Source organism: Nicotiana tabacum, chromosome 7, assembly GCF_000715075.1.
Source record: "Nicotiana tabacum cultivar K326 chromosome 7, ASM71507v2, whole genome shotgun sequence".
Taxonomy (NCBI): Eukaryota; Viridiplantae; Streptophyta; class Magnoliopsida; order Solanales; family Solanaceae; genus Nicotiana; species Nicotiana tabacum.
This window is the reverse complement of record NC_134086.1, coordinates 135,858,506-135,909,945: the sequence shown is the minus strand read 5'-3', so window position 1 is coordinate 135,909,945 and position 51,440 is coordinate 135,858,506. Positions and strand designations below refer to the sequence as shown.

The 51,440-nt window shown below is 37.7% G+C and overlaps 3 protein-coding genes across 4 annotated transcripts; 1 reads left to right on the top strand and 2 right to left on the bottom strand.

The window, feature by feature from the left end:
* Nucleotides 1-23,216: 23,216 nt before the first annotated feature.
* On the bottom strand, nucleotides 23,217-24,366 carry LOC142162313 (serine/threonine-protein phosphatase 7 long form homolog). Its single transcript, XM_075218653.1, has 3 exons — nucleotides 23,938-24,366; nucleotides 23,621-23,770; nucleotides 23,217-23,507 (listed from the first exon to the last, which is right to left on the bottom strand). Exons 1-3 carry the CDS (start codon nucleotides 24,364-24,366, stop codon nucleotides 23,217-23,219), a joined length of 870 nt encoding a protein of 289 aa, XP_075074754.1.
* A 2,624-nt stretch (nucleotides 24,367-26,990) lies between these two features.
* LOC107804254 (sugar transporter ERD6-like 5) lies at nucleotides 26,991-33,967 on the top strand. 2 transcript variants are annotated; one of them, XM_016628114.2, is made up of 19 exons: nucleotides 26,991-27,225; nucleotides 28,809-28,956; nucleotides 29,386-29,448; nucleotides 30,403-30,492; nucleotides 30,597-30,656; nucleotides 31,299-31,364; nucleotides 31,457-31,522; nucleotides 31,600-31,675; nucleotides 31,786-31,850; nucleotides 32,147-32,239; nucleotides 32,361-32,441; nucleotides 32,528-32,612; nucleotides 32,710-32,753; nucleotides 32,830-32,892; nucleotides 32,971-33,030; nucleotides 33,143-33,196; nucleotides 33,367-33,426; nucleotides 33,519-33,633; nucleotides 33,739-33,967. In XM_016628114.2, the coding sequence occupies exons 2-19, from the start codon at nucleotides 28,822-28,824 to the stop codon at nucleotides 33,858-33,860; spliced, it is 1,398 nt and encodes a 465-aa protein (XP_016483600.1). In that variant the 5' UTR covers nucleotides 26,991-27,225; nucleotides 28,809-28,821; the 3' UTR covers nucleotides 33,861-33,967. The 2 variants fall into 2 exon arrangements, with proteins under 2 accessions (XP_016483600.1, XP_016483595.1); XM_016628109.2 differs by lacking the exon at nucleotides 26,991-27,225 and adding an exon at nucleotides 28,490-28,595.
* Nucleotides 33,968-38,336: 4,369 nt separating this feature from the next.
* On the bottom strand, nucleotides 38,337-39,446 carry LOC142162312 (uncharacterized). The gene has a single exon (XM_075218651.1). The coding sequence runs from the start codon at nucleotides 39,444-39,446 to the stop codon at nucleotides 38,337-38,339; it is 1,110 nt and encodes a 369-aa protein (XP_075074752.1).
* Nucleotides 39,447-51,440: the final 11,994 nt, after the last annotated feature.

Sequence of the window (51,440 nt, the reverse complement as noted above, 5' to 3'; positions counted from 1 at the left end):
ATATCAATGATTCTTATTTGTCGATTATTAATTAATCAATTAGCTGTTCTTTCTCTAATTTTGTCCAATTACATCGATTTATATTAGCGTAAGGGCCTAATTAACAAGAATGATTCTCATATATTTCTCTTTCAATCAACATCCATTATCTTTCTTTAAAAAAATCAACATCCATTCTCCAATGTTCTACTTTAAATTTAACAAATAGAATCTTGAACAGTTGAGCAAGATCTTAAGAAAGTTACCGTATTATAATTCTACGAGGAAATTTAGTATAGTCAAGGAAGATCTAACAGAAAGCTACATATATCATAAACTTATAAGGAAAACACCTCTTCAATATTCTAATTTTTAGTGATGTATGCATTTGATGGGCATTGCTTCTTGTGATATTCAATTACTCCTACAACTGAAGAAGATTAATAATCGTACATGCACAAATAAATTTATCTTTGCAGACATCAATATTATGATAAAGAATGTGGCATGTTAACTTTTTTTTATAAAAGTGCTCATTTCCTCCTTATTTTAAATGGTTTTGATTTTAATACTGTAGAAGCTTACTAATCCTAAACTAACATTAATTGGTGGTTTTTTATTCGGTTATGGTAAAAGTATGCTAAACCTAAAGTAACATTAATTCTAGAAAACTAAAGATGAGACTTGTATCCTACGGTAATTATGACAGAAATAAAAGAATACTAAACCTAATAATATTAATTGCTTTTTTTATTTGCTTTTGGTTTTAAAATTTTAGAAAACCAAAAAGATCTCCTAAACCTAACAGGAGAAATTTAATACGCCTAAATGTAAATGGAGTTGACAGTGAACAAATTGTCCGTGTGAATTGAAATTGAAAAATAAAAGCTTTATATAGTAGGAAAATTATTAAATTACTATTCCTAAATAGTAGGAAATTAATTAAATGACTATTCCTAAATAGTAAAAATAATAATCAAATGACTGTTTTATCCAGTGTGACTTATATTTTAAAAGGGTAAAAAAGACGGTAAGGATATTCGTGCTTTTAACATAGTATAGATATAGATATAGATAGATAGATATTAGCTATTCGATAAAATGTATAAGATATACTCCTAATTAATATGGAATAATTCCTTTTCAGGAATCCGGTGAAGTCTCTTTCAGTGAAGGACTCCTGTTACCTACTTAAGTAGTACTATAAATTCACCAACAAACGTAAGATACCAAACTATGTTACGTCTAAGGTAGAGTCCGAAACTGAAATAATGGGTTTTTGGACATAAAATACGTTTATACAGTTAAAAAAAAGATATGTTTTTAACTAAAACGTATTATAATACTGTGTTTTACTTCAATTTGGGCCCACCAAATAAGTGTTCTGCAGGACTGACATAAATAATTTGTTTTTAGTGTAAAACGTATTATAATACTACGTTTTACTGAAACGTAGTATTATACTGCATTTTACACTAATTTTTGGGCCTATCAATAAATGTTCTGCGGATAACTGACATAACAATAATTCAAATACATAAAACGTGGTACTATACTGCATTCTACATAAAAATATTCTGCACCCCAAACTAGGACTTGCCTTATTTAAAGACATTAGAATTTTATGAAAATCCATTCAAAACTTTCCTTCAAACTTCCGTTCATACTTCTCTTCTTCTTATCAAGAATTTTTTTATAATGTCTGAAGAGCTAAAAATAAGGGTTATTATATTGGGGGTGAGGCTGTAAAGGAGAATAACTTTGTGAGGTATAGTTCACCTTCACAGTGTCATGTTAAATTGCCGCTTACAATGGAGTACGATAAATTGGTATCGTTGTTACATAAAAAAATGAGTGTGAAGAAACATTCGGTGAACCTTAAAGTAACCGGTAGATTTCCGTATTCTGTGACTCCGCAAGAGTTTGCTTATTATTCTGAGTTTAACATCGAAGATGATGAAACTCTTAGAGATTTTTTGCGGATTCTAGATGAATACAGGGAATTTATTGTAATAAAATTGTTGGAAATGTACGTCAAGGTTGAAGACTTTCCCAATAATGAGGGTGTGCATAGTAGGGATAACCCCCAGTCATCGGGTGGTTATTCTGGAGCAGTTTTTACCGGATAGATTTCTGATGAAAGAGCTTGCCTTGATTTAAACTTGTCACCACCGGCGAATGAACAACCACAAAATAATTCGACTTTATATAATCCACAAGACGACTGGTAAACTTTAATTTTTCTACCCTTTAGCGATGTTTATTTTATATTTGAATTGGATTTGTATTAACACTCATATTTTTCATAGAGGGTACCGTCCGGATATGAATTTTACAAGTTATGACCCCGCTCCTAGTTGGAATATGCGTAGTTCTGGCGTGTTGGACCACGGTGGTCCATTCGGGAGTCATCACCAACAAGAAAATGTCCATCATGGAACGTCAACACAGTACGACTTGTAAGTAAAGTGATATAGCTATATGTAAATTATTTATCTAATTGAGTAGCTTATCATTTTATTCTTTTTGTGCAGTGAAAACGAGCAACTTGATATTTTTGATGTCACGCAGTTGCCCATAGACGCCGTATTGACTCGTGATTTGGCAGATGCGCAGAGTTAGGAAGATGATAGTGATTATGACAACAATGTCGATGAGTCTAGAGATGACACACCCTTCCCTGATGAGGGTGATGACGAGGAGGAAGTGGATGCCGAACCTGAGCTGATGAGGGAGCATGCTCCTCCACCTCTCGTTAGACCAAGAGTGTACGAGTCCCACGTGCCGTTTCATGAGCGGAATATTCCATACCTTGATAATTTGCCAAGTATGCCGGACGTGGATGCCCTCACAAGGGATGATGTTGAATTTCAGTCAGCAATGTGGGATGAGTCTAGACCAGCAGAGTTGGCAAAAGGGCATGTATTTCCCCGATAAAGCTCACCTAATTAGGGCTGTAAAAATCTACAGCGTAAGAGAGTGTCATGAGATAACGGTAATGTAGTCAACTACGGAGGTATACAAGGTTGTATGCCGTAGAGACTTTATGGGTTGTCACTGGATGTTGCGTGTCAGCAAGAAGAAATCAGAGTTGTGGAAAGTGAGTAAATTTATTAGCACCCACAAATGTGAAATGGACACATTCAATGAGAATCACTTCAACGTGGATGTAGACTTGATTTCTCTTGTCTTGATTCCATATTTGGAAGTGTCCATTAGGTTCAAAAGAAAGTGTCCACCAGGAGTATGGTTGAACTATAACCAAAAGAAAGGCATATCTCGATCGCAAACGTGCCTTTGAACTTATTTATGGTGACTGGGATAAGTCTTTTTCATCTCTGCCCAGGTATATGGACGCACTGCAACATTTTAACCCCGGGACTATTGTTGAATGGAGGCGTGAGCGGAATCCGGAGAGACCCGAATATATTTTCAACTATATGTTCTGGTTATTTAAACCAGCAATTGATGGTTTTATGCATTGTTGTCCTGTAATTTCCATAGACGGTACTCATGTCTATGGAAAGTATGATATTAAGCTTTTGATTGCAATTGCAGTAGATACCAACGGACAAATATTTCCACTAGCTTTTGCCATTTGTGCCAACGAAATTGAAGAGACGTGGAAAGTTTTTTTGAACCACTTGAAGTAGCACGTTGTCAAACATCATTCAGGTATTTGTCTAATATCTGATCGACATGGTGGTATTTTAAGTTCTATACGACATTTGCCTGAATGGCAGGAACCCTATGCATACCACCGTTAATGTGTGAGGCACCTGAAGGCCAATTTTCAGAAGAAATATCACGACAAGGCCTTGTATGATTTAATGTGGATGGTTGAAACTGAACACCAGCACTGCAAATTCATGAGGCACATGGAAGCAATTCGGCAGTTAGATCCACGAGCTTATACTTGGCTGATGGGACATGAGCTTCACACGCTACTACAAAATTGTGATGACCCGACCCATGGTCTCATGAGTTACCGCCCCGTTTTCTCCATTTCCTATTTCTTTATGCTTTATTATCAGTGTTGGGTGTGAACGAGTTGATTTGGATTGGTTTTAGTAGGAAATGAAACACTTAGTTTCTTTAAGGAAGGTTTGTTTTGGAAAAGTCAATCGGGCATTGACTTATGTGTTAGAGTGCTCGGATTTGAATCCCGATGATTCGGTTAGCTTTGGGGGATGATTTGTGACTTAGGAGTGTGATCGGAAGTAATTTTGGAGGTCCGGTGTAGAATTAGGCTTGAATTGGCGAAGTTAGTATTTTGGTGAATTCCTGTTGATAGGTGAGATTTTGATCCGAGAGTCAGAATGGAATTCCGAGAGTTGCTGTAGCTTCTCTAGGTGATTTGGGATATGTGTGCAAAATTTCAGGTCATTCGGACGTGGTTTGGTCGGGTTTTTGATCGAAAGTGTATTTCGGAAGTTTTTAGAAAATTAGGCTTGAATTCGATGAGTTTTGGGTAATTTGATGTTGTTTCAGGTGTTTTGATGATTGGAAAAGGTTTGAATAATGTTATGAATTATATTGGCATGTTTGGTCGGGGTCCCATGAGGCTCGGATAAGTTTTGGAAGAGTTTTTGGAAGATTTTTGTGGTTTGAGCATAAGCATGTAATGATCCAAAAGTCCATTTTTAGTTCTAGAGATCGAAATTTTATTTCGAGATTTCCAGAATTTAAATAATGAATTATAGGAGTGATCTGGAAAGTTTGGTTTAATTTCATCAAGTCGCGATTGGGTTTTTGACACGAAACATGAGTTAATTGTTTAACGAGAAAAATGGGTATTGCACTGAGCAAATGAGATCCAAATTGTGTTTCGATTGAAGGAATAGATTCGTATAATTATTTTTGACTCATAGGAACAAGAATCGTCGAATTCCGAGTTCGTATGATAGATTTAGAGTATTTTTACTGAAATAAAAAAGCTGCTGCAATTGCCTTGGACAACTGTTGGATTTTTTTAGCAGCTTGAACAGTGACGCGTGAACAGTACCCGCTCGCGTGAACAGTACCCCAAAAATTTCTGGGCAGTTAAAGGGGCAATCCATTTTTTTTCATTTTTTTTCTTAGTTCCAAGCTCGGATTTTGGGCAATTTTGAGCGAAAAATCACAGGAAATCTTGAGGTAAGTCCCTTATGATCATTGTTAGTCAATATTATTGAATTATCATTGAATATTCCAGCTAGATTGCGTGTTTTTGAGGTGTAAATCGGGAATTTGGGCCTAGAGATTTGAAAGTAAGATTTGATGGTTTGAAGGCCGAATTGTTGTCGGGTTTTGGAAAAATTTGTATGGTTGGACTCGTGGTTGGGTGAGGTTTCATATTTCGTAATTTTTGTCGGGTTCCGAGATGTGGGCCCCACGGGCGAATTTTGAGTACAATTTCGGATTTTTAATGAAAAATGTAGAATTTCATATGGAATTAATTCCTATAATTTTTATTAACCGAATCGAATTATTGTGACTAGATTTGAGACATTTGGAGGTCGATTTGAGAGACAAAGGCATTATGGAGTAGTATTTTGCTCGGATTGAGGTGGGTAATTGATGTAAATGATGTCCTGAGGGTTTGAAACCCCGGAATTTCTCATCGTAATGATATATTGAGGTGACTTGCACGCCGGATAACGGGCGTGGGGTAGAGCACCATTGGGGATTGTGACTTGGTCCGGATAACGGCCCAACGGGCTAACTTGGGCCGGACTTATAAGCCTCAATTTTAAATTGGTTAAAAAAATTCCAAAGCCTTACCCAAATAGCGGGCTGAGTTGGGCTGGCCTCATGGGCCAAACCCATTTTAACGGCTCTATATATCGATGATTCTTATTTGTCGATTATTAATTAATCAATTAGCTGTTCTTTCTCTAATTTTGTCCAATTACATCGATTTATATTAGCGTAAGGGCCTAATTAACAAGAATGATTCTCATATATTTCTCTTTCAATCAACATCCATTATCTTTCTTTAAAAAAATCAACATCCATTCTCCAATGTTCTACTTTAAATTTAACAAATAGAATCTTGAACAGTTGAGCAAGATCTTAAGAAAGTTACCGTATTATAATTCTACGAGGAAATTTAGTATAGTCAAGGAAGATCTAACAGAAAGCTACATATATCATAAACTTATAAGGAAAACACCTCTTCAATATTCTAATTTTTAGTGATGTATGCATTTGATGGGCATTGCTTCTTGTGATATTCAATTACTCCTACAACTGAAGAAGATTAATAATCGTACATGCACAAATAAATTTATCTTTGCAGACATCAATATTATGATAAAGAATGTGGCATGTTAACTTTTTTTTATAAAAGTGCTCATTTCCTCCTTATTTTAAATGGTTTTGATTTTAATACTGTAGAAGCTTACTAATCCTAAACTAACATTAATTGGTGGTTTTTTATTCGGTTATGGTAAAAGTATGCTAAACCTAAAGTAACATTAATTCTAGAAAACTAAAGATGAGACTTGTATCCTACGGTAATTATGACAGAAATAAAAGAATACTAAACCTAATAATATTAATTGCTTTTTTTATTTGCTTTTGGTTTTAAAATTTTAGAAAACCAAAAAGATCTCCTAAACCTAACAGGAGAAATTTAATACGCCTAAATGTAAATGGAGTTGACAGTGAACAAATTGTCCGTGTGAATTGAAATTGAAAAATAAAAGCTTTATATAGTAGGAAAATTATTAAATTACTATTCCTAAATAGTAGGAAATTAATTAAATGACTATTCCTAAATAGTAAAAATAATAATCAAATGACTGTTTTATCCAGTGTGACTTATATTTTAAAAGGGTAAAAAAGACGGTAAGGATATTCGTGCTTTTAACATAGTATAGATATAGATATAGATAGATAGATATTAGCTATTCGATAAAATGTATAAGATATACTCCTAATTAATATGGAATAATTCCTTTTCAGGAATCCGGTGAAGTCTCTTTCAGTGAAGGACTCCTGTTACCTACTTAAGTAGTACTATAAATTCACCAACAAACGTAAGATACCAAACTATGTTACGTCTAAGGTAGAGTCCGAAACTGAAATAATGGGTTTTTGGACATAAAATACGTTTATACAGTTAAAAAAAAGATATGTTTTTAACTAAAACGTATTATAATACTGTGTTTTACTTCAATTTGGGCCCACCAAATAAGTGTTCTGCAGGACTGACATAAATAATTTGTTTTTAGTGTAAAACGTATTATAATACTACGTTTTACTGAAACGTAGTATTATACTGCATTTTACACTAATTTTTGGGCCTATCAATAAATGTTCTGCGGATAACTGACATAACAATAATTCAAATACATAAAACGTGGTACTATACTGCATTCTACATAAAAATATTCTGCACCCCAAACTAGGACTTGCCTTATTTAAAGACATTAGAATTTTATGAAAATCCATTCAAAACTTTCCTTCAAACTTCCGTTCATACTTCTCTTCTTCTTATCAAGAATTTTTTTATAATGTCTGAAGAGCTAAAAATAAGGGTTATTATATTGGGGGTGAGGCTGTAAAGGAGAATAACTTTGTGAGGTATAGTTCACCTTCACAGTGTCATGTTAAATTGCCGCTTACAATGGAGTACGATAAATTGGTATCGTTGTTACATAAAAAAATGAGTGTGAAGAAACATTCGGTGAACCTTAAAGTAACCGGTAGATTTCCGTATTCTGTGACTCCGCAAGAGTTTGCTTATTATTCTGAGTTTAACATCGAAGATGATGAAACTCTTAGAGATTTTTTGCGGATTCTAGATGAATACAGGGAATTTATTGTAATAAAATTGTTGGAAATGTACGTCAAGGTTGAAGACTTTCCCAATAATGAGGGTGTGCATAGTAGGGATAACCCCCAGTCATCGGGTGGTTATTCTGGAGCAGTTTTTACCGGATAGATTTCTGATGAAAGAGCTTGCCTTGATTTAAACTTGTCACCACCGGCGAATGAACAACCACAAAATAATTCGACTTTATATAATCCACAAGACGACTGGTAAACTTTAATTTTTCTACCCTTTAGCGATGTTTATTTTATATTTGAATTGGATTTGTATTAACACTCATATTTTTCATAGAGGGTACCGTCCGGATATGAATTTTACAAGTTATGACCCCGCTCCTAGTTGGAATATGCGTAGTTCTGGCGTGTTGGACCACGGTGGTCCATTCGGGAGTCATCACCAACAAGAAAATGTCCATCATGGAACGTCAACACAGTACGACTTGTAAGTAAAGTGATATAGCTATATGTAAATTATTTATCTAATTGAGTAGCTTATCATTTTATTCTTTTTGTGCAGTGAAAACGAGCAACTTGATATTTTTGATGTCACGCAGTTGCCCATAGACGCCGTATTGACTCGTGATTTGGCAGATGCGCAGAGTTAGGAAGATGATAGTGATTATGACAACAATGTCGATGAGTCTAGAGATGACACACCCTTCCCTGATGAGGGTGATGACGAGGAGGAAGTGGATGCCGAACCTGAGCTGATGAGGGAGCATGCTCCTCCACCTCTCGTTAGACCAAGAGTGTACGAGTCCCACGTGCCGTTTCATGAGCGGAATATTCCATACCTTGATAATTTGCCAAGTATGCCGGACGTGGATGCCCTCACAAGGGATGATGTTGAATTTCAGTCAGCAATGTGGGATGAGTCTAGACCAGCAGAGTTGGCAAAAGGGCATGTATTTCCCCGATAAAGCTCACCTAATTAGGGCTGTAAAAATCTACAGCGTAAGAGAGTGTCATGAGATAACGGTAATGTAGTCAACTACGGAGGTATACAAGGTTGTATGCCGTAGAGACTTTATGGGTTGTCACTGGATGTTGCGTGTCAGCAAGAAGAAATCAGAGTTGTGGAAAGTGAGTAAATTTATTAGCACCCACAAATGTGAAATGGACACATTCAATGAGAATCACTTCAACGTGGATGTAGACTTGATTTCTCTTGTCTTGATTCCATATTTGGAAGTGTCCATTAGGTTCAAAAGAAAGTGTCCACCAGGAGTATGGTTGAACTATAACCAAAAGAAAGGCATATCTCGATCGCAAACGTGCCTTTGAACTTATTTATGGTGACTGGGATAAGTCTTTTTCATCTCTGCCCAGGTATATGGACGCACTGCAACATTTTAACCCCGGGACTATTGTTGAATGGAGGCGTGAGCGGAATCCGGAGAGACCCGAATATATTTTCAACTATATGTTCTGGTTATTTAAACCAGCAATTGATGGTTTTATGCATTGTTGTCCTGTAATTTCCATAGACGGTACTCATGTCTATGGAAAGTATGATATTAAGCTTTTGATTGCAATTGCAGTAGATACCAACGGACAAATATTTCCACTAGCTTTTGCCATTTGTGCCAACGAAATTGAAGAGACGTGGAAAGTTTTTTTGAACCACTTGAAGTAGCACGTTGTCAAACATCATTCAGGTATTTGTCTAATATCTGATCGACATGGTGGTATTTTAAGTTCTATACGACATTTGCCTGAATGGCAGGAACCCTATGCATACCACCGTTAATGTGTGAGGCACCTGAAGGCCAATTTTCAGAAGAAATATCACGACAAGGCCTTGTATGATTTAATGTGGATGGTTGAAACTGAACACCAGCACTGCAAATTCATGAGGCACATGGAAGCAATTCGGCAGTTAGATCCACGAGCTTATACTTGGCTGATGGGACATGAGCTTCACACGCTACTACAAAATTGTGATGACCCGACCCATGGTCTCATGAGTTACCGCCCCGTTTTCTCCATTTCCTATTTCTTTATGCTTTATTATCAGTGTTGGGTGTGAACGAGTTGATTTGGATTGGTTTTAGTAGGAAATGAAACACTTAGTTTCTTTAAGGAAGGTTTGTTTTGGAAAAGTCAATCGGGCATTGACTTATGTGTTAGAGTGCTCGGATTTGAATCCCGATGATTCGGTTAGCTTTGGGGGATGATTTGTGACTTAGGAGTGTGATCGGAAGTAATTTTGGAGGTCCGGTGTAGAATTAGGCTTGAATTGGCGAAGTTAGTATTTTGGTGAATTCCTGTTGATAGGTGAGATTTTGATCCGAGAGTCAGAATGGAATTCCGAGAGTTGCTGTAGCTTCTCTAGGTGATTTGGGATATGTGTGCAAAATTTCAGGTCATTCGGACGTGGTTTGGTCGGGTTTTTGATCGAAAGTGTATTTCGGAAGTTTTTAGAAAATTAGGCTTGAATTCGATGAGTTTTGGGTAATTTGATGTTGTTTCAGGTGTTTTGATGATTGGAAAAGGTTTGAATAATGTTATGAATTATATTGGCATGTTTGGTCGGGGTCCCATGAGGCTCGGATAAGTTTTGGAAGAGTTTTTGGAAGATTTTTGTGGTTTGAGCATAAGCATGTAATGATCCAAAAGTCCATTTTTAGTTCTAGAGATCGAAATTTTATTTCGAGATTTCCAGAATTTAAATAATGAATTATAGGAGTGATCTGGAAAGTTTGGTTTAATTTCATCAAGTCGCGATTGGGTTTTTGACACGAAACATGAGTTAATTGTTTAACGAGAAAAATGGGTATTGCACTGAGCAAATGAGATCCAAATTGTGTTTCGATTGAAGGAATAGATTCGTATAATTATTTTTGACTCATAGGAACAAGAATCGTCGAATTCCGAGTTCGTATGATAGATTTAGAGTATTTTTACTGAAATAAAAAAGCTGCTGCAATTGCCTTGGACAACTGTTGGATTTTTTTAGCAGCTTGAACAGTGACGCGTGAACAGTACCCGCTCGCGTGAACAGTACCCCAAAAATTTCTGGGCAGTTAAAGGGGCAATCCATTTTTTTTCATTTTTTTTCTTAGTTCCAAGCTCGGATTTTGGGCAATTTTGAGCGAAAAATCACAGGAAATCTTGAGGTAAGTCCCTTATGATCATTGTTAGTCAATATTATTGAATTATCATTGAATATTCCAGCTAGATTGCGTGTTTTTGAGGTGTAAATCGGGAATTTGGGCCTAGAGATTTGAAAGTAAGATTTGATGGTTTGAAGGCCGAATTGTTGTCGGGTTTTGGAAAAATTTGTATGGTTGGACTCGTGGTTGGGTGAGGTTTCATATTTCGTAATTTTTGTCGGGTTCCGAGATGTGGGCCCCACGGGCGAATTTTGAGTACAATTTCGGATTTTTAATGAAAAATGTAGAATTTCATATGGAATTAATTCCTATAATTTTTATTAACCGAATCGAATTATTGTGACTAGATTTGAGACATTTGGAGGTCGATTTGAGAGACAAAGGCATTATGGAGTAGTATTTTGCTCGGATTGAGGTGGGTAATTGATGTAAATGATGTCCTGAGGGTTTGAAACCCCGGAATTTCTCATCGTAATGATATATTGAGGTGACTTGCACGCCGGATAACGGGCGTGGGGTAGAGCACCATTGGGGATTGTGACTTGGTCCGGATAACGGCCCAACGGGCTAACTTGGGCCGGACTTATAAGCCTCAATTTTAAATTGGTTAAAAAAATTCCAAAGCCTTACCCAAATAGCGGGCTGAGTTGGGCTGGCCTCATGGGCCAAACCCATTTTAACGGCTCTATATATCGATGATTCTTATTTGTCGATTATTAATTAATCAATTAGCTGTTCTTTCTCTAATTTTGTCCAATTACATCGATTTATATTAGCGTAAGGGCCTAATTAACAAGAATGATTCTCATATATTTCTCTTTCAATCAACATCCATTATCTTTCTTTAAAAAAATCAACATCCATTCTCCAATGTTCTACTTTAAATTTAACAAATAGAATCTTGAACAGTTGAGCAAGATCTTAAGAAAGTTACCGTATTATAATTCTACGAGGAAATTTAGTATAGTCAAGGAAGATCTAACAGAAAGCTACATATATCATAAACTTATAAGGAAAACACCTCTTCAATATTCTAATTTTTAGTGATGTATGCATTTGATGGGCATTGCTTCTTGTGATATTCAATTACTCCTACAACTGAAGAAGATTAATAATCGTACATGCACAAATAAATTTATCTTTGCAGACATCAATATTATGATAAAGAATGTGGCATGTTAACTTTTTTTTATAAAAGTGCTCATTTCCTCCTTATTTTAAATGGTTTTGATTTTAATACTGTAGAAGCTTACTAATCCTAAACTAACATTAATTGGTGGTTTTTTATTCGGTTATGGTAAAAGTATGCTAAACCTAAAGTAACATTAATTCTAGAAAACTAAAGATGAGACTTGTATCCTACGGTAATTATGACAGAAATAAAAGAATACTAAACCTAATAATATTAATTGCTTTTTTTATTTGCTTTTGGTTTTAAAATTTTAGAAAACCAAAAAGATCTCCTAAACCTAACAGGAGAAATTTAATACGCCTAAATGTAAATGGAGTTGACAGTGAACAAATTGTCCGTGTGAATTGAAATTGAAAAATAAAAGCTTTATATAGTAGGAAAATTATTAAATTACTATTCCTAAATAGTAGGAAATTAATTAAATGACTATTCCTAAATAGTAAAAATAATAATCAAATGACTGTTTTATCCAGTGTGACTTATATTTTAAAAGGGTAAAAAAGACGGTAAGGATCTTCGTGCTTTTAACATAGTATAGATATAGATATAGATAGATAGATATTAGCTATTCGATAAAATGTATAAGATATACTCCTAATTAATATGGAATAATTCCTTTTCAGGAATCCGGTGGTCTCTTTCAGTGAAGGACTCCTGTTACCTACTTAAGTAGTACTATAAATTCACCAACAAACGTAAGATACCAAACTATGTTACGTCTAAGGTAGAGTCTGAAACTGAAATAATGGGTTTTTGGACATAAAATATACGTTTATACAATTTAAAAAAAAGATATGTTTCTAACTAAAACGCATTATAATACTGCGTTTTACTTCAATTTGGGCCCATCAAATAAGTGTTCTGCATGACTGACATAAATAATTTGTTTTTAGTGTAAAAAGTATTATAATACTACGTTTTACTGAAACGTAGTATTATACTGCGTTTTACACTAATTTTTGGGCCTACCAATAAGTGTTATGCGGATAACTGACATAACAATAATTCAAATACATAAAACGTGGTAATATACTGCGTTTTACATAAAAAAATTCTGCACCCAAGCGAGGACTTGCCTTATTTAAAGGCATTAGAATTTTATGAAAATCCATTCAAAACTTTCCTTCAAACTTCCGTTCATACTTCTCTTCTTCTTATCAAGAATTTTTTTATAATGTCTGAAGAGCCAAAAATAAGGGTTTCATTATATTGGGGGTGAGGTTGTAATGGAGAATAACTCTGTGAGGTATAGTTCACCTCCACAGTATCATGTTAAATTGCCGCTTACAATGGAGTACAATAAATTGGTATCGTTGTTACGTAAAAGTGAAGAAACGTTCGGTGAACCTTAAAGTAACCAGTAGATTTCCGTATTTTATGACTCTGCAAGGGTTTGCTTATTATTCTGAGTTTAACATCGAAGATGATGAAACTCTTAGAGATTTTTTGCGGATTCTAGATGAATACAGAGAATTTATTGTAATAAAATTATTGGAAATGTACGTCAAGGTTGAAGACGTTCACAATAATGAGGGTGTGCATAGTAGGGATAACCCCCAGTCATCGGGTGGTTATTCTGGAACAGTTTTTGCCGGACAGATTTCTGATGAAAGAGCTTGCCTCGATTTAAACTTGTCACCACCGGTGAACGAGCAGCCACAAAATAATTTTTCGACTTTATATATTCCACAAGACGACTGGTAAACTTCAATTTTTCTACCTTTTAGCGATGTTTATTTTATATTTGAATTGGATTTGTATTAACACTCATATTTTTCATAGGTGGTACCGTCCGGATATGAATTTTACAAGTTATGACCCCGCTCCTAGTTGGAATATGCGTAGTTCTGGCGTGTTGGACCACGGTACTCCATTCGGGAGTCATCACCAACAAGAAAATGTCCATCATGGAACGTCAACACAGTACGACTTGTAAGTAAAGTGATATAGCTATATGTAAATTATTTATCTAGTTGAGTAGCTTATCATTTTGTTCTTTTTGTGCAGTGAAAACAAGCAACTAGATATTTTTGACCTCACGTAGTTGCCTATAGACGACGTACTGACTCGTGATTTGGCAGATGCGCAGAGTTAGGAAGATGATAGTGATTATGACAACAATGCCGATGAGTTTGGAGATGACACACCCTTCCCTGATGAGGGTGATGCGAGGAGGAAGTGGATGCCGAACCTGAGCTGATGAGGGAGCATGCTCCTCCACCTCCCGTTAGACCAAGAGTGTACGAGTCCCACGTGTCGTTTCATGAGCGGAATATTCCCTACCTTGATAATTTGCCAAGTATGCTAGACGTGGATGCCCTCACAAGGGATGATGTTGAATTTCAGTCAGCAATGTGGGATGAGCCTAGACCAGCGGTGCTGGCAAAGGGCATGGATTTCCCCGATAAAGCTCACCTAATCAAGGCTGTAAAAATCTACAGCATAAGAGAGTGCCGTGAGATGACGGTAAATGAGTCAACTACAGAGGTATACAAGGTTGTATGCCGTATAGACTTTATGGGTTGTCACTGGATGTTGCGTGTCAGTAAGAAGAAATCAGGGTTGTAGAAAGCGGGTAAATATATTAGCACCCACAGATGTGAAATGGACACATTCAATGAGAATCACTTCAACTTGGATGTAGACTTGATTTCTCTTGTCTTGATTCCATACTTGGAAGTGTCCATTAGGTTCAAGATCAAAGAATGTATTACAACTGTCTACCAGGAGTATGGTTGTACTATAATCAAAAGAAAGGCATATCTCGGTCGCAAACGTGCCTTTGAACTTATTTATGACGACTGGGATAAGTCTTTTTCATCTCTGCCCAGGTACATGGCCGCATTGCAACACCTTAACCCCGGGACTATTGTTGAATGGATGCGTGAGCGGAGTCCGGACAGACCCGAATATATTTTCAACTATGTGTTCTGGTCATTTAAACCAGCAATTGATGGTTTTGTGCATTATCGTCCTGCAATTTTCATAGACGGTACTCATGTCTAGGGAAAATATGATATTAAGCTTTTGATTGCAGTTGCAGTAAATGCCAACGGACAAATATTTCCACTAGCTTTTGCCATTTGTGCCAATGAAAGCGAAGAGATGTGGATGCTTTTTTTGAACCACTTGAAGCAGCACGTTGTCAAACAGCGTTCAGGTATTTGTCTAATATCTGATCGACATGGTGGTATATTAAGTTCTGTACGGCATTTGCCTGAATTGCAGGAACCTTATGCATACCACCGTTACTGTGTGAGGCACCTGAAGTCCAATTTTCAGAAGAAATATCACGACAAGGCCTTGTATGATTTAATGTGGATGGCTGCAACTGAACACCAGCAATGTAATTCATGAGGCACATGGAAGCAATCCGGCAGTTAGATCCACGAGCCTATACTTGGCTGATGGGACATGAGCTTCACACACTACTACAAAATAGACTTTTAGTGGCAGTTAATTAGCGGCAATAGAATAATGTCCACTAAATAAATTTATAAACGAAAACATTAGTGGCAAATAAGAATTAGCCGATATTATGTACCTTTTTTAGTGGCAATAAAATGGAATAGCCACAATAAAAAGCACTCCAGTATTATTTTTATCCTTCCCTCCAAATTTTTAGACTAAAATAACATATTCCCTCCCGTTCCTTCCGCCTAAGCTGGGGAAATTTAGGAAAATATTTCAGAAATATACAAAACTCTCATCCCCTGTAATTCTCATTGTTGCTACCCTACCGCCGAACTTCTGTCTCATGGCAGCGCCACCATCCCCAGGTACTATATTTCATAAAATACCTTTTTATTACTTCTCCATCTCTTCTCTGTCTCTTCTTTGCTCACAAATATCTTTGTAGAGTTTGGATGGGAGATAGGTATAAAATTATTTTACTTTGGTTGTGGTGAGAACGTGTAGTGGTTCTGGATGTTTTTACACCATTTGGCAAAACTTAAATTGAAATCAAAATTATACAATCTAAGGATAAACATCAGTTTGAGAATTTGGCAAAATTTATCCTTTCTCTGCCCCATTTTCTGCTATGGTACCGGAAGTGATTAGGAACAGACTTTTGTTCCTTCTATTTTTGCAAATAATTTATTGTCAAAGATGTTAATCATATTGCTTACCGGGATTAGTAGTTTGTGCTTTCATTAAGTCTTCATCCCTGTAGGTTTTGATTGGAGTTTACACAATAATGAAAAGGGTATCTTTTACGATTCAGAACATTGAATAAAATATGTTTTTGGCTTTCGATTTGGCCACATTCTATAAAATCTGCGTATCAGCCACCTTGCTTATCCATATTTATATTGGTAGATTATCTAATATTTTAGTGAATTCTCTATGCTTTCTTTTACTTCTATTTTGTTTATGTAGCCATTAGATTGTGAAATGCTAAGGTGTTCTTATAATTAAATATTTAAATTTTGTTGTTGGGTGCGACAATATCTACTATGTTTTGTTGATGTGTCTTTCTTTGTGTAAGTAATATGACTTTCATATGTTATTGCGGCTAAATAAGTATTTCATTTTGGAGAAGAAACAATGCGAACCAGAGGCGGCAAGTGAGTGGTTATTGAAGAATAATGTGATGATGAAGGTATGCTACCTTATATTGAACAATTGATGGATGGTCAAAACTACTCTCAAGTCCAAACACATGATGGCCAGTCTAATGATTTTAATAATTCGACTGACACCGAGATTCAACAGAATGATGATTCATGTAACACTCTTTTTATTCCTGTTAGTTTTAAATGTACCTAAAGATGCTAGGCTCGATATCACTAATTTGTTTGTTCCTTCATAATATTTTACTAAACGGTATTTGGAAGATGCCTCTAGGGAAGACAATTGATGTGCAAATCAATAGTCATAACTAATTCATTGGGAAAGAGGGTCGAAAGCTAGCTAGCTTTTTAGGGATTGTCGCTAGAACTCCATAACTAACTCCATTACATGTAGATGATTGGAGAAATTTTGTCAAAGATGAAAAAGAACAAATTGGTGGAATTTGTGAGTATATGGAGCTATTATTCTTATTCTTCTGATGTGAATCTAATAATATGTGATTTCTTTTATACATGATATCTTTGTGTAAACGTTTGCTTATATTTTTGTAGAAGTTGTCTATCCCAATGCGCGGAGAAAAGCATAACACGAAGTCACTAGGAAAAAAATGGAAAGATTACAAGTGCGATTTAAAAGTGAGTATATGTCTAAGTATAAGACGAAAGGTGCTCTACTGAAAAATAGACCAAGTCGTATACCTGGGGATCAGTGGACCGGTATCGTCTCATATTGGCTCTCTGATAAAGCTAAGGTATCCGCTTTATAAGTCCGAAAAACACACTTAGTTGCTTTTGATTTTTTCTTGGTTAGTTTTTATGTATAAATTATAAGATATTAATTTATGTTGCAATGATAGAGGCGAACACAAGCAAATAGAAATAATAGGGCCAAGAAAAATAAGCCTCACACTGAAGGATCCAAAAGTATTGTCACCTTGATGGCTGAGAAGGTATCCATGTGAAAAATAAAATATAATATTTTAAAAACTTTTTGTCATGAATGTGTGACATTGATTTTGTCATGTTAGACTAAAAACAGGATAGAGCCTACACGGGCATAAATTTTCATTTTAACTCCTAAACAATGTAAGAATGGTCAACCACTTGATGAGGAGTTTGCAAAGACAATTGTAAGATTTCTTTCCCATCTCTTATTTTTGAATTTCATCTATTTTAATTAAATCTAGGTTCAACAACATTATTTGCATCTTCAGTTCCTCAAAAATACCTCTTCCAAATCAAGAAGTATTTTCTTTTAGCAATTTTATATTATTTCTAAATTGATTTTACTTTCTTTGACAACTCTCTCTAATCATGACATGATAAACGATAGATTGAGAAATAATAGTGAGAGACTAAATGACCATCCTCCTCAGAGTGTTGCTTTGGAAGGAGATGTATATTCTCAAGTCTTGAAAAATGAAAAAAATGGATATGTTCGAGGTTTGGGACTTGGTCCAACTCCTTCTATACTATAGGGTAGTAAATCTTCATAGGAAATATTGATCTAGAGGATTCTTCTAATGAGGTAAAAGGTTAGAACAAAAGGTAATAGAGTTAACGGAGCTAAATGGAAAACAAAATGAAGAAATGAATTCGATGAAACATGAATTATCATGGATGAGAAAAGTCATGTGCAAAATTGCTTCTAATGAGTTATATATGTCTCAGAATATCAATGGAATCTCAATTGGACAGGTAACTCAAATTCAAAAGTTTAAGATATTTGTTATGAAATATTAGTCTTATTAGATTAATTTTATCTAACGTGCTAATAATAATCAAGTCCGCGATACCAACAGTGGTCATGAATGAGTACCACAAGCAACTGAATCATAGTATATGTGAAAATACTCTATCTTCTTATGGTATTGCTCTTATACTTGAATATGTCAACATGGTACTCCTCTTTTGAATTATGATCAATATGTTGCCAATTGTGTTTTGCACCAGTTTGAATTTATTTTGAGTCGCTAATGAATAGCGAACATTTTATTCTTAAGTCAAATTTTTGTAAATCCAACTAATATCTCAGTAACTTAGTTTGTCATAAATTAAAGACTTGGTCCAACGTTTTTATCCCTTCATACAAGGAACAACTTGGTGTGGTTCTGATAATTTGAGCCTCTTATTGCTTCTCATTCACCTTATATTTCAATAAAAAAGATCGTATTGGTATTGTAGGTTTATTTTTGGGCATTGTTGTGGTTAGAGGTGGTACTAGTTATTCGAAGAGAATTCTTTCTCCCATGACTCTTTTGTTTTTGCACTGGAAGAATGTTCCTGATTCACTCTAAGTCAATAGGTTGTGTTCTTTTATGAAGGTATGTATGATATGGTCTATTTAGGGTATATTTGAAGTCCATCAAAAAAGTTCTTGAGCTGCTTTTAGTTTAGTTATCTATAGTTGTGCTGCCGATTATTTTTTTGTTGAGCATTTTGTGGTTACTAGCTTGTAGTTTGTCTCTGGGTACTTTCTTTTGGAGAGATGGATAGTACTTATTTTGTTGCAACTCATGTTGACTTCCTACATTGTCTTTTCAATTGTATTGATTGAAGGTGAAGAAGAGCAACAGTCAAATACAGACTATTAATGAGGTATGATAAGGTTACATATATCTATATGCGTATATTATTGGATTGTATGTATTAGAAATGGACGATAGTTATTTAATTATTGAAAATTTCGGTGCCTATTTGTGTCTTTGGTCTATTATGTTCTTATTTCAATTACTTAGATTCTAACTGATTTTCTCTTTCGGGTAACACAATACAAATTTCTGAAGCTTAGGTAACATGTAATGCAATAAATATCCTTACTTCTAATTGGTGGTTGGATTGTATTTGATAAGCTTAGGGGAGGGTGATGTAGAAAACCCGGGTCGGTGGGATGTAATAAGTTGGAGGGAAGTTCAGGGTCTAACTTTAATGTAGACTTAAATTATACTCAAAAAAGGAGAGAAAAGACTTTTATTAGTGTGTAATAGGAATTCCAAGTTGCTACAAGGTGTTGAAAAATTCTACAATAACTTTGTAAAAGTCTTCTATCTGAATTGGTTGAGATGTTCAATCTTAAGATTCTAGCAACACCTATGAATATTAGTATTTTTTCTCATAAAAGTTGTGAGCAGAAGAATAGGAGAAATTGATATAGGCGATATACTAGCTAATTGGAATTGAGGTCTAGGCTTGCTGTTACATTTCCATATTATCTCATATTGGCTTAGAAACTTTTCAATCTTACCACGGATTTGTACGTTAGAAGCAAATCTGGAAAACATTTAGTACTACAAATCTTAAGCTATTATTCATTTGGGTACGTGCATCCTTGGAAGGTTGCATCTGCTATTGAGAAATATCAATTTGGTTCATTCTTGTTGCATTTGCTTTTAACCTCAGCAAAATCTTTATCTTGACCCTTATGACCATTCAGGTACTAGAATGTACTCCTTAATGTTATATTATTATATCTGAATGAGTACTGATAGCTTGGTTAGTCATATTGTGTTATGCAGTCGTTCCACCAACTGTTAATGAAGATAAGATAACATAGCCTCTCAGTCTGCACGTGTTAAATTTAGAATTGGGAATTGACCGTACTAACTTAAATGAAATAACGTGGTTAAGAAAATAGCTTAGTTGATTAAGATGGACTACTTTCACAATATATTTTAGATGTAGACTCACGATTTTTCTGTTTCACATTCAATTTTTTCTTCTAAGTTCACTTATTTTATTATTTCAGATTATGCCGATAAAGTTTGAAAATTTAGCAGGAGAAGGATTTCAATAGGATGAAGAATTGCATAAACAGTTTAAGGGCTATGCATGTATATTTTATTATTGTTGGTATTCGACAGGATTAATTATAATGACATTAATTGTTTAGTTTAAACAATATAATGATTTTTAATTTTTTTCACTGGTACATTCATACTATGGAATATTCTTTCTTTTATTTTTCTTGATATTAAAAAATTTATTATTTTTTATGAATTAATAGTAACATCTTTGTTAGCATTTGTTATTTGGAAGATAATTTTAACAACAACAAATAAAGGTTGTAAAAAGGACTAGGCGAAGCATTACAATTGTTGTTAAAATTTTAATATTTTTTACGACAATAAATTTTACCCTTCATTTGCCGTTGAAAGGGTTACTTTTTAGCGATTAACTAATTGAATTTACCGGCAATAGAAAAAGACGCTAAATCTGCAAATTAGGTTATTTTTGGGACGAAATTAGTGGCCATTATAATAGCCGCTAAACAATTGCCATTAAAGCTATGACTTTTAGCGGCAATTAAAATAGATTTCATGGAAATATAATGGATGCTAAAGGTGAAAAATAACCTATCTTCAGAATGTATTTAGTGGCCAATATAATGGCCGCTAAACAATTGTCGGAGAAACCTACGACTTTTAGCGGCAATTGAGACTGCCTTTACCAGCATTTTTTTAAATGGATGCTAAAAGCTTTAGCGACCCCATGTACAATGACTAAAACTTATTAGCCGGTAAATGTTTTAGCATCAATATTTATTGCCGCTAAAGGCAATTATAAATGCCGCTAAAGCCCCTTTTTGTAGTAGTGACATGTGGACATTGCATGCTGATGGCGGCAAACGATGGGGAACCCTGACTACAAATGTATCGGAGTCATTCAACGGCTTGTTGAAGTCTGCCCGTGGATTGACTGTCACTGCCATGGTCCGCATGACATTCAAACAGATTGCGGAGAGGTTTGTTGAAAGGCATGGAGCTGCATCGGCATTGATGGACAGGGGTGTTCAATTTATGCCAATACCGATGAGAAGACTTGAAAGGTACATGAGGCGAGCACATTGACATTCATTTTTACAGTACGATCATGACCGGGGTATTTTTGAAGTTAAGACCGCTATCCGCGGATTCCGGGGGAATAATCTATAGACGGTGAATGAATCCAGTAGGTTGTGTTCATGTGGAAAATGGACCATCTACCACATGCCGTGCGCATATGCCTCGAAGTGCTTTCAACAAGTTGGTTTATGGGCAACCAACTATATTGATAGGCAGTACAGTGTTGCTGCATACGTAGACACATATAGTGGACAGTTGCAACCATTGGGTGCTGAGTATTATTGGCCGCCAAAACCTTTTAAAATGGTGTGTAACAAGGACTATTTGCGCAAGCTGCAAGTGCAAAAGAGAACTATACTGAACTAAATGAATGTTGGTGACACCGTTTATGCGCGTAAATGTGGCATATGCTCGCAAATAGGACACGATCATCGTAAATGTTCTTCAGGCTGTGTGCGTGGCGGTGGTAATCCAACTCCTGGTGCAACTTCGTCAAATGTACCCAACTATCAAGGATACACCTAGTCTTTTTTTCGTATTGTTTTTTGTAATACGTGTCTGTACTTGTGTATATTGCAATATCTATCAAATAAAATTATGTTCCACAATCTTGTTACATCTTTTTTTAATATGTCCTTTTTAAGCTTAGCATATGAAAATGTATATTAGTAATGTACGTGTTAAGTCAAAATTATTTTCTCACCGTGATCTAGTCGGCCTCCTAAGTATAAGCATATGTGGTGTCCTCATCATCGCATATAGTGGCCTTCGTGATGGGCTGGGACGAAGCCTTAGTAAGAAAATTAAAAATTAATTTATGGCAAATCATTAAGGAAAAGAAAACAAATTGAAATTTTAAGGTAATACATATATACTTGTACCTGTGGTTGATCTGCATCAACCGCCGGGGATGAGGCATAACTCAACCCGTGCCCGCCATCCATGTCTCGGGTTTGCCGATCCTCAACTGCGGTAGATGGGCCTGAAAAGAACTGGTCTACATCTCCGTCGAATGTATCCGTGATCGACAATGGATATGACGGGAAGACCTGCGATGCTGGCAGATCCAGCTGAAGGCTGTACGACAGCATGCTGCTGGAAGGCTCGTCTAGCTGAGGGAAATAACCCGGCTGATCATCTCCAAGATCCTCATCAGGTGCCTCAACTCCCCCTTGCTGGGGACCACCTCCTCGTCGTCCCCTCGCGACCCCGTGAGGCACCCCTGCCTCGTGGGACAACCCTGCCTTGTGGGGCAGCCCTGCCTCATGGGGCAACCCTGCCTCGTAGGGCAGCCCTGACTCGTGCCCGACCCCTGCCTCGTGGGATAGGCCTACCCCGATGGTGATCCTCTGGCGCCGCATACTCAGCCTCGTGATCCAACCTCGCGCCCTCTCTGGCTCGCTGCAGGGTCCGGAGAGCCAGCTCTTCCACCCGCCGGCCAAACTCAAAAACAACAGCATTGTCGGCATGCTGCTGCATCTCCTGTCCCAACTGGTAGAACATGTGATGCCCAATATCATGCACAATATTTAAAATATTAATTAAATAACGCTATATCACAATTATAAGACTTATCCCACAAAAACATACTAGTGGCTCGTGCCTTCCGGCGTATGGTCTGAACCGACCGCCAGGTACATGAATGGGGTTCCCGATCATCAGTCGGGTATGACGGCGGTACCATGCCGTATAGAGCTCAATAGCCGCCTCCTGGATCTGTGAAGGTGGTGGCGGAATCAAGTCCTCTCACTGGTAATTTGTCGTCCACCCTTGAACGATCATCCCGCTGATAATGTGTAGCCACCCATGCAGGCTCCCTCGGCATAGTCTCGGGACGGTCAAACTGGCGAAGTACATACTCTATGGCATGATGCTCCACAACATCGAGGCATATCATCGGGATGGAAGTGCTCCAAAGCAGTCGGTCGACCGAGCAATAATCGGGAAGATCAGCTAGCAACTCGTCGTTGTATGGCGTCCAGATGAACTATCAAATAATAACATAAAAGTGAGTATGCGCAATACAAGTGAATTTATAATAAGTAAGTTTAGGTACATATTTACCTGTCCGGCCTCCAGCATATCCAACACATCCCTGACAAGGGGGATATTATGATAAGCATCACTGCATTGGTAGTTCCCACGTCGGAGAACCCACCTCCTAGCTAGAGGGAGAAACGGAGGTGCTACACCCGACTCTAATGGTGGTAAAGGTGGCTGCAGCGGCAGGATCCGCTCCCAGGCCCAAACCTAAGATAAAAGGTTGACGTAAAATTTAAGAGTCATTTTGACTATATAGAATTCGAAGTAATGAATAGAGTATTCGAATATGTTGTCACCTATAGAAGGGGCAGAAAACCACATATGTCCACCTGGGTGCCCATGCTAGCCCGACACATACTCTTATACATGTATACGAGAGCAACATCACCCCAACTGTACTGGGGTAACTCATCTAGCTGCTGCAGATGATGCAGAAAGCGCAGCCTCACTATATTTCCCGAAGTGCTGGGGAACAAGACACCCCTAAAAAGAAGGAACAACGCCAACCTCGTGTACCAGTGAATATAGAGATCCTCTATCTCGCCGGTAATGTCGGGGTGCAATACCTCCATATGTTGTCTGATAGCTGTCACAGAAATGCGACTGCCCCCTTTAACTACAGCCTCACCCTGTGGTCTGAAACCAGTATATTGTCCCAGCAAATCCAAATACTGGGGACGCATCATAGCTCTCATATACTGGGGCAGTGCAACGGCCAGTCCATCAATACGCAACTCATATAAAACCTGAACATCCTGAAGCGTGATGGTTGCCTCTCTAGTGGGCAGGTAAAAAGTGTGCATCTCCGGTCGCCACCGCTCTATCAACGCCGTGATGAGAGACCAGTTGATCTGCAGCCGCCCAATCTAAAAAATTCTAAAGAAGCCCGTAGCACGCAGGCGATGGACTACGCGGGGATGGAAATCTCTATGCCTCAAAAAGTTCCACAAGTCATCCGGTCTCCTGGCGTGGAGAGTCTGATCCAATAGATGTCCCTCCCATATGTAGGCGGACCTATGGTCACCCTGTAACACTAATAACTGATCCGCGGCTGGTCTAGGATGCACATGTGGCAAGTCCCTGTCGTCTACTGTAATTTAAACAATATTAATTGTGTGTTTGTGTTATAATAATTAATAATTAATTATTTAATTGGATAGAGTAATTATCTATGGGTTCCAGGCTCGATATTTTAGGCCCAGTAGCACCAAGCTATCCTTAATTATTATGTGTGTCAATTTCAATTTTTTTAGAATTTTGTTAGTTTAATAAATTAAATAATTAATTTTTAATTGGACAGAGTATATAACTACGGGTGCCAGGCTCGATATTTGAGTCCCAGTAGCACCAAGCTATTCTTAATTATTATGTGTGTCAATTTTAAAATTTTTAGAATTTTGTTAATTTAATAAATTAAATAAATTAAATAATTAATTATTTAATTGGACAGAGTAATTATCTATGAGTTCCAGGCTCGATATTTGAGGCACAGTAGCACCAAGCTATCCTGTATTCTTTTGTGTGTCAATATTTTTAGAATTTTGTTAGTTTTATAAATTGAATAGTTAATTTTTAATTGGACAGGATATACAACTATGAGTTCCACGCTCGATATTTAATTTGACAACATATATTAGTTTGTTAGTTCTGTAAGTTTATTTTATAAATTAAATAATTAATTTTGTAAAGTGTAATTGGATAGAGTTTTGTAGTTAGTACATACTTAAACTACAGAGACTCTACGCTAAAAGGCTCTATATTTTACTATTCTAAAAGGCTCTATATTTTACTACGCTATAAGGCTCTATATTTTACTACGCTAAAAGACTCTATATTTTACTACGCTAAAAGGCCACTATTCTTTAAGCAAATAAATAATCTAAACTAAATAAAAACAACAAACATATGAACATAACATTCACGAAATTACATATAAAACAGTAAAAGATATTTGTGAACAATTTCATTAACAATAAAAATTATTTCTCAACTTTTAACTATTTTTTTAAAACACTAATAATTTAATCCGAGTAAAGATAACATACAAATTTAATAGCAAACATAACACAAATCAACGTGGAAACACATTCAAGAAAACAAATATGCATATGCTCTACGAGTTTCGACATAAACTAAATCGGAATACCTCGATTTATGTTTTTTGAAATATCGAAAATTTGAAATTGACCCCGAAAGAAGGAATCCACAACAATTGAAGGCTTGGGTTGTATGCGGGACCTACGCTCTTCATTTTTTGTGTGACAGGTAGGGCCCAAGATTTTTTTTTAATCGAAGGGGGGACCAGCAGAAATGGTGTGGGGGGGGGGAGGTTTAAAAATGGCCAGTGATTCTGTCGTGGGGAAGAAGGAGGGATTATATTTTTTTTATAGGAAAACGCAGTATAATACTACGTTTTCCTTAAACGTAGTACTATACTGCATTTTCCTATAAAAAACAAATAATTAAATAAAACGTAGTATAATACTGTGATTTACTTTAATGGCTAACTTTTTGTTAAAGTAAAACGCAACATTATACTGCATTTTATTTAGAATATAACTTTTTTTTAACTGTATAAATATATTTTATGTCCAAAAACCCATTATTTCAGTTTCGAACTCGTCTAAGGTATCAATCACTGAAAAACAAAACAAAGGAAAAAGACAAGAGGTGACTCACCAGCCACAAGATATCCCCAGCTTTCTTAGAATAAAAATGAAATTCCAACTAACAACTTTTTTAATGTTGGTGATCTCCAATTATTTATTTAAATTGTCAATAAAAGATTACATAGTCATAAGTATTCTTGTGTGACAACATTTATTATAAAAGTTAAGCTTTTTCTGAAACCAATTTTCATGTTATATTATAATATATGACCTCTATAACAACACTTCACTAGAACATCCAAAAATATTATGAACAAACGAGACTGTTATTGAGAGGCTTGACTGTATATGTCTTTTTAGATTCAAGGGTAAAGGTAATAAGTATTTTGATTTATTTCACAGTATCTTGAGATAACTTTGAAATAATAAAATGTAAAAATTTGGGACTTAAAATATATAATTGCAATTGTGTAAATAAAGAAAAACTAGATTTTTCGAAGAAAAATGAAGTGCTCTTAGAAACTAGAATAATGGAAATAATCGATAGAGTCGTTAAGATTTTAATAAAGCAAAAACTTTCTTCCAAATCAAGTGAACAATTGGAAAACTAATGTTAGTAAGAGAGCAGCTCATATGTGCACAATATGTAATCTCATATAATTGCGTTGCGCGTTATCTTGCTTAAAGTAAGGCGCAAAAAAACAACAACAATGAAAACCAAATTACAAACGTACATCACATCATTCCAAAAAAATATGGAAGTGGATTGGTCGTCATTTTCAATTACTAATTGTCATCAGAAAAACAGTGATTTTTTAATGAGGGGTTATTTATCTTTTTTAATTATCTGCATGATGATCATTTGGGGTGGCCTTATTAAAGTGAGAATGGCGGGCGTGAGACATCAAAAATATTCTTTAGTTTTCTAGTAGTAGTATTTCTCTCTGCAAATGCTATAGTCAATTTGACACTTCCTTTGGCCTTTCACTGTACCTGCTTTTTCTGCTGGAGTTCATTGGATCAATTAACAAGATATCTTAAACATTCAACCAGGTTAATTTGCTCTAGCTACTCTTCAAAATTTCTTTGCTTCACTGGGGTATTGAATATTTATGCAGTTCCTCTTTTCATTGTCTATCTGTATAGTCATAATGAGGTAAAGAGAAACGATGATAACTGGGTTTTCTAGATTTTAAGCATATGTCGCATGCTTATTTAAGAAATCTATGCTGCTTTCTATTTGCTATTCTACGATCAACTTGTAGTACTCCACCTTATTTCTTTTAATCTACCTTGTATTTTTTCGTTAGTTTCTTAACATGAAAGATTTTGGGTGTGTTTGGTGAGAAAGGAAAATGTTTTTCTGGAAGATAAGTGGTTTTCTTGCTTATTTTCTGGTGTTTGGTAAGTTAGCAGAAAATATCATCCCAAGAGCATTTATATATATAATCTATGCAAACACTATGAGGGTGGGGTCAGGTGCTGGTAGGAGTATGTGTTAGGTGCTAGAGGCGGATCCAAAGTTTGAAGTTTATGTGTTCCTACAGCTAGAATATGTAATAATAACTGTCAAATATTTATAGACTTTTGGAGACACCCTCCCCCCACCCCCCCACCCCCACCCCCACCCCGGGTTCTGGAGCCAGCGGGTTCTGACTGACCTCCCTCTCACTTTATTCGAGCTGAATTACATCCTCCCTCTCACGGTTGTAAATATGGCAAAAACTACTGAGTTCACGTGAACCCATACAATACAAGCTAGATCTGCCTCTGTGGAGACAATCAGCGTGGAATACCACTTATGAAACTTGTTTTCGCTACTCCCACCAAGAAAGTCATTTTCAAGATGTTACTGAGCTTGATTTCCTAGAGAACTTGTTTTCCTCCATACCAAACACACCCTCGTGTGCTTTTTTTATTTTATTTTTTATTCAGACTTGAATGCAATTAGGTTTTTGTAAGTTTTCTAGTTTGGAGTTATGAGTTTTCACACTGTCAAAGTTATTTATGTGGACTGAAACTTCCAAGAAAATACAGTATTATTGTGCTATAGTGGAACCACCTGTATGAATAAGCTCCATATTCCTTTTAATTTTGTGGCAGAATAGATCCGGATCCCCTGAACTTGACGACTTTTATTTAATGCACAAGTAAATTTTACATTGGCCTAATTACCGTGGAAGCACGTGTGTCTCACTTTGTTTTCTTAAGCAAATGATCAACAACAATTACCACACATCAATTCAAACTAGTTGAGGTCAGCTATATAAATCATATCTATCCAATCTCCTCCATTTACCGGATTTCATATTCCAACATTCAGTACTTGGGGTTCCTTAACGGATAGGAGTTCTCTGCAATTCCAATTGATATATGCATCTCTAAACAGGCTAAAAAGCCTCCTAGCAAATACTGACCCTAATGTAAGCCTACCATCATGGCTAAGCATAATCCCAACTAGTTATATCATGTTCCTTTTAGGTTTCATTCCTAAGTGTTTGCTTAGACTAATATCAACTGCTTCAAACTAGCACCAGAATAAGTTTTACTGCTCTATCATGAAGTATTGGATACATTCCCACTCTTCTAAACTTCTAGTTTCATGCTTAAAATTCTCTTCTGTTTTTCTTTTCCAGGCAGCAACATAATATGACTGAAAGCATGGATGAAGGTTTACTAGATAGGAGCAGTCCCAGCAACGCAAGTTCGGAATTGCATGTTACTGCAAGTATTGTTTTGAGCTCCTCAGTTGCTTCCTGTGGTTACTTTGCCTATGGATTTGCTGTAAGTATTGGTATTTACAGGTTTGTTAATTCATATTATTATGGGGATACTGAAGGCACAAATCTTCATCTTTAGTTAAGACTGAATTAAGCATCATTTTGTCCAGCATGTAGTTTTGAAATATATATCTGTTAGTCTTCCTACTGCGTTCTAGCACCACAGGAGTAATAAATGCATAGATTTGTTTCCTCATTAGGCCAAGAACCATGGAGACATGCTCTATTCCCGCTTATCTGTGCTTAAAAATCAGTTTCCTCTTGAGGGTATTTAACATTTAATGGTAGGAGACATGCAAATGTTCTTAAGCACTATAACAAATTTCTGAAATGAGCATACTTGAGATTTCACTATAGTGTAATGTCTAATGACCTAAGGAACTCATGCTAAAGGGCTGCCACTGATTGCTTGCCGACTGTGTGTCCTTTGCAGGTAGGATATGCATCTCCTGCTCAATCGGGGATCATGGATGACCTGGGACTCTCTATAGCAGAGGTAAATTTTTTACAAATCTTTTTCCTGTGTGTAAAAGTGGTAGGAAAGCTCTCACGCTGAGCTGATCATCTTTTCTCGTGCTGTTCTGGGATCCTGAAAAAAAGTTTTAGATCCAGTAATTCAACTGAAAACAGGGAAAACTTGAAGTGCTAGTAGACACTGAATCCATAATTAGTAACCTAGAGTCTTCAAAATAATTGCAGGTTTCTGCTTAATCTCACAGCCTGTTACATGTAATGTGAACATATTGAATCTATTTAGGGTTTAAAGAGGCTCACATTCTTCCTTTTTCTTTTGGATAAATTAAAGGGTTTCATATTCTAATTGGTAGTGATTCAGCATTGATGTTTACTTACATAAAGTTTGTCATGATCACGAAATATACTGGCAGTGCATCAGAAATTGAGTTGTTCTCTTATAAATCAATCATGAGAATTGTTTGTTAGGAGTAAAAGCTTTTATTATTCCAAATGAAGAGGATAAGATATGTGGTTCACAAAATGTACTAATTATGTTCTTAATAGATTTATAGCTGAAATGGGGAAATAGTGAATGCAAGGGAAGGAACAAAACTTTCTTGGAGGAAGCTTACATGTCTTCTTGGAGGAAGCTTACATGTTAGACTCTACTGTCAGTAGCAATATTAACATGATCTCTCTCTCAGTTACTCTGGTTGCTTTACCTAGATGTTCTTTTTTCATTTATGTGCATGTAAATTTTGTAAGTGAGCTCATGTTTCTTTAACCAAGATATCCATTTAGCTACTAGCCTTTGTCAAAGGTTTTTTCTTCCACCATGAGCGCACTTAGAAATTTGGTGTCTGTAATGCAAGTCAAATGAAATGCATTTTCATCAGGATAATTTCTCCTCAAGAATATCAGAATAAATTGGATAAACAAAATATTGAATATTTCTCTTTCCATAGTCTAATTTATTCCTTGTGTTTTTGTGTAGTATTCAGTTTTTGCTTCAATCATGACATTTGGAGGAATGATTGGGGCTTTGATAAGTGGAAAGGTGGCTGATATTTTTGGCAGGAGAGTTGTATGTCTCTTTTCCTTTACTAAGTTTATTGAACTTTTACTTATTAAAAGATTATTGAACCTGAATCAACTTTTTGAGTTTCTAATTGGTTATGATTAATACAGACAATGTGGCTTTTGGATCTGTTTTTTATCTTGGGCTGGTGCTCAATAATCTTTGGCAAGGTACAGAAAGAATATCTTTTACTTCAAAAACACTAGGAAATAACTTTTCTCCTCTCCTCCTCTCTCTCTCTCTCTCTCTCTCCCCCCCCCCCCATGTACTCTCCAATTCAATCTATTCATATCGCTTCCAGTCAGGCCGTGCAACATGTGTTAAGCCCATAGCATATTGATCATCTGATTAACCCAGTCAAGTTGCAGCAGAAGCTATTGGAAAATATAATCAATGGCTGTAACATGTCTTTAGCCTATAGCATGTCGATTATCTGATTAGCTCAGTCCCGTTGCATTAGAATCTACTGGGACAATAACAGTAGGAACTCATTCGACGATTACGTGACATTGACTAAAGTGCTTGAAAAGGTGGTTGCACGTCGTCTTCACCATCTATAAATTAATATAGAACTTAAAGGCAGTGGCTGCCTTTTAAAGTATATATTCACTAGGAAAAAAAAACAAAGTATATACTATATGTTTTCCTTAAAATTTTCCACATACATGGGTAAAGTCCAAGTTTGTGCACCCACTGCTTATATGTTGGATTCACCTTTGTCTACATCATCATTTACGAGCTCTATCTTTCTGTGACCCCCTCATTGCCTTTCCCTTGTTCTCTTCAACTTACATACTTGTGCCTGTCAAAAGAGAGCTTGGTGGCTTGATGCTGGACGGTTGCTGATGGGAGTTGGTTCAGGAATTCAGTTATATGTGGTAACATTTTGAATATTTTCTGATAACGTTTTCCTTCCCTTAGATAAACAAAGGTCTGATGCATAATATGACCTGAATTATATTGCAAACAGGCACCTATATACATGTCAGAGGTCACACCAAAAAAAATCCGCGGGTGCCTTGTAGCAGCTGCTTCAGTAAATGAAAAGATTTGTTGATTTTGATTGGCGGGTACAACTCAATTTCTCTATATATAAGCATTGATGTTTTGCAGTTTACGCTGACTCTTGGCTTTTCACTGGCGTATTACATTGGGAATAACATGAACTGGCGAACTTTAGCTCTAGTAGGTAATGGTGCAATGCATAGAACAGTTATGGAAAAAAAGAATTTGAAAAGGAAGATGCCTGATTATATAGAGGTTTCCATATTAATTTCTTGAATTCGGTTGACCTTTCAGGTGCTAGCCCTTGCTTGATACAGTTGCTAGGTCTATTCTTCATACCAGAGTCTCCTAGGTGGTTGGTGAGTTAGTTATTTACAAAGAATAATTAGGTGGCATTAACTGATCTTTGTGCTCCAACCATTTCAAAAATAAATATAAAGGAAAATAAAATCTGCAATCATTTTATCTTGAGTGTTGTGTTAATACTAATGTTATTGGATATATATGTACTTTTGCAAAGTGAAGCATTTATGTTTCCTCTTCGTTATGCTTATTGTTATTTTATATATTTTCTCAGGATGAGCTGCTTTTATGTATGATTTTAAGCTGTTTAGCTCCTCTTGGTAAATGATATATAATGTTGTTCTATTGACAGTCGAAAATTGGTTTGGATAAGGAGGTAGAAGCATCACTACAGCGTCTGAGGGGGGGAAATGCAGATATCTCCACTGAAGCAGCTGAAATAAAAGTAACAGATTGCTCTAAAATGTCTAATCGAGCAGTTCTATTTACGTGTTTGTCAATTTCATATTTTTAAGTCTAGTTCCAGAAGAGCAGCTCTGACTAAGATCTCTCCTCTATTTTAACAGGACTATACTAAAACAGTTCAACAACACTCAGGATCCAAATTTATGGACATGTTCAGTAGAAAATATGCTCGTCCACTGATTGTAAGTTATATGCATAATCCCGAGTTGGTTTAGTTTAGAGTTTAGATGATATGTCTGATACTTCTGTGGATATTCAATATCATAAGGTTGGAACAGGGTTAATGGCTCTTGTACAGTTTGGAGGGAACAGTGCGATATCTTCTTTTGCCAGTTCAGTTTTTAGAGCGGCTGGTAAGAACAGTCAGAAAAAAATGTTGTTTTGATTGGAGTAGAAAATTTCAGCCTTGTGTTTATAGGCATACATCTAAAAGTAAGCTCATTTTACAAGGTTGTTCGGCAGACTCAGCATCTAGAGTCATGGCTGTTCTCCAGGTTCTCTAACTCTTGAAACTCCAGTTTAATAAAAGACCGTTAAAAAGGACACTCAAGCAATCATTTTTCGTTTCAGCTTCCATTTGCTGCCATGAGCATTATCCTTACTGAAAAAGCTGGACGTCGACTGCTTATGATGGTTAGATCAATGACCGTGTACTCATGTGTCTTTGCCCATAAAGTACATTTTTAATAAGCCTCAACACTTTGGTCGCAGATTACTTCAGCAGGGGCTTGCTTAGGATGCTTTCTTGCAGCATTGGGGTTTCTTTTAAAGGTGCTAAACTTGGTGATAAATCAATTACTTCTTCAATTTCCCGTCTACTTTTTGCCACACTTTTGTTGTTGTGATGTTCATCATATCGATGATTCTGCTTTACCATGAATAGGATTATCATCAATCAGCAGAGCTAACCTCTCAAATGGTGTTCATTGGCATACTGGTTTGTGAAAACATCCTTTATTTTTCATTCATTTCCATATTTTTCGACCACCTATTGCTTTCCTAGGTCCTGAGATGCACATTCTATTGTTGACTTCCATTTTGGCTTGTTCATATATTATTACCCTCTATATTCTGTCATCATTTTGTTAATCTTTCATTTATAACCAGCTCTTTTCTGTATTTTTCACAATGGGCATGGGTGGTACACCCTGGATTATCATGTCAGAGGTACGTCAAGAAACCAATTTTTAGATGTTAAAGTCAAATACAATTTGTTATGCAGATTTAATTAACAAACCAGAAGCCAATCTCTATTTCAGATACTTCCTATAAACATCAAGGGTTCTGCTGGAAGTTTCATTGCCTTGGTCAACTGTTTTACTTCTTGGATAGTTTCTTATGCTTTTAATTTCCTATTCCAATGGAATGCAGCAGGTAATGCCACTCTCAATCTCTTCCTAAAGCTTCCTTTTGGTACTAAAATTCTCTTTTAATTCCTTCAACTGGTTCAGTTGTTTACTAATGTGTCAAAACTTCCAGGAGTATTCTTCTTGTTTGCGTTCTTTTGTGGCTCAGTCCTTGTATTCGTTGCAATGCTGGTACCAGAGACTAAGGGACGGACACTTGAGGAAATCCAGGCATCGATGACATTACTAAAATGATATGTTCTTCATTCATGAGTGCTTATTTTATCATTCAGAACTAAAACTGTATATAGAGATGGATGTTTGTTATGTTCATATGTAAATCTTGTCTAATATATCATAAACATGAATGTGCTTATGAGTTAGTAAAGATCAGAGTTTTGGAATTAGAAGTAGAACCACATTTCAATGGTGGATGGGGCAGGTAACTGGTATAACATATGAACATTGCCTAGGTACTTGAGCAGTGAAGTGAATGAGCTTTCGTTAAGATTTAGTCAATAGTAAAGAACTGTAACCATAAGTTGAATGAATTGATACGAGTACTATCTTGAAAATAAATTACACACACAACATAAAATCAATTAGTCAAACGAAAAATTTCATAATTACAATGATACAAGTGATATCTCCAAGTCCGAACTTTTATCCAGTTGCACATTTATGTGAAGTGCTAAATATAAGCTCCAAGCAAAAATTAACTTTCTAATACTTCGGTTATCGAACACGCACGCAATGTAATTTGGTTTGAAAGTAGCAATTACAAACTATGGTGATTGAAAAATTCTTGCAAATTATAGACAACTTTCCATGTTTGTCTCACTCTAGGCATATTTCCTTTTTCACCAAGAGCAAACAAGGAAAATAAATGCGTGAATTCTATACATGCTAATGTAATTTGGTTTGAACAAAACATTCCATGTTTGTCTCACGTTAGCTCTCTTTTCTTTTTTACCAAAAGAAAACAAGGAAAAATATTTCTTGACCTTGTAGGGCAAGGCAACGTTTTTTTTCCTTCTAGGATTCTAACTCCTTGTTTTATTCACTTATTAGCTCATACTTTGTTAGATCCTTATAAAAAGAGGACCAAGCCAACTAGTTTTTCATCACAATTGAATATCAAGCTCCTCTGTCTAACTGGATCGAAGCACCAAAACTGATACTGGAGCTTCTTCCATCTCCACTTACTTCCACGAACTGCTTGCACTCGCCTTTTTTTTCATTCCTTTTTTTTTGTCTCCTTAATTTTTTTTCTTGAATCATGACTTGCTTTCTCTCTCCTTTTTTTTATGCAGCAGATCATTCAATTTAAATAGGTAGAAAAGAGAACTAGAAACAACCAAGCGCGCGCCATGCAATAACTTAGGGACGTAGTTGTGCTTCATGTATTGCTTCTTTATTCAGAATTAATCCATATTAAAGGACTCCACCAGCATGAGAAGCCAAATTTGCAAACTTGGAGCAATGGAGATCGTTGTTCAAGACCAATTATTTTTTTCTTTTTTGTTGCAAGTTAAAGCTTCGTGCCATGGGCACCGATACCTGCCATGCTGAACTAGACTGGTGTGCTGCTTCTGATGTCCTTTTTTTTGTGTCAAACTAAAGCACCATGGTGCTGAATCGTCGTGCTATTGGCACCGTATCTAAAAACTTCGTGTTGTTGGCACCGAGGGCTCCAAAATCTTTTCTTATTTTTGCAGGTTTTCAAGAGAGTACAACAACAACTTGGTACATCCCTTCTTGCAGCTTGACGAGAGATATTTAGAGTATTCCTACGAGCTTGATCGATGAGCCATATCCCCACTTTGCAACATGCGAGCAAGAACATGGTGCATCTCAGCCTTGCGACTTGGCAAAAAGAGGCTTGGAACTCGAGCGACCATATTTCATCCTTGGCGAGCGAGTGCTTGGCGAACCTTTGCAAAATTATTAATTCATTGATGTAGGAGCAATGAAATCTGAAGCTTCTTGCTTTCAAAGAATAAACACTTGAAAAGTTACATCCTTTAAAGAATTCACGGATAAATTCCTTCAAGATTAGCCGGAGTCGACTTTTGAAGCTGGTATACATATCTGACATTTTGACTTTACTGCACTATATGCTGTCATCAAAACGTATATATCTCAAGCTAGTAATGTCCAAATCATGAGCCGTCTACGCCATTAGAAAGAAGACTCGGAGATAATGAAATATTCAAGATATCATAGAATAATTCTAAGCAGATTATCCGCAGCAACTTTCTAAACTTGACCCATTTGTCCGTAAAATTGCATTTCAGCTTTGCGCGCTATGGTGGAAAAATTCATATCTCGAGTTACAAGTGTCAGAATTACAATCCGTTTGCAGTGTTAGAAAGAAAGCTCAGAAACCTGAAGTACCTATAAATTTCATGGCAGAACTCCTTTCGGGCTATCAACAGAAAATTCGCCACATTGACTTAACTGCAGTGAACTTTCATATTTGCTTACCTTCAGCGAAAATAATTGTATCTTGAGCTAGGAGTATTGGAATTACAATCTGTTTGTGCCGTTGGAAAGAAAAATCCTAGAGCTGCAAGACATAAAAATTCCATCCCAACACTCTTCTCGGGATAGAAAAAGAAAAATATTGAATGTCGAACTGACTGCAGGGAACTTTCAGGTTTGCGTGCTTTCGGCCAGAAAAACTGTATCTTGAACTAGGAGTGTCGAAATCACCAACAGTTTGATCCTATGAAATTCGGACGTCGGGAACTATAATCTTGTTGAAGATGAAGCTCCATTCATTCTTAGTTATCCTAACAAATATTTTTGAAGTTGATTCTACAGCCTTGTAATGGATTTGGCTATCATCATGAATCTTATCTCTTTGTTTATTTCTTATGCAGACTTGCGAAGAAGTTCAACGAGTCCAGATATCAGTCTGAGATGTCATACAAGATGCGGAGTCACCCTTTCACCAACTATTGCACTTGATTTGTTGACGGTCTTGAAGTTTATCAATGGCGTCTCCCGTGGTGATTGAAGATTTTTCAAGAGAGATGACTTCTTATATACGAGGCATTGAGGATAGTGTATTAAAATGTGGAGACATCATATGGACTTGGAAGAAGCATTCAAGATGAATCGGCCACAAAGCCTAGTTTACAATCATTTTCATGACTTAGGCTTTTGTATAGGAAAACATCTAATTCCTTTTGTCTCTACATTTTTTGATGTATCAACTTTTGTACTATTGAAGCAATAAAGCATTTTTTATACTTCAAAGCAAATCGTCTCTTTTCCTCATATATATGTGCCTCTACATGTGGAAGAATTAATGTAATGATCCGATGACGCCAAACTTTTATTTTTTTAAAACTCATGCGACTGAACTTAGAATGAAACTCTAAGCTGCCTACGTACCTCGGCGAAGAGGATCAAGTCATAACGTAGTTCAGAGGGATGAGTTTTTTTTTGGTCTTGACTTTTTCCTAGGCCGCCTCTTTCGAGATTTTCAACCTAGCAGACTCTTTTTTTTGCCGTACACAGTTTAGACTCATGCAGGCCAGGATTGTAGCAACGTGCAGTTTAAGCTCATGCATCAAGGAGCGTCATGACTTGCAGTTTAGAACCGTACGTCGAGGAGTGTAGGTGACTTTCATTGGAAGTACTGCTTCAAAAAATTTCGTGATCGGACCACCTCTGAGACCATCCTTATCGACAATCTTGTATGCACCACTTGAATAGGTTTATTTCACAACATATGGCCCATCCCATTTTGAGGTAAACTTGTCACCTATGCATTTGTTGAGGATTATGGGTCGTCGAACAGCTAGGACTAAGTTTCCCACTTGGAATGATCGTGGCCGCACTTTCTTGTTGAAGGCTCTAACTAGTCGAGCTTGATAGCATTCCAATTTTTGTTGCGCTTCCAATCTTTTCTCATCCAATGCCTCTAACTCTGCTAGGCGAAGTTGAGCATTCTCTCCGGATTGAGTCCTTCTTGGATTGCTATCTGCAATGATGGAATTTGTTGCTCCAACGGCAGGACTGCTTCTATGCCATATACCAAAGAGTAAGGAGTTGCTTGTATAGCAGTTCTAAAGGTTGTCCGATATGCCCACAAAGCTTCACTAATTCTCTCATGCCAGTCTGTCTTGTTCTTTGCAAGAACTTTCTTCAAAAGGTTACCAAGCGTCTTGTTAAAAGCTACAGCAAGGCCATTAGCAGGTGCATTATACATTGAAGACTTATGTTGTTTGAAACTGAACTTCTCGCATAGACTCTTCACGAGCTTGTTGTGAAATAGCATTCCATTATCAGTGATTATGTATCTTGGTATGCCGTACCTAAAGATTATATATGACTTGATAAAATCGACAACGGTTTCCTTTTTCACCTCCTTGAGTGGAACAACTTCCACCCATTTAGAGAAGTAGTCCTAGCGGCCAATATGTACATCTGTCCCTTCGATGACTTTGGAAGTGATCCAACAATGTCAAGTCCCCATGCATAAAAAATCCATGAAGCTACAGTTGGGTGAAGAGGCTCTGGAGGTTGGTGGATGTAGTTGGCATGAAATTGACACGTTTGACATCTTTTGGCATGATCCATGCAATCCTTCACCATTGTCGCCCAGTAGTAGCCCATCCTCTTGATGCAAAAATGGAGTTTGGGACCAGATTGGTGTTCTCCACATAATCCAGAATGTGCTTCCTCCATCTCTTGGCGGGATTCTTCTTTGTCATGACATCACAAGAATAGTCCTTCAAAAGAGCGGCAAAATAATGTCCCCTTATAGAAGATGAATCGTGGTGCTCTTCGTTTGATATCTGTTCTTTGTCGTGGATCTTCAGGTAACTTTCCATGTTCAAGGTACTCTATAAATGGTTGCCTCCAATCTTCTTCTTCTTCAATCACTCGAACAGACGTATGATGACTTTCGTTGATTTGAAGATCCAGAAGTCTAGGAATAACCCATCGATGACACACATATACCTTTGTTGACTCATTCTCTCCAAGTGCCATCGTCGTGGCCAAGTTAGCCAAAACATCATCCTTGTGATTTTCTTCTCTTAGGACGTGGTTTAAGAATACTCGGTCGAATTTTTTAAGTAAACCAAAAGCGTATTCTTGGAATGGCAATAGATATTCATCCTTTACCTTGTAACTCTCCAAAAGTTGGTTGATGATCAGCTTAGAGTCGTCGAAGATCTCCAATTGTAGAATCTTTATTTCTAATGCCATTTCGAGACCGACGATCAAATCTTTGTACTCTGCGGCATTGTTGGAGCATGTTTCACCTAAACCAAAGGAGAATGGAAAGACTTGTCTTTCTAGCGAGATCAACACCACACCTGACCCCGCATCATTACGATGTGCAGATCCATCAAAGAAAATTGTCCATGGTGGAAACTCTTCGATGAACAAAACGTCTTCATCTGGAAACTCATCCGAAAGCTCCCATTCTGCTGGAAGAGGGTGATCAGCCAGAAAATTGGCTAGTGCTTGTCCTTTCACAGCTTGTTGAGGTGTGTATGTGATCTCATTTTGGCTAAACAATATAGACCATCTTGCTAGGCGTCCAGAAATAACAGGTCGAGTCATCACGAACTTTACGGGATCTGCTCGAGAGATGAGTTTGATGGTGTATACTTTAAAATAATGCCTTAGCTTCTTTATCGCATAAAGTAAAGCTAAGCATATTTTCTCAACAAGCATATAGTTCATCTCAGCTCCTATCAGAGTTCGGCTAAGGTAGTACAAGGCTTGTTCCTTTCCTTCCTCATTCTCTTGATCAAGTAGTGCTCCAAGTGAACGTTCATGTGCCGCGATGTAGAGTATCAATGGCTTCCCAAGCATTGGCGCCCCTAACACAGGTGGATTCAACAAGTATTTTTTGATGCTTTCAAAAGCATTTTGACATGACTGATCCCAATAAAAAGGGATATCCTTTCTCAATAGATGATTGAAGGGTTGACACCGTCCGGCTAGATTAGATATGAACCTCCGGATGAATGCTAAGTTTCCTTAGAGACTTCGAATCTCTCTCAAGTTCTTTGGCCTGGGCATTTTCTGAATGGCGTCAATCTTTGCAGGATCAACTTCAATTCCATGATGAAGCACAATTAATCCAAGAAACTTTCCTGAGGTAACTCCAAATGTAGACTTGAGTGGATTCATCTTCAGGTCGAATTTTCTTAACCTTTCAAAAACAATTCGAAGGTCTTCAAGGTGGTAACGCCTACTCTTCGTCTTCACCACCAAGTCATCGACGTAGCATTCAACCCTCTTATGAAGCATGTCGTCAAAGATGTTTTACATCGCGCGTTGGTAGGTAGCACCGACATTCTTCAGACCGAAGGACATCACTTTGTAGCAATATATCCCTTTTGGAGTTCGGAAAGCAGTACACTCTTCATCTTTGGAGACATTCTGATTTGATTGTATCCGGAGGACCCATCCATGAATGACATAGCTTCATGCCCTGTTGTGGCATCGGCCATGAGTTCAATAATTGGTAGTGGAAAATTATCTTTTGGGCATGCCTTGTTTAGGTCTCGAAAGTCAACACAAACATGTATTTGACCATTCTTCTTCTTGATAGGTACAATATTTGATATCTATGATGGGTACTTCACCTCTCGAATAAATCCTGCCTCGATGAGCTTGTTGACTTCGACTTCAATTTGTGATACAAGCTCGGGTTGAAACATGCGTTATGACTGTGAGCACGTGATTTTTTCCCTATACAAGAATTACTCCCAAAAATCCAAAATAAAACAATTTTCCTTTGTGTGTGATTTTTGAATTTTCATGGCATTTTTGGATAATTATTTGTATTTTTGTCTGTGCATGTTTATTTGTTTAAATTAGTAAAAATATAAAAATATGTCGCGTTTGAATTTAATATTTAATTAAATTTGTTTTACAAAATAAAAAAAATCATAAAAAATAATGTACGTTGCATTTTTAGCATTTAACTTCCAAATTGTGTGATTTTATCGTTAATTGCTATTTAAATGTGCAATAATTGTTATTAGGAGTTAATTAGTAATTTGAGATAATTTTGGGTTTTATAATTTAATCTTAGCATTTTTTAGGTTTATTATTTAGGAAATTGAATAAATAGAAAAGAACAAAAATAGAAGAAATCGAATTGGGCCTTTTTTTCAAATTTTAAACCAAATACCCAGCCTTCCCCTACGACCTGGTCCATTTCAAACCGGGTCGACCTGGTCCATTTCAAACCGGGTCGACCCAGTCCATAACCCCAAAGACCCAACCCCTTTATTCATTTTTTATTTTTTCATTTCCCTAACCCTAAACCTAACAAACCACCTGCCCCCCTCGCTTCATCTTCTCCAAAACACCCAACGACCCCTCATTTTCCGTCAATCAGCAGCAACAACTGCTGCTGCTTCACCGCCTCCAACTTGAACCTAGAAATCGTCAACTCCATTAGCGAGAAGTTCCAGCAGCGACGTGAAGCAATCCGTCGACCTTCACCTCCATGTCGTGTTGTCCGTGAACGACCATCTTCTTCATCGTCCTCACGACCTCCAGCTCGAACACACAACCACCACCATCGTCCAGCCCCGTCGCTGCTGCTTCATCTTCTTTGTCGTCCTTACGACCTCCAGCTCGAACACACAAACCACCATCGTCTAGCTCCAAGCCATGAACGACCACAGTCGCGAGTTCCAGCCACTGCTCCTCCAGTCGCAAGCTCCAGCTCCACCACACCTGAGCTTCGTCGTTCACCTCCAGCCAAACCCATCAACATCACACGCCCAGTCCGTCTCCCAAACACCAGCCATCTGAGGTCTGCTCAGTTCCGTCGAGGTTCAAGCTTTGGTCCGGTAAAGTTTTGATCGAGTCTCTTGTACGTCGACTCGGGTTGGTCATTCAATGAAAGGTTCTGTTTCTCTATTCTTAATTCCTGTTGCTTGCGCTTCCATGACAAATGTGTTAATTTGTAAATGTTTTACATGGAAATGATATTCTTGTTGCACCCCCGATCTGTTTGGATTTGTTGGATATGTTGATGAAGGTGACAGATTCGTGCTCATTTCGTTTGGAGTTTGTTAGTTTTTCATCAAGTGATTTAATGTCGCGTGTTTATGTGTTGGTCCCAAGTGTTTATTTTAGTTCGAATCATTTATCTTTGTTATGATATTGTTTGATTTAGTTTGAGTTCAAATGATGATTGAGTTTAGTGATTTGAATCTACTTGTTTGTCATATTAAGTTTGTTGATATGAATTTGACCATGAAAAACTGAAGTGGGAGTTAGTTTCATGCGTTTAATTTGTCAATTGTTAGGATTGATTTGGTTATAGCTGCTGTAATTGGATAATTAATCAAGAGGATTTGGATATAGCTGATATTGATCTGGTACAGGTTGAAAGGGGATGGGGGTAGAACGGTAATTTCAGTAGTTTCAGGGGTATTTTTGGGATTTAAAGTCTTAAAAAATAATTAATTTGAGTGCTATGTGCACTAGGCATTAACAATATTAAAATAGTACATGGTGGGGGACAAGACATGCGTTAGTGGGTAGGTGATATATTTGTTTAATATAATGGGGGACAAGACAAAAGATAGTGGGGAATAATTCTTTAGTTTAATATAGTGGAGGACAAGACACAAAATAGTGGGGAATAATTCATTTGTTTAAGGTAGTGGGGAACAAAGCATGCAATCATGGGAATATTTCGGGTGAGTTGGTTCAAGACAAGAGTCTTGTTATAAATAGAGTCATTTTTTGAGAGACTAGGAGGAGAAAAAAAAGAAAGTTGAGAGAGTTGACTGAATTTTTTTTGAGAGCAAAAACGAAAAACAAGTTGAACTTTTACTTGAATAATTTCCGTTTGCTTTTCCTTGAGTGTTATTCAAAATCGGTAAACTACGGCGTTTTGTATCCGTCTCTCTTCTGCTTTGACTGCGATTGCATTTTGGTACTGCTGGTTTTCAATCTGTTACTGCTTTATTCCACTGGTCGTTATTGGTTTTGCTGTTGCTGAACCTGCTGTTGCTGTGTTGTTGCTACTGCTCCTGCTTGACTTTTTCTTCTTCTTCCTTTGAACATTGAATTCCAGGTACATATTTCGAATCACCTTGATGTAACTTGAGTTGAAGCTGAAACGGAATTATGCAGCAAACTTGCACATTTGGATGCTATTTGTCGTCTTTAATGCTATAGATGTTAAATGAAGTAGATTTATCCAATATTAGCTCTGTTTTTATATTCTGTATGAATAATAGAAACGTGACTGTATAATTGGAACTGTTTTAGGCGTGTAGATTTTTGTGACAGACTGTTAAATTATGTAGATAGCTTATAAATGTCATATCCCGTAGTGGTAATCTGAAAATAAGCATGTTAAATGTTGACTCAAATTAGTAAAGTAGGATATTAAGCCAGTAATTTCGCAGAATCAGTAGGTCTGCCGTATTTGAAGTTTGATTCAATGTAGTAAGGCTAAGGTCATTAACTTGATTAGACATGAGTTGATTTCGAACAAGGCTTGTTAGAGTTCCTTTAAATGTAATAGATTTTCAAAATGTCGATTAAGTTTTAACAACTTTCGTATGCATTGGTAGTCAAGGTTGGTTCAGTTTCAAATAGTTAAAAAAAATAATAATTAGTTCCAATGGTTCAATTCATCTAATAATGTGAAGTCTAAATTAGTTAAAGAATAATTTGTTTGTTTTGATAATATTGTTCGTTAATTCTATATTTTATTTATAATTTTATTTTTCTTTTGGTAATATTTAATTATAGAATAAGACAAGAAATAATTTTCTTTTGAGCAAATTCGATCGCAATTTTGCGTTAGCATCTTTTGTAATCTAATAATTGATAAGAGGCCCGAACTTGCCAAGCATGTAATTTAATTAACATATATTTTCTTCTTTCATTTTTGAGACGAACAAAAATAGAAAATGTAGTCACTTTAAGATTATCCTTTTAAAATAAATGAGACGAGTCTCGCCGAATAAAACGCACAAACCGCGAGGCCCTCATAAATATATATATTAAATACTTAGAATTTGGGATGGGCCGTTTAGCGAATTTCACGGCCCTCCCCAAAAATAATAACGTGTTAGTCTCTTTAGGCACATTTTTAATAATATTACTTTCCTAAACTTGGGTGCGCATTTATGTGACCTAAGTCCAAGTCTCAACGGAGTCGAAACGTGTCTATGACCACGGGTACATTGATTGTGACGAGGTTCGAGATACGTTTTCACGACGTTGCAATTCTATTAAAAAATAGTAATAATAAAAGCGGTTTAAACTTAATAAAAGCACACAAGTCATAACATGTATAAAAATCAGATATTTAGCCACTACAACAATTTAAGCGACCGTGCTAGAACCACGGGACTCGGAGGTGCCTAACACCTTTCCTCAGGTCAACAGAATTCCTTACTTAGAATTTCTGGTTCGCAGACTTCATTCGGAAAGTCGAATATTTTCCTCCAATTGGGATTCAAGATAAACCGGTGACTTGGGACACCAAAAGCCAAATCTTTCCCAAGTGGCGACTCTGAATTAAATAAATAATCTCATTTCGAATATTGTCACTTAAATTGGAAAAACTCTCTCACGCATTTATCCTTCGGGGTAGGCGCGCAAAAAGGAGGTGTGACAGCCTTGGCGACTCCGCTGGGGACACGAACCCAGAATCTCTGTTTCAGGGTTCAGAATTTGAGCTTAAATGAATTGTTATGTTTGGCTTTGTTTATTATCTGATTTTTACATGTTTGGGCCTAAGGCGCTAAATGCTGCTTTTTCCGCTTTGATACTATCTGAACTGTATATAAACTGTGCCGAAACCCTTCTCTTCTTATCTCCGGGGAGGAGCTCGCTGGTCGAGACTCCTATTCTGTTAGTGTCAAAACCTGAAATAAGAAAGAGGTCGGACCAATTACAAAGCCGGATGATCCCGCGGGTCCTCGGTATGTAGCCCCCTCCTCGACTCGAGTTGTCCGCTCGGGTACACAATCTAGAACAAATACCCAGGTTATGAACCTAGAATAACTCAGCTTCATGCCAGATCCCTAGTAGGAACGTTTGTTTGCATCACGTGCATTCGACTTTGGAGGCTCAACACAGGGGTTGGGTCTGTCTAGGACAGGTGTACCCAAATAAAAAAGACCATCCTGATGCATCTTACTTGCTTCTACTTGTGCGTTTATTTGCTTCGGACTTGCATGCCGACCGGCTTTTGAATGTCTTGAGGAATGGGAGATAGAGGTAGTTAATCGCATGCTTTGAAAAAAATCAACGTCCAAATAGTGTCGAAACTCTACCGAATTTTTGAAAAAAAAAGAAGAAAAAAAAAAGAGTTTGGTTTATGAAAAATGGTTTTGTTTGCCAATGGAAAAAGAGTCTTGTTTTCAAAAGAAGTTTGTTTTATTGTCCCGATCTACGCCGGTTTGATTCTCACAGGGTGTGAGATACGTAGGCAACCCTCATCGGGTCCAACCTCCCCTTTTTCAGAAATAGCCAAAATGTCAGAATTTTAATTTCATCATAAATGAGTCGGGTGATGCCGCTTTTGTCAAATGTAGCTGAATGTTCCCGAAAGGGACGCGCCGGAAGGCTGACTTTGCATAAACAACCGCTTTTGGTCATTTTTTGAATTTTGACCAATTTGCCCAACAGCCTTAGAATCCTCGTCCCCGAGGCTCTGTGAGGCCGTGCTCCCAATGTCGGGCTACTATTTTGAAAAGAAAAAAAAAGTCATAAATAAATCAAGTGATGCTGTTTTGTCAAAAATAGCCAAATGTTCCCGAAAGGGACGGCGGATGGCTGACTTTGCATAGACGGCCACTTTCGATCATCCTTTAGAGTTTTTGATCGGTTGACCCTCACAGCCTTAAAATCTTCATCCCCGAAGTGCTGAAAGGTCGTGTTTGAAAATCGGATCTTTCTTTCCAAAACATAGTCAAATCATCTTTGAGTCAAATAATCTTTTACTTAAATCACCTTAATAAATGTGCAGGATGAGCACAATGCAAAATGAACACTTTTCGATAATGGCTAAAGTCCCTGTCAAGTTGCAGCTATGGTGGGATGATCTAGGTGGTGAAGGGCAAGATGAGGTCAAGAAATATCTGAAAGGTCTCACGGGTTTATTGGAAATCCAGCCCCGGGGAGATATCATAAGAGCTTTGGTAACCTACTGGGACCCGACACACAATGTCTTCCACTTCTCCGATTTTGAACTTACCCCGACTCTGGAGGAAATAGCCGGGTACATCGGAAATGCTGAAGTTCCATTAAGGCAAAAATACCTGGTTGCCCCAAAAGCTGTCACTGTGCATCGGTTTCTAGATTCATTAAAGATACCCAGGACGGTCTATAACCCAGATTTGGCCACAGGTTTCTGTAGTCCGCGCTTCATATATGACAAATATGGTCATGTAGGAGGATTCAACAATCCGGTTAACAAGCTATGCAACAAAGGTAACCATCAGAAGTGGGATGAGCATAGACGAGTGGCTTTCATGATAACATTTTTGGGCCTTTTGGTGTTTCCGAGGAAAGACGGAAGTATTGATCTGAAAATATTCGGGGTCGTCAGTACTTTGCTCACTCAAAATGAAAGAACTCTCGCGCCTATAGTAGTTTCTGATATCTTTCGAGCTCTCACAGCCTGCAAAGCCAGAGGGAATTTTTTCAAGGGGTGTAATTTGCTGCTACAAATATGGATGACTGAACATCTCTGCCACCGTTCCGAGCTTTTGAGTTATGGTTCCTCGAAGAAGACTTGCATAGAAGAGTTTTACACGAGAATCAAGGAGGTCAGTCTACCCTAGGGAGTTACGGCATGGACGTCATTTTTTCGAACCCTCAACGCCAGCCAAATACAGTGGACACTGGGATGGTTGCTTGTTGATGAGGTCATATATATATGTCGGCCGCTAGAACCCACTTTCTATTGATGAGACTTAAGAGCATTCAGCCTTACGCGCCCTATCGAGTTTTGAGACAACTCGGGAGATGCCAGATAGTACCACACGAGGAAGATCTTAGTGCTCAAGCAATTGAGATTATCCCTGACGGACAATTTCCTGAAGCAAAAGTCCGCCAGATCTGGAATGAATGCCAATGTTTAAAAGCAGATACTTGCGTGCAGGATCGGGCCAAAGGTGAAGTAGCACCAGGGTACCTTGTGTGGTACAGAAGAGAACTTGAGCACAAGGCCGGCTAAAAGACCCCATATCCTGAATTTTGCCGAGTCATCACAGGAGCAATGGGATTGGTTAGCAAAAGAAAAAGGCTATCGGGCTGAAATCACGACAGGTTGGCCCAGGAAAATGAGACGCTTAGGGCCCAAATCCAGCAAATAAGGATAGCTGCTGATAACCAACAAAGGAGCCGGTCGGATGAGCGACTAATAAAAGGTTTAAAAATGGAAATTAGTGAGTGCCGGAGTGAGTCGGAGAATTTTGAGAATACCATAGCAGGATTCGAGGCATACTGGCCAAAAAGAACAGAGGAGCGCAACTAGTACCAGCAGCAGTTGAAAAGGGATCACAAGCAAACCATTGCCAATTTGAAGAGAAAGGTGGCCACTCTTGAGGACAGAGCGGCTGAGCAAGCCCGAACCTTTGAAGCTGAAAATAGACATTGCTATAATTTACTGGCCTAGATGGAAGTAGAAATTCAGTAGTGGCAGAATCAACATCTCCAGGATTCTCGGGTTTTGAAGGCCCGTAATGATCAAATAGAGCGCCTACTCATAGAAAAGGGGCAAACCAGGGATAAGATTAAGACCATTGCCCATGCCATCATTAGGAGGTGTCTATGGTGCGAAGATATGACCCGCACTACCTTCTTCTCGGCAGTGATGATTTATGTCAAGCGAACCATGTATGAGCTGGAACAACTTGAAAGGGACCTTGCACCTAAGCCCGCGGTGAGGCCGAACGATACCCCGCGAGCGCCAATTTTTAAAGCTTTAATTATTTATAGGTCGAGTCTGTATTTTCCATCTTGGCGTCTTTTGTTTGTCTTTTCGCATCAGGGTGTATCAGTAGTTTTTGAGTTTGTATTTATTTCAAGTATGCTATTCTCCCTTTTTCAAAATGTTTAGTTTGTAATAGAATGTTTAGTAATAAAAAAAATGTTCTTTATTTTTACACTTGTTTGTCTTGAACTACGTAATGATCTGATTCGCGCGGCGTCGTGATACGTAGGCAATCTTCATCGGATCCGGTCACGTTTTTAACTTCAAATAAAAAAATAAAAAAATAAAAAATATATAAAATAAAGGGAGCATAAAGGAAAGCCGGAATGACGCATGCCATCGATGCAAACATGTAGAAACTCACTTAACTGTATAGGTGCATCACACCCCCAACGTGAGATTACCTGTCTGTTATTTGTTTCAAACTAACCGTTTGCTTGCTGCTAAGACCAGGTTTTTAGAAAGGTGGTTTGGTTTTGTGGAGGTCTGGCCTCACATTCATACTTTACGAGGTCGAAAGGAAGTGTTCAGCTGCCCGTCACTAAGTCGAGAGGAAGTATTCACACTTACTTCACGAGATCAAAGGGAAGTGTAGAGATGTATTATGAAATTCCTTTGCCAACAATTCCTATTTCCGAAGAGAGTTCAATCTCGGCCGTCCCAACTTCCGAATCAGCAACTGCTGAAGAAAACAGAATCTTGCGGCTTCGCATGTTGGAAATGTTGGATGACTGGAACAATGGAAAAGAGCCGCCGAGTGTAATCCCTGGATTCCCCGAGCTATTCTCTAGGACAAGTGGGACTTCCAACATCCCCATAAGTTATCCGATTAGCCCATTCGGGTATCCTACCATTTCAGCACACTCCACTGGATCACCCTCCGATTCTTATCCCCAGGTATCAACGACAGATGTGGCTACAAACATATTCACTGCATCGCCCTATCCAATTGCGGCACAACCCGCTATACACAGGCCTAATTTTGACTCTTCCTCATTCACATTTCAAGCACCATCTTTCTCGCTGGAACCAACTCGGTTTACCACCAGCGCTCACCCTCAGCAGCCTCAATACGAGTTTACGCCTGGGCAAGACCGAAATCCCAAAGCTCTTGAACAAGATGAAATGGCGAGAAGAATGAGGAGCCTCGAGCAGAGCTTAAAAAATATGCAAGGCTTAAGCGGGCAGAAGAGTTTCTCCTATACTGATCTGTGCATGTTCCCTCACGTGCACCTGCCCGTAGGGTTCAAAACACCAAAGTTTGAGAAATATGATGGGCATGGAAATCCCATTGCTCACGTCAAAAAGTACTGCAACCAATTGCATGGGGCTGGCGGCAAAGAAGAATTGTTGATGGCATACTTCGGAGAAAGCTTGGTGGGCGTAGACTCAGAGTGGTATATGGATTAGGACATATCTTGATGGCACATTTGGGACGATCTTGCCAAAGATTTTGTAAGGAAGTTTCAGTATAATATTGACATCGCGCCAGACAGGAATTCTTTGTCAAACTTAAAGAAGAAACCCTCAGAAAGCTTCAGAGAATACGCTATTAAATGGCGCGAGCAAGCATCAAGGGTAAAACCCCCCATGGATGAAATAGAAATGGTCACTACTTTCCTCCAGGCTCAAGAATCAGATTACTTCCAAAACATGATGTCGGCCATGGGAAAACCTTTCGCAGAAGCGATTAAGATCGGAGAAATGGTAGAAAATGGGCTAAAAACGGGTCGAATTCTAAGCCAATCTGCTATCAGAGCTACCTCCCAAACCATTCAGGGTGGGTCTAGAGGAATAACAAAGGGAAAGAAAAGGGAAGAAACGTTCATGGCAGCGTCGGGTACAAGGAGAAACTATACTACCATATCCCTTTTCTCAGAGAGGACCCCACAACACTATTACCCTCACCAAGATTTGGCCTATACTCCTCAGCCATACTCGGTCATGAATACTCAGCCTTATGTCCGGCCACCGCAACAAGCCAATCGGAGCCAAGCTCTACCTTCCAGAAATCAGCCTCCTTACCGACACCACTATAATCCACAACTACCCCAGAATAACTTCCGTCCTCAAGAACCACCCAGAAGACAAACTTTCACACCCATTGGTGAACCGTATTCTACCTTATTCCCAAAACTGGTCCAAATAGGTTTCCTGCAACCAGTCCCTCAGACAAGGCAAAATCCAGCATCACCTGCTTACAAAGCCGGTGTCAGGTGTGCTTATCATTCGGGAGCAGAAGGGTATGATACCAATGATTGTTGGACTTTAAAAAGGGCGGTAGAGAACTTAATAGAATAGGGAAAGATAGTATTAAGGGACGAGGAGGTCCCAAATGTGACCAACAATCTGTTGCCCGCTCACAATAATGGGCCGTTGATTGGGATGATCTGTGAGGACAAGGAGTTTGATCCTGCCCTAAAAGCTATAATCGCCATTATCGACGCAGAGAGAAAGCCTAAAGCAGCCCCGAAGTAAGAGAAAGGGGAAAAGAAGACTAATACTGTCAAGGCTGAGCTCGAAAAGAAGGTTGAGACAAAGACAGAGACGATGGTGCCTTCGAAGAATGAGGTTCTCTATATTCCACAAGGTCGATCAGAGAAGCCACAGAGATTCGAAATGAAAAAGGGAATACCGATGTACGTGTCGAAAGGGGCCTATGTGGTCCGGGGGACAATTAAACCGCCTCGGCTGAATGAGCCAGCGGTTATCGGACACGTGCCACAGAAGCCAATGACAGACCCGTCTACGGTACCATGGAATTATCAACAAACATTGGTTACATAAAAAGGCAAAGAAATCACGGGGGAACCTCCAGAAAATACTTCTGCTGGAAAATATTCAGACATTCAAGAAGTGAACAATGCCACACGGAAGCGCTTCCCACCCAAGAAGCCTGTAAGCGCTGAAGAAGCAGAGGCTTTTTTCCAGAAGATGAGTATGCCTGACTATGAAGTGGTGGATCAGTTGCGCAAAAACCCTGAACAAGTGTCTATGCTATCTTTGCTAATGAGGTCCGCCAAACATCAGAAGATCTTACTCAAAACCTTGAATGAAGCGTATGTGTCGGCTGAGACTTCAGTTGAACAACTTGAAATAATGACGGAAAGGTTCTTTGCGGTTAATCAAGTTTCTTTTAGCAAGAACGATTTGCCTCCGGAGGGAGCAGCTCACAACAAGGCTTTACATCTGACAGTCAAGTGTGAAGACTACTACGTCAAGCGAGTAATGTTGGATGGGGGTTCGGGTGTTGACATTTGTCCGCTCTCCACGCTGCAAAGAATGGAAATTGGGACCGGAAGGATTCACCCTAATAATGTCTGTGTAAGAGCTTTTGATGGCATCAAGAGGGACACCCTCGGAGAAATAGACCTGATATTGACTATCGGGCCGGTGGAGTTCGAAGTAACTTTCCAGGTACTAGATATGGACACATCTTACAACTTTCTCCTCGGAAGACCCTGGATTCATGCTACAGGGGTTGTACCCTCCACTCTCCACCAAATGGTGAAGTTTGAATATGAAGATCGGGAAACTGTGGTCCACGGAGAAGACGAACAATCTATTTATCGGGACCCATCCATCCCATATCTTGAAGCAAGAGAAGGGAGTGAGCACACCGTTTATCAGGCTTTTGAAGTTATGCTGGCGGAGCAGTATGAAGAAGGAAAACCTTGCCCCCAACCTTTCCTTTCTAATGCATCAATCATGGTGGCTAAAGAAATGATCCGACATGGCTTCAAACTGGGGAAGGGACTTGGGAAATCATTGCAAGGGATGGTTGAACTTATCACCCTGCCCACCAGTGAAAAGTTCTTCGGGGTAGGCTTCAGAACCACTTCAGCTGATATAAGATGGGCAAATGATAG

Excerpts from the sequence above, each read along its gene's own strand:
- LOC142162312 (XM_075218651.1), bottom strand. The coding sequence starts at position 39,446 with ATGCTTGGGAAGCCATTGATACTCTACATCGCGGCACATGAACGTTCA.
- LOC142162313 (XM_075218653.1), bottom strand. The coding sequence starts at position 24,366 with ATGCACACTTTTTACCTGCCCACTAGAGAGGCAACCATCACGCTTCAG. Across the intron at positions 23,771-23,937 it reads GTTGGGGTGATGTTGCTCTC|GTTTGGGCCTGGGAGCGGAT; the intron begins GTATACATGTAT and ends CTTTTATCTTAG. Across the intron at positions 23,508-23,620 it reads CTTATCATAATATCCCCCTT|TTCATCTGGACGCCATACAA; the intron begins GTCAGGGATGTG and ends ATTATTTGATAG.
- LOC107804254 (XM_016628109.2), top strand. Across the intron at positions 31,676-31,785 it reads GCGAACTTTAGCTCTAGTAG|GTGCTAGCCCTTGCTTGATA; the intron begins GTAATGGTGCAA and ends TTGACCTTTCAG. Across the intron at positions 33,031-33,142 it reads CATTGGGGTTTCTTTTAAAG|GATTATCATCAATCAGCAGA; the intron begins GTGCTAAACTTG and ends TACCATGAATAG.